The 58,795-nt window shown below is 38.6% G+C and overlaps 1 protein-coding gene across 1 annotated transcript; it reads left to right on the plus strand.

Annotated features, from left to right (window-relative positions):
* The first annotated feature begins 19,096 nt into the window (after positions 1–19,096).
* Positions 19,097–54,153, plus strand: LOC104531754 (E3 ubiquitin-protein ligase Itchy). Its single transcript, XM_010176749.1, has 23 exons — positions 19,097–19,185; positions 21,775–21,913; positions 25,030–25,154; positions 26,349–26,486; positions 29,249–29,291; positions 31,325–31,494; positions 32,707–32,941; positions 34,441–34,536; positions 35,702–35,876; positions 36,851–36,917; positions 38,798–38,882; positions 40,248–40,376; positions 41,042–41,114; positions 42,082–42,153; positions 44,245–44,333; positions 45,000–45,159; positions 45,445–45,578; positions 49,336–49,476; positions 51,636–51,756; positions 52,485–52,589; positions 52,808–52,904; positions 53,282–53,354; positions 54,006–54,153. Exons 1-23 carry the CDS (start codon positions 19,116–19,118, stop codon positions 54,103–54,105), a joined length of 2,637 nt encoding a protein of 878 aa, XP_010175051.1. The 5' UTR covers positions 19,097–19,115; the 3' UTR covers positions 54,106–54,153.
* Positions 54,154–58,795: the final 4,642 nt, after the last annotated feature.

Consider the following 58,795-nt stretch of genomic DNA (forward strand, 5'->3'; position numbering starts at 1 on the left):
AGGACACGGGTGTCCCTCTTGGCTGCCAGGACACACTGTTGGCTCATGTTCAACTTGCCATGGACCAGAACGCCCAGGTCCCTCTCTGCAGGGCTGCTCTCCAGCCTCTCCTTCCCCAGGCTGGGTGTTATACTTCTGAAAAATGTATCTGCTAGATTTGAGTCTTGCAGGCAGCAGGATTTTAGCAGCGTTTATAGTGTGCTAGTAAACAACAGCCCTTCAGAAGGCTGCTTGTAAAACTGTAACAGTGGGTGAAGTTGTGAAGCTGTCATTCTTAGTCACGAATACAGATAATACTGTAATTTAATGGTCAAGCCTTCTGGGGTGTGTTTTGTTTTTTGGGTCTTTTTCCCATTCCCCCCCCTCCCCGAGTTAAAAACTTGTACGTTTGTTTGGATAAGGGTGTGTGTGAACCATTGATAATGAAACGCAGCACTGAGAATGGAATGGGGAAATATGCTGAAGCAAGCGTTGAGCTGTAAACAAGAAGGAAAACTAAGGACTGGAGGTTACGAAATCCTCAGTAGATGCAGTCCTCTGTTCATAACTGAGTCTAGAACTGCTTCTGAAGGGACTTGTTTAAAAGCTGCCAGGTGAATGGTAAAGCAGAAGGTGGAGGCCTTGCATTTTTGTATTTTTTTTACTGTGAGAGTTTATAATGTTGAGGTTGTTTTATTGACACTTCGAGTAATGCCTTTGAAATACATTTAAAAATAGCAGTGATACAAAAGCTATTTTTGTTTTCTTCTGATGCCAAATCACAAAATAACCAAATTAGTTAAAGCTCAAGTGGTTCTCCAACTTATTTACTAATATCAGTCTTTTATCTCGCTTCCCATGAGCACCAAATTAAGTTCTGCAGTTTCTGAAATTTGTTTGTGAAGGTTAATGATTTCCACCTTTTAAATTGGAAAATAACATAGAACTGTAATCTGCACTGTGATGCTCTCTGGGTATTTATGTAATAATGAGCTGGAGGAGCTAAATGTATGTGCTGGGAGCTGTGAGATGAGTGAAAGTTAGTGGATATATGTTAACATCATAGGGCTGAAGTGTAGTGCACGTTGTGAATTTATCCACTTGCTGTGCAGCTATATTGTGCCTCCACAATCAAGTTACCTGTGTGTATAACTGGGATTTTTGGCAGCATCATTTTTGTTTGGTTTTAGTATCGTAAGTGAAACTCCATTGCCATTCCATTGATGACCCGAGGGCTGGAGCAGCTCTCCTATGAAGACAGGCTGAAAGAGTTGAGGCTGTTCAGCCTGGAGAAGAGAAGGCTCTGGGGAGATCTTATAGCGGCCTCCCAGTACCTGAAGGGGCTACAAGAAAGCTGGGGAAGGACTTTTCATAAGGGCAGTTAATGACAGAACAAGGGGAAATGGGTTTAAGCTGAAAGAGGGGAGGTTGAGACTAGATATTAGGAAGAAGTTCTTCACTGTGAGGGTGGTGAGACACTGGAACAGGTTGCCCAGAGAAGCTGTGGCTGCTCCTCCCTGGAAGTGTTGAAGGCCAGGTTGGATGAGGCTTTGAGCAACCTGGTCTAGTGGAAGGTGTCCCTGCTGCTGGCAGGGGGGATGGAACTGGATGAGCTTTAAGGTCCCTTCCAACCCAAACCATTCTATGATTCTATGGTTCTTTCCCACTGAGGATTGGATTAATTTGTATAGATACCTAGGAGAAACTTTTAGCAACTGTTAGAGGATCAACATCCTTTCAGTGACACTCCAGCCCAAATTTGTCACACATGGGATATTTTTATTGTAAAATAGAGTAATTAGTTTGATTGAAAGTACTGCAGAGATTGGGACAGAGGCTTTATAGGTGTTTGGGAGAGATACAGATCAACATATGGGTAACTGTCCAGATTTACTCTGGAATGTTACACCATATGAGATAAAATGAAGGAAATTCTTAAAGATATGAACAGTTGGACACCTGCCAATAGAAAAATAAAATGTCTTTTGGACTAAACAAAGTATCAATCATGGTATTCAATGACTTCCCCATCTCTGACGTGATATAAATAATGAAGGGACACCACAGGTTCCAAGGCAGTGATATATGAATGTTTTGAGGTTTCTTATCAGGGCAAAAGAAAATTGAAATCAGCCAGGAAAGCAGTGTGCATATGAAGTGTGCAATAACTTTCTTTCTGTTGGGACAGTTGAGCCTGGCCTGGATTTTTGCATGTTTTTCGATTTTACATTACCTGATTGTCATTATTTGAAGCTAGCTAACACTTTGGTATGAACAATGGCTTGGACATTTTGGAGAAGACTGACTGAAGCTGTATTGCTTTGTTCTTTATAATAGAGAGCAGCAATAAGGTAAATGGAAGTAGTTTTTAAAACTGAGAAAAATACCTAGTGTAGGCTTGTGCATTGAATTTTAATATGGCACTTGGGAAAGGCTGTAGAAATTAAAGTAGGTGACACTCAAAATGAAGATTACCGATCCTGGAGAAGGTGCCTGCTGGCTTATGCAGTCTGTGCCTTTCTACTCAACTAGTAGAACTTAAGCTGTAATCGGTAACTGGGTACTGGGAGGGAACTGCAGTTTGAAAAAAAAACCCAAAACAAATCTATATAACCAACTTGATTGATGTCTCTTTAGAGGAGGAATCTGCTATAAGACAGAGATCTAAAGAGAACAAGCATGAAGAACAGGACAGGTACAACAGAAATTATTGAGTTTGTTTTAGGGAAGTCAAAGAATCGCAGAATTGAGGTTAGAGGGGACTTCTGGACATCGTCTGGTCCAGACCCATCTACTTTAAAGCAAGGGCAGTTAGAGTGGTCAGTAAGGTGTTCAGGTGGGTTTGGAATATCTTTGAGGCTGGTGACTTCACCTCTCTTGGAAAGCTTCTCCACTGTTCAACCACCTCACAGTAAAATAAATAACGACATCTCCTGTTTTGAAGTGGAATTTCCTGTATTTTAATTTGTGCTCACTGCCTATTGTCCTGTCACTGAGCACTGCTGGGGAGAGTCTGGCTTCATCTTTTTTAACCCTTTATCCCCCTTCAGATATTTATACACACTGACAGAATTCTCCTGAGCATTCTCTTTTTCAGGCTTAACAATTCTAGCTCTCTCGACCTCTCCCCATGTGCCATGTTCCAATCACTTTATCGTCTCTGTGGCCCTTTGCAGGTGTGACTCCACTACATCTGTGTCACTCTTGGTTTGGGGAGCCCAGAACTAGACTCACTAGCACACCAGGTGTGGTCTCATTGGTGTTGAGTAGAGGGAAAGAACCACTTTCCTCATCCTGCTAGTGATGCTTTTCCTAATGCAGCCCAGGATGCTGGTGACCTTTTTTTTTAATTAATTTATTTATTTTCCTGCAAGGAAGCATTGCTAGCTCGTGTTCAACAGGACCAGTGTTTTCTGCAAAGTTCCTTTCTGTCCAGCTGCCCCTCGGCCTTTACTGGTACATGGGTTTATTCCTCCCCAGGTGCAGAACTTTGCATTTCCCTTTGTGGAACTTTTATTTCATCAGCATATTTGTTGAGGGTCATAAATGCCCAGGTTATAAATGAAGAAGTTAAACAGTATTGGACAAATATGTCCCCCTGGGGTACAGCACTAATGACTGACCTCTAACTGGACTGTGTACTGCTGATCACAGCCCTTGTGAGCCTCACAGTTCAGCCAGGTTTCCAGCCCACCCCACAGTCCTCTGTCTGGCCCATACCTCATGTCTGTGAGGATGTTATAGGAGTGATATACGAAGGCTTAAATTAAAGTTGACTTTTGAGTGAGCTTCCCAGCCTGTACCACAGTAGCATGAAATGTGACCGTGAGATTCTTTTCCCAGCCTGTATCACATCAGTGTGAAATAAAACTGTGAGACTTTTCCTCCTACAATCCAAAGCCAGGTGCACGGTACCAAAATAGCAGCTCTTGGACATATCTCAGATCCTGGCCAAATCCAGGATGCGCCTGTGTGAAGTGAAACTTGCCCACCAGATGTTCCCGTGCCTTTCTGTCTGCATCGTTTGGTTGGTAGATGGTATAAAATCAGGACCCTCTCACAGCAAAGACGGAGACCTCACCTGTGAGTGGACACACTGCGTAGGACTTCCGAGTTGCTGGGGAAAGGCTCCAAATCCTTTGCTGTGATGGGCTCCCCAGCTGATACACGGATCTGGATGATGATGAGTATTTGGGCAATTGGTGATGGATCTTAATCACTGTGCTTTCTCCTCTGCAGTAATGATCAGGTGCAGACCCTGTTTAACTCTGTACTCTGCTTCTTCTTCTTTTTTTTCTCCCTGTTTTAAACTAGAGTAAAATAACTTTGTTTCTAGTAATCTGTTGGTGTCTGTGTCCTTTTTGCCAGCCCCGTCAATTGGCAAAATAAGGAGGCAGTGTCAAAGATCATCAGCATCCACTGCTGTCTTCTCAACTACTGAGTCATCTTGTCATAGAAAACCATCAGGTTGGTGGAACATGATTTCCCCTCCATGCTGACTAATCCAAATCACCTTCTTGTCCATCATACATTTGGAAATGGCTCCTACAAGAATTTGCTCCTTGACATTGCTTGGGATTGAGATGAGACTGCCTCGCCTTCAGTTTCCTAGATCATCCTTCTTGCTCTTTTGAAGAAAGGAGTGACATTTGATTTTTTTCAGTACCTGGGAATGAGGAGAGTCACTCAGAGGAGTTGTGACCTTTTCCCTTTTACATGGCACAGTGTGGGTTTCACTGAGCTCAAACACAAATTCAGAGATTTATCAGAAATTTTAGTTTTGACACATTATTTTCTCTAACGCATAGAATGAATGGGAAAAGAAACTTCAGTTTTTCAGCATCTCTGTAGATGCTTAATACTTCTTGAAATTTATCCTCCTTGTAAAAATAAACATTTGTATTTACACAGGTGGTGGTACTCAGGTACTGGTCTTCCTTCCACATGAAACAAGTAGTTCTGTGGTCCAGCTCATGGCTTAGGCTCAGAGGAACACAATCTGTTTGTTACCCTGTTTGAAGACATGAATACTTTGTGCTTTATGGCCAAGCTTTTTTTTTTTTACCTACAGGTTAAATCATTCAAGTTAAATAGATACATGCTTTAAAACAATCTCAGTCTATTTGACTAGTGATCCTTACTATTTACTTAATTTTAACTGCTGTGGTCACATCTTTACAGTAGTTTTACAGAAGCAATTTACTACCTAGATTTTGTGCAGAAGAAGGGAAAAAGCAGATCCATCCCAGTGATGGGGAGTGGGAAACCTTGGAGTTTCCTATTTATATTTTTATGAAGGAAAACGTTCTGTGAAAGAATCTCTTCTGAAACTGTCAAATAGAGTGAAAAGTCGAAGTCTTGAAACAAAGGGACTAATCACACTCATGCATGAAAATACTTATTGCCACATTCACAGAATTAAAGAAAAAGAAGAGCAGTAAAAGAGTGAGCTGGAGTCAGTGGATGTAACTTAGACCTGTGGAGGTTTTCCATGTGGCCACAACGCAAACCAGAGAGGACCAGGTGAAGGGGAATCAGGGAATGCATCTGTATTAGTGTTTTAATTGTTTTAATTTGATCCAGGGGTGCACTTTGGAAAAGAATCCTCTGATCATTGTCACAGACTGCGTTTTGATTTGACTTGTGAAATGAGCTTGGATCAAAGAAGCTGAATTGCTTTTGGGTGAAACTAAACTGGAAGCTGTAGTCTAACTGGTGTGGTGCTGTGGGGTCAGGGTAGAGCTGTCCCAAAATGAAACTCCAGAAATGCACACAGTGGCAGTTTTGGGTCTACCTGACTTACTTCCCAGCTCTGGTTCTGCCACATTGCCCTGCTTGCTGATGTGGACGTGGTGGAGCAAATCAGATGAAGGCAGGTACAGTGAGAGTTCAGAGACTGTCATTGCTGGAAAAAGGCTGTTGCCATTCTAAAAAACACCATAACAAAACAGTGACAGGTTGACGACCCTGTTTGAAAGGTGTGTGCAAGGAGTTGTTAGAAAGATGAGAGTACGGGAGGTGGAAGATGGGTGTGTCACAGAAGGGAATCTCTTTTGGCGAGGATTTCCCTCAGTGGAGCTTAGAAGCCATAAGGCAACACAATGAGCTAATACAAGCTGAAAGGGAATAAACCTATTTTTAAATACAACTTTTAGAACAGAATTATTTGAATTTTCCTTGAATGTGTACAATATGAACAAGGGTAGAAAATGAAGAAGCAGTAAAAGTCTTCAAGAGGAAAAAAGCAACAAAGCTGTGTGCTGTAGAATGTTGTTTATGAAGCAGCTGCAGTTCAGAGAAAGCACTGATGCTTTGGAGTACTCGCTCAGCACAGTCTGACAGTGACTGTATCTGGCCACGCTATCTGCTTTTCCCTTGAGATAATTCTCTCCCAAGGTTACCACTAGAAAATGTTCTTTATACTTTCTAGGTACTTTCTTTTTAGAAACATGGAAATAGAACAATGTTGGTTTTTACCAGTGAAATATAAAAGGCTTTTTGCCTGTTAGGGCTCTGTCAGTACCTGGCTGTCAATTACATGGCTTCAGGCTTTGTCTTTCCTTCCTCTCCAAGGAAGGGTGTCCCTCAAGTTACAGCACAGGTTATTTTTTTTTAACCTGTATTTCCACAAAGCTCCATGCAGGACATGGTTCCCAGTGCAAGGAAGTGGAAGCATTAAGAGGGAAAGCTGTAACTAATTTCTACACGATATGAGAGTTCTAATTGCTAGAACTTGATGCCTTTTTGTTAGAGATATATAATAACTGTCTAACAGTCCTAATAACAGAAATTTTGTGAGGTGAGAGGAACTTTGGTATGTGGTGGTGCTAAAAGGGTTTCATTTCCCTATGAAAGAAGCATATTGCTCATTTGGAGAAGCTGGTTCACTGTATAGTCAATCACCCCCAGTTGTGGAACCTCTTCAGGGCAGCAAGTCTCTGATGATAATAGTGTCAGCTGGTAGGTTTCAGATTTGGTTTAATTTGTTTGTTGGAAGCTGAACTTCCTTTAAACCATCCTAAAAGAAATGTGATGCAACTGCAATGTGGTGGTCACAGTAGACCAGTGTGATGGGTTAACCAAGGCTGGCTGCCAGGTGCCCACCAAGCCGCTTTCTCTCTACATTGTCAGCAGGAGAGGAGAGAAAATAAGATTGAAAAAGCTCCTTAGTTGAGATACGGATGTGGAGATCACTCACCAGTTACATCATGTGCAAAACAAACTTGACTTGGGGAAGATTAATTTATTGCCAATTAAAAATGGAGTAGGATAGTAAGAAATAAAAACAAAGCTGAAACCACCTTCCCTCTTTTTTCCAGGCTCAACTTCACTCCTTCATTCCCAAGTCTTCTCTCTCCTCCCTGCCCCGAATGGCACAGGGGAGTGGGGAGTGGAGGTTGCAGTCGGTTCCTAACGCTTTGTATCTGCCCATCCTTTGTCATGCTTTTCCCATGCTCCAGTGTGGGCTTCCTCCCGTGGGATACAGTCTTTCACAAACTTATTTAGGTTGGATCTGAGGAAGAATTTCTTTGCTGAAAGGGTTCTGAGGCATTGGAAGGGGTTGCCCAGGGCAGTGGTGGAGTCCCCGTCCCTGGAGGGATTGAAGAGTCGTGTAGACATAGTGCTGAGGGACATGGGTTAGTCAGGGACTTGTCAGTGTTGGGATCATGGTTGGACTCGATGATCTTACAGGGCTTTTCCAAATCTGGGCAATTTTGGGATTTTCCCACAGGCTGCAGTTCTTCAAGAATTGCTTCAGCATGGATCCCTTTCCGTGGGGTGCAGTCCTTCAGGAACAGACTCCTCCAGTGTGGGTCCTCCATGGGACACAGGTCCTGCCAGAAAACCTGCTCCCACATGGGCTCCTCTCCATGGGCTGCAGCTCCTGCCAGGAGCCTGCTACTGTGAGGGGTCTCCACAGGCTGCAGCTTCCTTCAGAGCACATCTACCTGCTCCAATGCAGGGTCCTCCACGGGCTGCAGGGTGGACATCTGCTCTGGCATGGACCTCCATGGGCTGCAGGGGGACAACCTGCTTCACCATGGTCTTCTCCATGGGCTGCAGGGGAACCTCTGCTCTGGCTCCTGGAGCACCTCCTCCCCCTCCTTCTTCCCTGACCTTGGTGTTTGTTTGGTTGTTTCTCTCCCATTTTCTCACCCCTGTCTCACACAGCTGCTGCGCGGTGGTTTTTACCTTTCCTTAAACGTGTTATCGCAGAGCTGATGGGCTCAGCTTTGGCCAATGGTGGGTCTGTTTTGGAGGCAGCTCTGTCCAACATGGGCACAGCTCCTGGTCTCACCATGGTCACCCCTGCAGCCCCTCTGCTACCAAAACCTTGCCACCTAAATCCAATACAGCCACCTACTATGGGGACAGGTTTGGGGCTAGTTGGATTTGCTAAGTTAAATAAGAATGTTCTGTACTCATACCCTTAGGGATTTGTTACTCCATCAAGAAAAGGCAACCTTTAAAGTGATTTAAAAACCTTGACCTGTAGGATTGGCTTCCAGAAGAGAGGACCTGGGTTTTTCCCATCATGAAATAAATAAAAGAGCACAAACCCTTACCAACAAACTTCTACTCTGTGACTGTATTGTCAGCCCCTGGGTACTTTCAGCCATAAAAGAAACAGACTTGGATATCTGGTTTCTTGAATGAAAAGCTTTGTGTCTTGCTTTGTGAGTAGCAAGGTAACTGCTTTACCTTCTGTCCACAGGTTGTAACGTGGTGCTGGTTCTGCTCTACCACTGAAAAATTCTCCTGAAGTCTCATGACACGAGTATTAAGATGAAATGTAGTTCTGAGTCAATGTAGCATTGTGTTGAAAAGACATTATTACACAAGATTTTTTTTTAAAAAGAGTTTCAAAGGCCAAAATGAATTTCTAAAAGGAGTGGTTTGTAAAATGTAGGAGTTAATCCAGCTGATGTCCAATTAATACTAGTAAATCCAGCAGTTCAAAAATCTGTTTAAGTTTGTGGTAGTTCCAACAATGTCAGTTTCACTGTCTTCCTAATACCAGTTGTAATTCTCTGTACCGTGGGTTCAGCTGCGTGCCAAGTCGAATATCTCTTATTCCAACGTGGTGTTTAAGAACCAGCCATTTTAAGTATCGCTCTATTGCTGAGATTACAGCAGTGAACCAGTTTTAGCTTCGTGGTTTGCATATATGAACTGTTGTTCTCTTTGAAATGGATTGTACCATAAGAAGGAAATGGCTGAAATAAAAATAGACTATCTCTTGTTTTCACAAATGGTTTTAATTATCTTGTGCAGCTCTCTGCAGTGCCTTTTCTTGCCAGGCTTTTTGGAATCAAGCAAAAGGCATACAATGTTCATGTACGCTTTTGTCCTCTTTTTTTTTTCCATCTTTGAGCTTTTCTTAAAAGTTAGTAAAAAACTAACATCCTTTTAGTTAGGAAGGAAATTAATTGACGAGTTATCTGAGTTGGTGACAAAGCCTGTTTTGTCCCTTTTGTCCTGCACGCTGCAGTTTTAGTCTAAGAACATCTTGTAGTTGGGGAATTACTGCTGTACTACTGAAAGGGGAAAAATTGACAAATGACATGATTTTTTTTTTTCTTTGAATTTTGTATATTGCAGTACTATTTCTTTACATGTCTTTTTTTTCCGTTCTTCAGTATCAAATAAGTATGTAGAGAAAAGCCATATGAAATATTTCTGCTGAGGTGCAGGTTTCTGTTCTGCTGAGGTGCAGGTTACACAAGCAGGCTTCTTGGTGTATATAAATGCTAATGAATGAATTCTCATAAATGGAAGTCTTTGGTTTGGGAGGCCCGAAGATACAGTTTAATTTGGATTGTAAGCAGTGTTGTTGGAAGCATTTTGCTCTGCAGGTTGAAGTTGATGGACCAGTTTTTCTAATCTGAGCAGTTTGTGTAAGGAACACTGGTGATCCCTGGTATTGAGATAAAAGTTACAGTGTGAATATCACTAGGTGTCTAGCCACAACATTTCCAGGGCTATTCTGGCTTTACTTGGGCAATCTCTTTGTTTTAATAGTCAGGTTAGATGTTTTTCAGCTTTTCTGATTAGAAACTTTGGATTCAGAAGTTTTTCCTGTGTTTGGTTCTCTTTTGAAGTGGGAGATATTTAGGAAAAACAAGGAATCGGTGCTGAAGATAAGTGTTGCATAAATAATAGTCTGAGTGTTTTTAGGGAAGGTGTTTAAGACTATTAATCTGTAGTTCCTTAGTCTTTCCTAATACAATTTCAGATCTGTTTGTGACACAGAAGAGCCACCTTTTGATGCTATTGTAGGATATCGATATGGTGTCAGACTGATTCACGTTGAGGCTGAGGTCGCAGGAAATTTGCAGGACGAAACTCAGTGTGAGACTCTACAGGAAGGGAATGTGATATTTAAAGTCTCAGATGAGTTTTACCCACTCACACTCATCCTCTCATATGTTTCATTCACTCTTTCTCTCACATTTGTGTACTCACAAGCACCAGGATGTTGTTCTGTGTTCAGGTGGTATAACCAGAGTCTCTTATGTGCAACGTGGAGGATGGAGCTAGTGGCACCTGACAGCTGCTTATTGTGCTTCCAGTTCCTTCTGGTGCCCCCAAACTACTTTATAGATGGATATTTTATATCCTTTGGGAGTCAAGAGTTGTTTTACACTCGTCCTCTGCTTTAGAATCTGGCTTCATAGAATCATAGAATGGTTTGGGTTGGAAGGGACCTTAAAGCTCATCCAGTCCCAACCCCCCTGCCATCAGCAGGGACACCTTCCACTAGACCAGGTTGCTCAAAGCCTCATCCAGCCTGGCCTTCAACACTTCCAGGGAGGAGCAGCCACAGCTTCTCTGGGCAACCTGTTCCAGTGTCTGACCACCCTCACAGTGAAGAACTTCTTCCTAATATCTCATCTAAACCTCCCCTCTTTCAGCTTAAACCCATTTCCCCTTGTTTTGTCATTAACTGCCCTTATGAAAAGTCCTTCCCCAGCTTTCTTGTAGCCCCTTCAGGTACTGGAAGGTGCTATAAGATCTCCCTGGAGATCTTACTTAAGCTGTAAATCATAAGAGATGGCAAGCACTGGCTGGTTTTTCTGATGTGGAATGTCCATATGTTTAGAGCTACAGTGTGTTTTCCTGTTGGGCTGAGAGGAAGGGGAGTGACATACGTGATGTGCCGTAACCCTGCTGGCACTCTCCTCTCTTCAAACCACGTGCTCTTTTGCTGGCCAGTCATCTGTGCTGTAGTCATCAGAACGAAGACATCCTGGTCATGACACAAATGCTCCTCAGTTTTATTGCTGCAAGAAGTGTCCTTTGTTATCAGTAAAAGCCATTCTTTTAACCTTTGTTTTGCTGGTTTTTCTGATTTATACACACATGTTTCCATTCCTTGTTCATACCGGTCCTAACATCTACATTACAGTTCTCTAGGAGGCGTGTAGCAGAAAAACATCCAATGGAAAGATTCAGGGTGGTAGTTATCTAGAATAGATTCAGATAATTTCACTCATAAAATATAATTAGACCTGCTGATTTAAAGGAAATGTGACTTTTGCCTCTGCTATACCCCTGTACTTTGAAAGGGTGTAGAAATGGTAGTTTATAAGGAGACATAATGAGAAAGTGGTTCCTGTGTTGAGCCAAAAGTACAATGGATCGTATATATTGTATATCTGAATTAGGGAAAAATGTAGAGTTCACTTTTTGAGACAGCATAATGGATGGAGTTTCTACTTCAGTGTCAGGGATTTCTCATTGGCATGTTCATAGTAGGGAAGGGACAGAAGTTGGCAGCTCTTATGTTTCATGGTTTATATATCGTGCTTTTCCCTCGTTGCAGCCTCTGAAGGTCATGTCACTTGGGCTGCTTCCCAAACTGATTAAATGTATAAATATATTTTTAGCGAGTACATTGAATTGGCTCAAGTGTCTTTGAGTCTGTATCTCACTCATTCTTATCAGAACCTGTGTGTTCGCTTTGGAAGCAGTTGGAGTGAGTGTGTACACAGCAGAAGAAAGGGAGGTGTACCTGTGGTGACATCTCAGTACGGGCTCTGATCTGGTGAGTGCAGTGATAGCAGCGGGGATGTGACAGCAGCAGCTCAGTACTTCAACCTAGAGACTCTTTTTGGACCCAGTATGCACAGTATTAAAAGTTTGTTCAAAAAACCCAATTTAGATGTCTGGGTTTAAATTTCAGCAGATGTATGATGGCAGAGACTGCTTTGGTTTGACTGCGTTTTCAGTCATATGATTTGATTTGACTGCATTTTCCAGGTGGTGCTGCTCACATGCAGTAATGGCCAGAGGAGCAAAGCTGCATTCTACTGTTAAAACTCTTTGTTTCCATTTCTTATATAAATATCCCTTCATGCAAACCTCATAATTGCTTCCCTTTCCAACATGTTCTCAACGCTCTTATAATCTGTGTCTATTCTTTTCTTCCTGGTTGATGACTCAACAGTTTTTTTTCTTTCTGTATGTCTCCTTACTTGTTTGGGCAAAACTGACCGTGTCCTTAAAACTTATTTTGGGGAAAAAAAACCTGATGAAAATGTAAAGCAATAAAACCAGCTTTGTCAAACCACTTTTTATGTGAAAGATGAAATTTGAACAGTTAAGGTAACTGCAAATTTGCTAAACAAGTAAGTTGCCAAACTTCCTGTCTCTGCCTGGGCTTACTGGGTAATTAGATGTAATGTTTAAGAGAAAAGAATTTTCCACAATAGGCATGCCTTCAGTTAAAAAGAGAATTTGGTGTTTTGGGGGATGGGGAGGAAGCATTTGTATTTAATTTCTTGCACACAAAAAAGTGCAGTGTTAATGTAAACAGATAACTTTGAACTTGCTCTGAAAGATCTAATCTCTTTTAATTGTTTGTAACTCGAATACCTCTTGATTAAAAAAAAAACAACTTGTCAAGGGGCCATGTTACATTTACATGCAGTCTTTTAAACAAAACTGTGTATTTTACACTTTTTCCACAAGTTGGTATTCCTGGGTTACACAGTCAGGTTTTCAAAACCATTGTTAAAATCATCAGGTATGCACAGTATTAAAACTTTGTTCAAAAAACCCAATTTAGATATCTGGATTTAAATTTCAACAGTTGTATGATGACAGAGACTGCTTTGATTTTACTGCATTTTCAGTAATATGATTTGATTTTACTGCATTTTCCAGGTAGTGCTAAAGAAATTTTTTCATTATGTGATTTTTTTTTTTTACTGCATTATTGAAACAGCAAATACACTTTGAATTGGTACACCTGTGAAGAGCAGTTTAGCCTGTTCTTAAAATTAATTACTAAATATAAGGCTTACAGCATCCAACAATGTGCAATTATTTCAGTATTTTTTAAATTATAAAGAGCATGTGCCAACATATTTTCAAAGCTATGCGTGTCTAATATACAGTCACGGGATTTCATTCTGACCTAGTTGTCTTCTATTCTTTCAGAGAAATATGAAACAAAATTGCTGTCTTCAGTAGGTCAGTTCTTTGACAGATGAATCTCATTGCTGAATAAAGCCACCAGAAGTTCAATTGGTGTGACACCCTAAAGGTCTCGTAAGCCTTTGATAGCATTTCTCTTTTATTTATACTCCCTGAGTCTGTGGGGTAAGCAGCTCCTTCCCGCCTCTTCCCTGAGATTGCTTTAACCAGGAATACTCAAAGCTGCTTTTCTCTCCACTCTTAGAATCCCAGACTGGTTTGGGCTGGAAGGGACCTTAAAGCTCATCCAGTTCCAACCCCCCTGCCAGCAGCAGGGACACCTTCCACTAGACCAGGTTGCTCAAAGCCTCATCCAGCCTGGCCTTCAACACTTCCAGGGAGGGGGCATCTACAACTTCTCTGGGCAACCTGTTCCAGTGTCTGACCACCCTCACAGTGAAGAACTTCTTCCTAATATCTAATCTAAACCTCCCCTCTTTCAGCTTAAACCCATTTCCCCTTGTTCTGTCATCAATTGCCCTTATGAAAAGTCCTTCCCCAGCTTTCTTGTAGCCCCTTCAGGTACTGGGAGGCCGCTATAAGATCTCCCCGGAGCCTTCTCTTCTCCAGGCTGAACAGCCCCAACTCTTTCAGCCTGTCTTCATAGGAGAGGTGCTCCAGCCCTCAGATCATCCTGGTGGCCTCCTCTGGACTTGTTCTAACTTCATGATTTGTTCAAAGAAAAAGAATTAAGAATCCTCCCTTACTGCCTTCCTTTTTCTGGAAGTGGTTGCAGCATCTGGGCTGCAATCCTCTAGGATTTCTTCTTTCTTCTACGCGACTCGCATAAAAAAAATAATCTGGTGGAGAAGTTTTCTGTCTTGGATTAAAATGCCACTGCAGACGGTGCAGTTTGGCCAGACAGCATCAGGCCAGGCTGCAGGGGAGGCTCTGAGAGAGCCACCGGTCAGAGGTGCAATTCAGCGAACGGAAACTCTAAAGGATGTGTGGACCGAGTTTCCTGCTGGGAGGTGGATTTATTTTAAGCAGTGTTTGCTCAGACCTGCCTGAGTACGAACAAAGGGATATGCAGTTATGGAGCTGAGCATAATTTATCTAATAATCTGCACATTATGGTCACATGTTATAAAAACAAACATGCCTACCTGGGAGTGGGTATGCAGCCACCAAAGAAATTCAGGCAAGCATTTGAATGGTTTATTTTTAGTGACAAGAAGATACTAATTTGGTATTTTTTTCTTGTATATCTTTTTATACAGCAAATTATTTTTCTTGTTAATTTCTAAGAAAATTACTCTTAACATGATTGTGCTCTAAGCATCTGTTATGCTGCCCTGCTCTCTCTGTTACAGATTTTAAACCTTTCAAGTAATGTTCCTAAATTTCAGATTCTGGCAGGTTTCTTGGAAGTGGGTAGCAGTATCTCAGGGAAAAAATGGCAATGAGTTTACTATAATTAAAATAAATAATAATAAAAAACCCCACCAAGAAAACAAAAACAGAACAAAAATCCCTAAATCTCTAAACATTTATGAAGATGAGTGTAATTTTCTACTGCAGAAAAAAAACTTGAGTATGTATTCTCAGTTGTTTGGAATGACAGTTTCAACTTGTGGAAGTACTTGTTGCATTACAGTTAATTTATAAAGCAGACATACCCAGTTGATAATGACTTCTCCAATTATATTTTTGTTCATAAAACGATTATTTATAACATAGTTTGCAAGGTGATTCTGCCCCTCTGCTCCGCTCTCCTGAGACCCCACCTGGCGTACTGCGTCCAGTTCTGGAGCCCCCATCACAAGAGAGGCCTGGAGCAGCTGGAACAAGTCCAGAGGAGGCCACGAGGATGATGCGAGGGCTGGAGCGCCTCTCCTATGTGGACAGGCTGAGAGAGTTGGGGCTGTTCAGCCTGGAGAAGAGAAGGCTCCGGGGAGATCTTATAGCGGCCTCCCAGTACCTGAAGGGGCTCCAGGAAGGCTGGGGAAGGACTTTTCATAAGGGCAATTGATGATAGAACAAGGGGAAATGGGTTTAAGCTGAAAGTGAGGAGGTTTAGATTAGATATGAGGAAGAAATTCTTTGGTGTGAGGGTGGTCAGACACTGGAACAGGTTGGCCAGAGAAGCTGTGGCTGCTCCTCCCTGGAAGTGTTCAAGGCCAGGCTGGATGAGGCTTTGAGCAACCTGGTCTAGTGGAAGGTGTCCCTGCTGCTGGCAGGGGGGGTGGAACTGGATGAGCTTTAAGGTCCCTTCCAACCCAAACCAGTCTGGGATTCTATGATTATCCTCCTTTCCATTGGCAAGGAGTCCAAAGGTCTAGTACAGTTCAAATGGTGGTTGGTGTTCACCCATGATGACCTGTTCACATCCAGTTGCTGACAGAACTCCTTATTGTAAGTAAAGACATCTGCTTCTCACAGAACCCTCAATATTGTCTCTATTGTGATAAAACTAAATGGCAATATTTTAGTACTGACTGAAGAGTGTGTGTTCTCTTATTCTGTGACTGCATTTATAAGTAGCCCCAGGCTGTATTTGACTTGAAATCTTATACAGTGTTGCCATTAAAATAGCTGCTAGTACCGAGTTTCTTACCAAACGTTTAGTTTGTGTGTGGATTTGTTATATAAACAAAGAGGAGTTAAAGGCTAAAAATTAAGTTTGAATGTAGAAATCAGCTGGATGTGTGTGACTTGTGGGTTTATTGTCTTTTGCACTCTCTTTGTGCTTCTTCAGACTGTAGTTCATTAATCATGGATTCTTATTTGACTAATTAACGTATTTAATCTTTATTTCCTAAGAAAATGAGGTGTATGCAACTCCATCTGCCAGTACTGTTCTACTCTCTTCTTCCCCCTTTCCTGTGTGTTCCACTACAAACTTTATTAATTGCTGGTCCAGTCTGGCTAAAAATTGGTGGAGATGGAGATATCAAAGTTGATTAAATTTCTATTAATGATGAAAAATCTGGATAGAGTGCATGGTAGGGAAGAGACATGTCTCTTCCCCACTTGCATGGTAGGGAAGAGACTTAAATTATTGCCCAGCTGGGAGAAAAGCTGCAGTGTGAGTTTTCCTTGCTGGATGTCTGGCTTGGAACCAATTATTCTGCTTGCCAAGTCCTTTTCAGCTGGCAGTTCTGGGGAGCAGAAGAGTCTGGAGTGAAGGTATTTGGAAATATAAGATTATGAAAATACAGGGCTGTCGAAGTGCAGGGCACAGGGAAGCTGTTGCTGCTCCTTCCTCTGGATCTCTGCTGCTTTTCCCTGGTTAACTGACAGAGCTTGCTTTAAGTGAAGAGCCTCTGGACTTCAGCAAGCGTGCGGTAAAATAAGACTCTTCAGTTTTCTTGTTCAAAAATAATTAGAAACTTTGTGGCAGCTGAGAGAACGAAACAATAAGTGATTTCTCTTTTTTAGAAGTGTTGGGAGGCAATAGATTCTTGAAATTTTACTTAAGCTGGTTGTTAGTGAAAACTGTCACTACGTACACACCTGTACATACACGTGTAACTCGAGTGTGTGCATGTGGTTAAGCTGCTGGAGTATTTTTCTGCATATTCTCAGTGAAAATGGTCAAATATTAATAAAATCATTTTAATGAGTGTATTTTGCAAGCTGAGAAATGGAAGTTAACTTTAATGTGTGCTTCTGAAGGGATCTTGTATGCTGCACAGACTTCCTGAATGACTTCGACTGAAAATTAATCACCTTCAGTAATTGCATTTGTGTTATGTGCGTTATTTCTGCAGGTGGAAAACAGCAGCTGTTGTGTAGATGTGAAACCCTTTAGGCTGTGCAGTGTGTCTGTGCTGGACTAGGTGCTGTTCAGCTGCTTTCTTAAAGCATGAAGGATATCTAGTGAGTTTGGTGGAACTAATCACAGGATCAGAATTAAGAACTGTCCTCTAAATCTTTTTAACTTAAGACTACTTTTGTAATACTTATATTAAAAGCTTTTTCACTCTAGCGGGATTTAGATTTGTGTGATTCACATCTGGAGTTTAGTAATTAAAAGTACTGCACTCAACTAATAACTATTTAATATATTAAACACTATTAAATATACTATTTAAGCAAGTCATCAGTAATTTTTTTGGTGGTGTCATCTTCTCCAGTAGTTAACACTAGCATCAGCCAGGTATAGGATGCAAGAACTTCCCATTGTACCACTTTGGGAATAGCTGTGGAATTATCAGTTTCGCAGTGATTATCACAATACACAGATTTTGCTTCAGATTGCAACTTGTTAAAAGAAAGTTGCAATATTCAGATCCGATCTCCTTTTACAGCTTCTGTTTTTCACAGCATGCTGAGGTAAGACGTGCGCTTGTTTGGGCTGCTTGTGCTGTTCTCAGTGGGTAAGTTCACACCTGCAGCCTTTCCTGCTCCAGATACAGACAGCAGCAGCTTAAGCTACCATGTTCCTTTCCTTGTTGGAAATAATGTGTGCAGAAAATGACCTGAGGTTGGGATTCAGTGGCTGACCAAAGTGCAGCGGTGGGCTGGGACCCCTTGGCCAGTGTAGCTGATCCTCGCGCAGACAGAGGTCAGAAGTGCTGGGGGGTGGATGGTTTTGCAGTAGGTTATGAGCACAGAAGACAGTGAGGACATGGCACAAAGGAGGGATGAGTGGCACAAGAGGGAGGCAGGAAGTAGTCTGGAAGTTGTATCCAGCAGGTAATTTGGAGTCTGCAATAACCCATTCCTTTTCCTGTGGGTATTCTGCTGAGAGGACTTAACTGATAGATCTCGTTTAGTTGGTAAGGGATGTTGAGCTAAATTAAAAATGAATAGGCAACAAGGATATCTGGGTAATTCTCAAGTGATGTGTATTTTTAATATAATAGCACACTATGTGTTTATTTTGAAGCTATATAACTCATATTGTCCTCCCTGCCCCCCAAAACCAAATACTGAATTGTATTAAGTTTAAAGAATAGTGGCAATAGCTACTTGCTTTGGTGCTGGGAGGATCGGCCCGGGTGTGTGACTGGGTGTGGTGAGAGGGAAGGTTGAGCTGTCAATGAAGGTTGTCTTCCCCTCCTTCAGAAGTGGTGTATTTCTTCTTTTAGTAAAGTGCTTTATAGAATTACAGCCCCTGTCTGTAGACTTGATCTGACCAAGTGAAAACAAAAGACAGATAGAAGGAGATTTCTTGAAATTTAAAATTCACTTTTTAATTTAATAATTAATATCCAGCCTTTTTCCTATGCTTGTGGATCACAGAATCACAGAATGTTAGGGATTGGAAGGGACCTCGAGATTGTGGTTTTCTTTTTCTTTCTTCTTTTATTTTTTTTTTTTAAAGTAATACTTGACATGGGAAGATAAACTTCTTACCCAGGACTTTCAACATCAAAATAGGCAGATATTTTCAGACTTAAGAGGTACAGCAAACTTTGCGATTAGATCATCACTCCCTCTCGGTTAATTGGCAGATTGAAGGGGTAAAATCAAAAGACCTCTCTTGCCTAGAACATGAATATTTGCAGACCATGTAATAGTAGAGACTAAGCCCTTTGTAAACTGTTTTCTGTACCTTAGGGAAATGGAAAGGAACTAGAAAGAAAACAAGTGTGATGGTTTTGTTTGCAGTATAATGTGTCTACGTGTCAAAAACAACAGGATTTAATTTTTGATGGAAATGTTTACCTTGTCTCTTTATCCAGATTCAAGATCCAGCCCGTATTATGGCTGGCAGTGGGTCCAGATCAGGACCATCCAGTGGGTTTTCCATGAAATCACAGCTTCAAATCACTGGTAAGCCTTTTGAAAGGGTATATCTTTTCTAGTTAGAAATATAAAAGTGTTTTTCCCACAATTAAACAGAAGTTACTAGCACATTGCACGTCAGGAACTTCCGAGTTATACAAAACCCAAGAGAAGATGCACAATGAAGTTCTTGGTGTTATGCCATCATTACTTGGCAGAAATACAGCTATTTTAGTCAAGATTTTATCTGAAATGCATTTTGAAATGATATGTTTTTGTGTGAAAAAGAAGGAATAATTCTTTTTGAATGCTGTTAACTGAATTGTACAGAACAGTCCTCTTTGCAATGTGGTAATGGAATATGGTTCTGCTTTCAGCTGGTGACACTTGACATAATACTGAATCTAACCCTTTCTCCTAACAATCTTCTTACATCTCAAGCTAAGTGAATCTGAACTGCTTTTCATTAAATTTGACTTATTGCTTCTCCCTTGTAAATGTTTTTATGGCCACCATTGTAAAGGCACTTTAATAAAAGTGTTGGTGAGAATATTACTGTAATTAGGCACCTGGAGATTGCATAGGAATGGATTTAAATGACATGCTTTGTTTTTTGTAGTGCCCCACCAACAGAGCAGCTGATGAAACTTAATTACCAAGTTTTGCTCACTTTTGCTCTCTGACAAATTTTACTGATGTGTAAAAGCTGAAGCCTGGGAATGGGAGATCTGTGGATGTGTGCAGGTCTGTGTTTAGAAACATCAAGGGTAAATTTTGCACCCTCAGTGTGGAAGATCTATGGGTGAAGATCTTCTTTCTGAAGCAGAAATTTCACAAAATCGATACTGTGGGGATGAAAAGAATTGTCAAAAATAGATGGGAAAGCTTTAGACTAGAAAGGAGTTTGGAACTGAGTAAGTTATACTGGCTCTAGCTGTCACACTGAGGTCACAAGCTTGTTTTTTTTCAGTAGGCTGTGAGACTTTAAGAAAAATCTTGTCCCTACAGGTTGATATTGAAGAGAAAAATTGAGGAGGTTTGGAAGGAGGTACCTCCTCTGCATAGCTCTGGAGAGCAGAGCTAAGGATGGAAGGGGTGATTGCTGTCTAAGGCAAACACTTGTGACTCACATAAAGAAAGTGAAGTTGAAGAAATGTTTCAGTGTGTAGAATTGAGACTAAGATATTTGAATGGTTCTTAATTTCTGTAGAAGTTCAGCCACAGTCTGCAAGCAAAGTGTTCCCTGTGCAAGCAGGCGTTACCTTTTTGTAGACATTTCTGTAAACATCACCTGCCCTACCCTCACCTCCCTCTTCTGCTCTCTCCATTAGTTAAATGAACTTTCAGGTTGTCTGGTTAAGAAATAACCTTGAAAATAGGTACAAGACTGATGATTTTGCTGCCTCAAAGTAGGTCTCGAGTCCTTTGAGATGGTGATGTTAAACCATGAGATGCTGTAGTATAGAAGTGCTGGAGACATGAGGGGAGGGGAAGGGAAAGGGAGCTGTTTGTGAAGATTGATGTTAGCTAACTGAAGTTAATTTCTGTAAGATGTCCATAATACAGAGAGAAAGAGGTTCCCTCGGGAGCGGTGCAGAGCAGGTTATACTAAGCTACTTCTCTAAATCTCCAGAGCACAGACTATAAAGGGAATCTAGGTGGATTAGCCAGATGGGCTTGAATTAGTCATCTTTTTTTAAGGATGTAGTGCAGCTGAGGTGGGTAACAAAAACACAGGAGAGCAAGTTGTTATTTGTTAGAACAGAGTGGAGTGCACTGGCCAATTGGAAATGATGATATCTTTGTTTTAAGGAGTGTTTTGTGAGTTTAGTGTTGCCAAGGAATCCAAGAACACTCCTCATCTAAGAGTCAAAGACTCGTGCACACCTATGCTTCTTTGGCTGAATGGAGGCAACATAGCCACAGTGTTTGGAAAGATAGGAGCATTTCAGTCAATGATGTTGAATGTTTTGTTTTGTTTTTTTAAAAAACCCAAACACAACAAACAAAAACCCAAAACAAATGAACAAACAAAAAAACCCCCAAACTAACCAAACAAAACATCAAAACCAAAACACACACTCCCTTGCCCCCCATTAAAGCTCTAGAGCTGCGAGTCCTGAGTTTCCCTTTAGTAGCTTTTCTGTAAGTGTGCTTTGACACAGAAAACTTAACACAAAGTTCTTTTTCTTAGTGATGTTCTTTTCACCAGAATTGATGGCATTTTTCCATGATTCTTTAATGAGAGACAGATCATGTTTTGAGTTTTTTAACAAGCAAGTATAATAAACTCCAGGAATTCTCTTGGCTGGTGATAGACAGGAGGAGGCTGTAGAGGATATTTTCTACTTTCAACATCTAAGTACTTCTGTGGTTCTTACACTGATTATTATTAATTATGGTGTCAGATGTTATGTAAGTCCTGTTGCATGTTTTAGGCATTTATGTGAGCTATAGAATTGTATAAAATGATCTGAAATGCAACAGTATTTGTGTCCATCTCATGTATTTTTTTTCTAGTGTGGTGTTGTCAGATATCAATGACCTGACACTTGAATACTGAAGCACACAACTGAAAGTTATTATTTACAATTGAAATCTTATTGAATCCGTTATTATTTTTCTCTTTCTTAACAGTTATTTCAGCAAAACTAAAAGAAAAAAATAAGTGGTTTGGACCCAGCCCTTACGTGGAAGTCTCAGTAGATGGACAGTCAAAGAAGACAGAAAAATGCAACAATACAAATAGCCCAAAGTGGAAACAGCATCTTACAGTGTAGGTTTGATGGGTTTGTTTTCCATTTTATTTGAGCTAAATTAATGCAATTGACAGTGGACTTAATGGTTGTATTTTTTAAACAAGACATATAAAGTTATGTGATAGGAAGATATTTGTGTCATTTTTGAAGCAAATACACTACAGTCTGGACTATACATTTACAGACTGTTGCATTATGTCCTGCAGAAAGGACCCAGTGCTTATAAAGGAGTGTATTCTGTATTAATGTATGTGACATATCAAAGGAGCTTTAATTCTGTGAGTAGTAAGGAAACTGAGGTAATCTGATATTAAAACTGACAGTCCCATGCACTTTTTTGGGGTCACATTTAAGATTACAGTGTTTCAGAAATACCATGGCTGAGAAGTGTGGCTGTTCTTTGTGTACCCCTTTGTTGTGCACCATTCCATAGCACAGGTAGTTATCTCTGTCTTGCAGATGTCTGAATTCAATCACAAGTATGAAATTCCTGATTAGTTTGTGCCTTCAGAGTACAGAACATTAGATCTGAGATGGACACAACTGTTGATGTTTGCTTGGCCCAGCATGTGTTGTGAGATGATAGGAAGTGTAAAGCACAGACAAAGAATGATCTGCAGGTTCTATATAATTTAGCTTTCTCTTAAAAATCTGTCTCATGGAACACTGAAATAGAGGTTAGTCTTGTGCTTGCCTATTTGCTTATGTTTAAATTCTAGGTTATTATTCTTGATGCACCTTGAACATTCCTGCCTGATAAGAACCATTTTTGTGCCTGTTCTTTTCTTGTAATTCAGATTATTATTTTAGTTACTACTATTTACCTTCCTTTCTACTGCAAAGAAAATATATTTTAAGAAAAATGAAACTTTGTGCTTTACATGCATATCAATATGCAAGAGCAGAATTTTCTTTCAGCTTTTTAAGCCTGCCTTTTTTTCTTTCTTACTTTTTAAAATGGAAATGCTTGCACTGTGCAAGCTCACACAATAATACATGGGCAACTTTTGCTCTTGTTCAATAAGCACTGAACAGACACACCCAATGCATATCATCTTCACTGGAGATTACACTAATGCTACATGGAGCTTAGTAGAGTAAGTTAATTGGTTTTTAGGAAATATTTTGACATAGTTGCTTATGTTCAGATTCAGAATTAAAAGGAAAAATGTAATGGCTTCTGCAAACAGGTACGGACCATGAGTTCATCTTCTGGGAGGCAGTCTGTTTGGTGGAGCCGCATATTCTGAAGGGATTGTCTGACTGGGAAGGTCTGGACTTACCCACTATATAGAATTGAAATTATCCACTAAGAAAATAAACAATCATTTGTAATACCTGTTTCTCACAATGAAAATAATTTTAAAATATGTAAATGATAGTGTTCCTTATAGAAAAAGAATATCAGTATTAAAAATTCCTTTGAAGCTTCTGTTATGGATTTAAAAAAAAGAGAGATGTGTTCATACAATGTCAGCAACTGATACTGACATAAATTTTCTTCTGTGTCATAAGTCTTCTCAAAACTCAAGGGAGCCTGAGGGGCAGCTGAATGTTTGTCTCTAAGAGCAACTTTCTAGAAAAAAAAAATAAGTTTTGTGAGTCCATTCTTAATTGTAATATCAGCTCTTATGTGATGCTCATCTTCCTGCTGTCGACCGAATACTTACAAGAAAGAAAAAGTAAAATCCTGGCTTTTAGGTTTTTCTTATACCTGGCAGAGTTCCTTTATTCTCTGAGATTTGCTTGATCACATACACTACCTCAGCTGTCATCATCTTACTGAAAAATGCTTGGTGACACTTAGCATGGTTTGGTTTAGAGAGAGAGGGAGGAAGACTGAGTAAGTGCTGTGGCAGAAAATATTTCTGTTTGCCTGTGTTTCTTCTCTGTAAGGGGCTCTCCCAGTACCTGACTGCTGGTGTAGATGGTCTTAGGGCATGGGTGATCCTCCATCAAGAGCTTTCAGGTTTAGGGAGTGACTCTGCTGAAGGCTTTTCTTTGCCACAGGTTGTTAAATTCAAACTGGATGCTTGACAGAGGCTACAGTATTGTGCTTTTATGACCTTACCAGCCCACAAGATTTTTCAGAGAGAGCTTTGGCTCTTGTTAGGATTATGCAGAGGTTTACACTGCCACTGTTTGTACTGCACTGCTCTCTGGAAGGCATCTTTCCAGGTTGTAGCACCATACTTTGAATGAAGTTCAGATTTTTATGTCACTAAAACCACTAAAAATTTAAGAAAGCCTCAGGAAAGTGAAAGGAGGGTAGAAATAAATGATTAAATTCTTCTTGGAATTACTTGATTTGGAATGAAGAGAAACTGTAGGGATAGTTGGGTCCATAAGGGACTTTTCTGCTAGTAAACCTGTAACCGATTCTCCAAGGATGTGCGTGATCAAATTAGCACTGTGGAAGTAATACATCCTGCTTCCTGGGAATGATGAGGGAAGTTTTTGAATTGTTAAGCTGTGGAAGATGTTGTGTGTTCTTCTGTTCTCAGTAAATGCATTGTGAAGCCCGAAGTAAAATGTAAATAATTCTGTAAAAATTACAATAGTAGTAAAATATTAAATAATTTTGTATATATTCCTGCTTCTTTGTAAGTATGTGCCATCTTATTAGGGGAACGGTCATCTTCTAAAAATACTTGAAATAATTGTTAGTATTTCCAAGTACTTCCCTTCTTATGGGATGTCCTAAAATTTTCTGATAACCTCTTCAGAAAGCAAATTTCCTGCCTTCCCTGTCTATGTGAAAAATTCTCGCATCAAGATACACAAATGCTGAACATTCATTAAATGTTCATAACCAGAATCATGTCTTTTTTCCTAATCCTGGTTATCCTCAGATGCTAATTGTGAGGTGGTAGTTTTTCTATAGATATTTCCTTTAGAATAGTAGTAATAAAAAATGTACTCAATCTGTGAACTGTCTTGCAGCAGTCTTGATTCACATGACACCTAAACATGACTGCATACTAGAATGTGTTAATTACAAATAGTTCGGCGTTGCCACCATTATTTCTTTGTCTTTAGATAATTTTAAGTGACAGTTGAAGCAGATTGCTTGGTTCACCCACTTTCCCTGCCAACAAATGCCCTTACACACTGCTCAACTTTTTCTTTTCAGAATTGTCACTCCTGTAAGTAAATTAAACTTTCGAGTCTGGAGCCATCAAACATTAAAATCTGATGTCCTTCTGGGAAGTGCTGCTCTGGATATTCAAGAGACTTTGAAATCAAACAGTATGAAACGTAAGTGTAAGATTAACAATACCTTGGAACGCTGCAAGATTGGTCAGGAATTGTCTGTTAATGAGTGCTGTGCACAGCTCTGTAGACAGCCCTTGAGAATTCCTTTGGTTGCTACAGATTGCATTTATGAGCTTCCTCCTGCTTTTTCAGTGTAATCTTTTTTCATTGACAGTGTCTGCTGTAGTGTGATGGAAAACACGGTGTTTTTCACTTTGCTAGGATGTGCCAGGGTGAAAGGCTAATGAAAGTGCCTGGTGCTAGACCAGGAAACCTGTAAAGTTATTTTTGTTCTAAATACTATTGTATAATTTCATGCATCTTAGAAACTAGTCAGCCTTTAGGCAGTATGTGCATCCTGTGGAGCTTGAAAGAGAAACTCAAGAGTTCTACATAAGTTCTTACAGAATTTATGTTGCTGCAGCACGTAGCTTTGTGCTGTCACACTTTTGTTCTGTGCTTCCAAGCAGTGTTTGCTTCTGGACTTTCAGCTGTGGGCATTGTAAACGCAGCGTGTGGACAGCAGTGTAATAAGCTGTTCTCCTGACAAGAGTGTTACTGTGCTGCTGAATCTGGGTGAAAATTACCTTGGGTAACTACATTGTTCTGTACAACACCAGATACCCTGCTGTAATTCACTGGATTTTGTTTCAAACCATTTCATCAAGAATATTTATTTACAGTTCTGTTTCACTGAAAAACAGTTATTTACCCTGAAAATACCTTTGGTCTGGGGATATGATGCAAAATCTTATAAATTTGAATCTTGAAGTCATTAGATAAATGCGAACTATTTTAATCAGAAGATAGAACTGATATCTGCTCTATTTGAAGAGCAAGGTGAATTACATTTTCTAACGAGGTGTTTGAGGACTGGTGTATTAATTGCTTTAGAAGTGTGGGCAGAAACGTGAGACAATCTCTGCTGTAATGATAATCCTTTCTTTAGGCAGCAAAAAGCTTATGCTCTAGTTTTCCCCTTTTTTTAGAAATAACTTTTTACTGGAAATGATTATTTTGCCACAGAAAACATTAAAAAAAATTATGGAGAGACAGAGCTGTAGTTCTGGGGTTTGTTTTGGTTTGGTTGGTTTTTTCCCCCTTGATCACTGTGGTCTGTGGTTGCCTGCTTGAATTGAAATGCACTTTTTTGTCATGTAGTAAGATAAACTCACATTCTTTTCTGTACTTTTTCAGTTGACCAGGTAGTGGTGACATTGCATCTTGTTGGTGATAGAGAACCAGCAGAGGTGGTAGGAGATTTGTCTGTCTGTCTAGATGGGATGCAGGTAGATCCTGAGCTCCTAACCAATGGTGATGTCTCAGGCACAAGAAGTAAGTAACTTTCAATTCAAACGTGCCCTCTACATATATCTGATATACAAAGCTTTTCTTTCTGCAAGTGTTAACACAATGTTCTAATAATCATAATAACAACCGTTTCTGTAACTTCCTGTAGGTAGAGACCAGAATTCTTACGCATTTTTTTTAAAAATAAAGATCAGCATCTTTATTTTCTACTCTTTGCTAACTTACATCTGGCAATCCTAAACTTGAATGAAAGCCTCTAGCTTCCCTGAGTGTTTAATAACATCATAAACAGGAAAGAATATAAAATAAGTTAGTTTGATCTCATCATCATGATAAGAAGTATCCTGCTCACCAGGAGATGTGTGTTTATATTTGTTTTTCTTAAAATATCTCATATAAACATTTTAATAGGTTTTTGTGCTGTAGAGAGGGATTCACTGCTCTGTTTTCTAAAATATCTCATTTAAATATTTTAATAGGTTTTGTTCCCTATGAAGTGCTGTAGAGAGGGATTCACTGCTCTGTTTTGTTGGTGACTTCAGTTTCAGATAACTAGTGTGATTTTTAACTGAAAATCCTGAATATGTGTAAAATGTGTAATTAAAATAAGAAGTAAGGAGTTTTAATTCCATTGGTACAGGACAGAAGACAGAGCATTTTTGAGGGTATTGTACATTGCAAAGTAGAAATAGATAAGAGGTTATTTCTCCAGAAGGCAGCATTGGAGAGACTGTCTGCTGCAGCAAGTAGCTAGACAGTTAACTGACAGTTTTTATTCTTCTGTGGGTTTTTTTGTTTTGTTTTTTTAAAGGACTAGAAGTTGCTTTCAGATTCCATCATAGTATCATAAGAAAATTGAAGTAACACACTGACTTTGTAACTATTATTTCTTAAAGCTTTTAGTCCATCTTTCTTTGCATCTTGTTAAAAGGATCAATCATATGATCTCATTTTGTGAGATTTTTTTTGGTAAATAAAAGCCAAATGCTGGGATTGTGTGGGGCTTGTAGAGCAGGGCCAAGGTGTGTTGACAGAAATACCTAATGAAAGTAACAGATTTTCCTCTTATGTGACACTTGGTTTTCATCTGTGTTTTCTTCCATTCCCTAAAATTCACTTACTGAGAAAAAGGTGCAAGCAAGTAGAAACAGGCCTGCAGGGAGTGGAATTGAGTACTGCAAACAGTCTGGGGCTTGACAGTAAAGACAGACATTGACATACCACGCCAGAAGTTCAGCAAAGGGTTCCCAGATAATCAGGGCACTCGAGAACATGAGGAAAGAGTTAAATCTTAAAGTAGCCTAACACATGATTATTGTACAGGCTAAAGGTACTTACAGGCAAATATATTGTTTATTGAGTAGCTTTTTGAGTTAAGATTTCTGTTTCAGGGATTAAAATCACTCTATGTGCAGCCCACTAACAGCACATTATCATAAGCCTTTACATGATTACATCCTCGGCTTTGGCATGGATCTGTGTGTAGTTCCCATCAGAATTGATAACTGATTTCTTTTTAATGACATTTGTTTAATTCTATGGAAATAAAGTATTTGTGCTGTCTACATGAATGAGCAGTTCTGTGCTGCATATTCAAGTATTGCACATGCTGGCACAAAAGACAAATCATAGAATCGTAGAATCCCAAACTGGTTTGGGTTGGAAGGGACCTTAAAGCTCATCCAGTCCCAACCCCCCTGCCAGCAGCAGGGACACCTTCCACTAGACCAGGTTGCTCAAAGCCTCATCCAGCCTGGCCTTCAACACTTCCAGGGAGGAGCAGCCACAGCTTCTCTGGGCAACCTGGGACACTGTCTCACCACCCTCACACCAAAGAATTTCTTCCTCACATCTCATCTCAATCTCTCCTCTCTCCTGGTCCACTTTCAAGCCATCACCCCTTGTTCTGTCACTCTCTGCCCTTGGCCAAAGTCCCTCCCCATCCTTCCTGGAGCCCCTTCAGGTACTGGGAGGCCACTGGAAGGTCTCCCCGGAGCCTTCTCTTCTCCAGGCTGAACAGCCCCAACTCTCTCAGCCTGTCCTCACAGCAGAGCTGCTCCAACCCTCGCATCATCCTCGTGGCCTTCTCTGTACTCGTTCTAACTGGTCCATGTCTTTCTTGTGTTGGGGGCTCCAGAACTGGGCACAGTACTCCAGGTGGGGCCTTACAAGAGCAGAGTACAAGCTGTCTGAATAAGCAGTTGCAAAAAGTTTTCAAATCTAGGCTGAGCTGCTATAATTCTGTTTGGAGTGCAGCCATATTTTGTACCTGCTTGAATGCCTTTGTGCTAAATAATTTACAGAGAAAGGGAAGGGAAGAGGCTAGAGAGTCCCAGGAAGTAAATCCCCTGCGGTTCCTTGCTAGCCGACTAGAGAGAAGATCTTAGAGAAATTTTTGCCCTTCCTGCTCTGCCTGTCATCATTGAAAAGGGAGGGAACATGAAAAGTCAGCTCCACTTGGAGAATGGAGAACACTGATGCTGCTACAAAGCAGGAGACTTCTTATTGAACTGTGTGTGTTTGGAATATTCATACAGTCAAAAGATAACCTGTTACATCTTCCATAAGGTGAAAATATTACAGTGGTAGTGGTGTAAAAAAAATGTATATCACACATATAGAGAGACATGGAAAATGTATACAGTTTTGAAATAAGACAGTAGATAAGCAGCACATAGTGTAGCACCTCCACATTTCAGAGAAATGTGAGAATTAGACTGCTGCTTTTCTTGGAAATTTTTCAGCATGTTGCTTATACTTGTGTTTTCTTCTTTCTGGTGTTGAAGGTCCTACACAGACCGACAGCTCCAGAGTAAGGAACGATACACGGTAAGACTTTTTTCTCTTAGTTTTATACTACCTTTTAGTGTTTGCAGTTTTCAAAGAGCAATTGTATGTTTTATAAAGACAACTGAAAAATTTGAGTATGCCCTGCAACAGTATGTTAAGATCTGAGCATATCCTACAAAAAAAAATACTGTACTGTTGTACATTCACATATTAAATTGGTTTCCCTCTGAGCCCCGCCTTGTAGCTTCAGTTTGCCTTCGTACCTGGCTGATCTGTTGTTTCCCTTTGTATTCCTCATCCTTCTCCCAATGATTAACCAAAGTAAAATGAAAAAAAAAAAAAAATAAAATCCCACTGGTGAGTAGTTTAGTTACAGTGTAGAGGTATCAAATTATATTTAGCTTTTTTAAGAAGATACCAAAAGGTGTCTGGCAGTTGCGTTTTTTTAAGGTTGATACTGGATTATGTACCCTGCTGCTTGGTAGGATAAAAGTGTGACTGTACTTCATGGTGGATTAATCTGCAAAGAGCACCATGCCACTTTAATTAGTTCCCAGCACTGCAAGTATTTTGATTGTACAATGCACAACGCTCTTGCATGTCATCTGGAGTAGCTGAGTTAAATTTCACTAGTTTTTTATAGATTGTAACTCTCTCAGCTATGTTGTCTAAAGTCTTCCCATGAAAGTTTTTGTTCTGTTCCTTATCGTGCTCAGAAGAATGTTTCCATGCTTGGGTATTCAAAATGCTTGAGTGTGTAATAGTATAACAGTAATAGTCATAATAGCTCATTTGGTTTTAGTACCAACCAGTGGGGGTTTTGGTGTTCGCTACAGGTCCATTTTGAGGATCATGTGAATAATCTGGAATGAGTCTGGCAGTGGTTATTGTTACCTGTATAATCATGTTTTGATCTGCATTGTTATACCTTAAGGCAACTGGTCAAATACACTAAAGATAAAAGGTTATGCTTTTGACTGTAGTGTTCAAACAGCAGCAGTATGCTTTGTGGGACTGAGGAAAGCCTGGGCCATAGCTCTTACAAACTTCAGATCACTAATGATTTGCACAGGCTTTCATAGTCATTTCCTTTGGGGTTGGTGTGGTATGGTATGAGTTATGTGCACCATACCTGGTATAGAGCAAAAGTGTATTTCACAATGATATTGAGGTCAAATGTACTACTTGATTCTCTGTGACTTGAGATTTACTTAGGCTTACCTACTGTTTTTATTTTGTGTACATTTAAAGGAACAGAATTTTAGAGAGACTAGGCTGAAACCATAAGCTTTGGTTTTATTACTGATGGCCTATGTACTTATCCTGTCAATCCACTAGAATTTTATTGACTGTCTATTTTGCTCAACATATTCTGAAAATAAAATGCTTTAGAAATAAAGATGTTGATATCTGTAACTCTGCTTAAGGAGCTACAATTATATCAGAATAATACACTGCTACATATAACCAAACAGTACAGAATGAGCAGGTACTGCCATTTAGTTTCTTGATTTTTGTGAAGTTGAGAAGCTTATATTCATACCTGTTGGGGAAAATTTTAATGCTTAGTCCTAAATTCCCCAGCCCTTTGCAGAATTGGGTTTAGGGGGAAAATTGGTGTATGCATAATTAAATTTTATAAACATTTGGAACATTCTCTATGTTCTGAGCATATGCTGGCCGTGTGGAGCAAATGCACACAGGCTGTCCTCTGCTCTTCATCAGCTTCTCATCTCATTAGAGACAAGCAGAGTTCATGGGTAGAAATAGCCAAGCAGCAAAATCCAGAGCCTGGGCCTAAAGGCATGTATAGCGAGTTGGGAAATAAAAGAGGAGACTTTAATGACACATGCTATATACATCTATTTCACCACCTTTTCATCACTTGAGGTTTCATTCATCAGGAGATAAACTCTTAGTGTGTTTATACACATGTAGGGTTTTATAACTATTATGAATGTAAGAATCTCACCTACTTACTCATAACTATTACATTGTGGTGTCTTCCATAAAGTTTAATGTTGTCCATACACTATTAGACCAGTTCTCCTGTCTGTCTTTTCCTGCAAAAGGACTAACTCAAATGGCCTTGAAAGCTGTGAAGATGCTGCTCCCAGTGAGAACAAGACTGTTAATGGCAGTGATTCTCCATTACTGACAAATGGGAACTGCAAACCTGCCAGGCCTCCCAGGCCTTCCAGACCACCTCCACCCACGCCCCGCAGACCCACCTCAGTCGCTGGTATGTGTTCCGGGGCCAGGCTGTCACTTCAGAGCTGCACGTGCTTTGAAGGAACATAGCTGTTTGATGCTGATGTTTAACTACATTTTTTCATGGTAAATTGTTTGGCAGATAACTTCTGAAGTACAGTTTTTCAGCTTATATTCAGTACATGTCGTTTAATCATTGTTCCTTTTAGTAGAAATTTCTTCCTTCCCTCTCTGCTAAGTGATGATTGCAGAGATACTGCTCCAGGTAGTGGAGCTGGAACCAAAAAACCGCAAGTGGACGCTATTACTGCACTAACATATCCACTGAAGGACTGACAGAAGTGTCTCAAGTTGAGAAGACTGGCTTTTGAAATGCTAGTTATTTGTTTCTACAGTTGTAGTTAAATTATGTGAAATAGCAGCACTTAAAATGTTTGTTACTCTTTTCCACTGAAATGGATATTTTGGTTTTGGTTTTGTTTTGGTTTTGGTTTTTTTTGTTTTGTTTTTGGTGTTTTATTTTGTTTTATTTTGTTTTATTTTGTTTTATTTTGTTTTATTTTGTTTTATTTTGTTTTATTTTGTTTTATTTTGTTTTATTTTGTTTTATTTTGTTTTATTTTGTTTTATTTTGTTATTTAAAAGCTATAAAACTTGAAGACAAGTAGTGCTGAAAAGTTAGTTGATGTTTTTAGGGTAGCTCCTTTACCCCCATATGCTGCCATCTGTTTCAGTGGTCTCATTATTCCAGTTGATAAATGCTGAGTTAGGATGGGAAACTGCAAAACAGGAATTACATTAACAGATTAATCCAGTGTAGGCCTGACTCGTGTACAGCTTTTAACCCCACCTACAAATGGTGTTCAGAAGAAACTGAAAACGGTTAACAAACGTATGTATTTGCCTCCCATTCCAATAATTTTATTTCCATGCAATGTCACATCTCTTTTTGAAAATTTTATACTTATTATCTCTTAAATTAGTATTTCAAATAAGAAATGGAAAATTATCATTGATGCAAGAAAGTAGCTTTTTGTTTATAATTATTTAGTGTTGACAAAGTGAGGCAGAGTTGGTTTTTAGCGTCTGTGTAAGCTGTAAAATGTGGCTGTGTGCACACACTTTGAAATACCAGTTCTTGCATTGCTTGCTTCTGTGATTTACAACTTCTGAAATAGATGGGTGATAAATATCATTTAAAGGCTTTTTTTTTCTTCTATCTTTGATATCTCTGACATCATAGGAAGTGTAAATGGTCCTTCATCCACATCCACAGAAAATGAAGGGGCCAGTGCAGGCTCACTGGCAGGTACAGCTGCAAATACAGCTTCAGAACAGAGCCCTGAGGGGGCAACAGCTGCAACAACAGCTCCTGCAACTGCTGCACTCACCACACCTCCAGCATCCAGACAAGTCCAGCCAGTAAATCCTCCACCTCAGGCACTTACCACAGTCAGTCAAGGTCCTCTTCCACCTGGGTACGAGTTTAGTTTTTTGGGGGGGATTTTTGGGGGTTTGTTTGTTTGCTTTTTGGTTTTGTTTTGTGTGTGCACTGGCATTTCTGGTTTTACTTTATTTCACTTACAGGAGTTGTAACAAAACGTAACATCCTTTTGCTGCATAACAAAAATCTCCCCCTGATATGAATTTGGAGGTTTTATTAACGGTTTAGTCTGATAGGCCTTCAAGCACAGTTTATTCAAGAAAAGAATTAATCACAAAATCACAGAATGGTGGGGTTGGAAGGGACATCAGGAGATCATCCAGTCCAACCCCCCTGCCAGAGCAGGTTCTCTACAGCAGGTTGCACAGGAAAGTGTCCAGGTGGGTTTGAACATCTCCAGAGATGGAGACTCCACACCCTCTCTGGGCAGCTTATTCCAGTGTTCTGTCACCCAAATCTTTCAGATATTTTTTTATACTTTTCATATGTTTCCATATCAGTGACACATAGAAGTTTTAAATAGTGTGACAGCGTGCTGTCTTCAAATTAAAATGAAAAGTCAGGTTGTAAAATGTTGGTAGAGATGAGCAGAAGAAAAACTGCTATTGCAGTACATAATCTGCAATATGTCCTGAAGTTTTTGGACTTCATCCTGCAGCTCCTGGGAGCAGCATGGGCACACTGTTGTGTTTCAGGCATGTGTGGAATTTGCCAAATAGTTGGTCAGTTGTCTCAGAGCTCACATTTAGATTTGAAATTTAAAAAACCAAAACAAGTTTCTGGGCTCTGAGGGAAAGCAAAAGCTTCCCATGTGGATGGTGTAATTGGCAAAACACCTGCCTTAATTTACAGGCAATTGAACCAAAAGGTAGGAGAGGTCTGAGTTACCTCACTTACTCACAGGATAACTGTGAAGTATAAAAGCAGTCTTGAGAACATCAGTTGTTGCTTTACCATTTTGATTTGAACAGAAATGGCAAATTAGCGTGCTTCTTTCCCTGCAGTGTTACCTTTGTTGCAAATACAGAGTAAGTCAGTATCCCAAATGCTGCATATGCAGAAAATATGTGACCAGTGCCTTTATGATGAACTTTGCATATACATGATCTGTGCAAAATTTGCATATTTTGAGGATTTAAATTGAATTAATGTCTGAAAGAGGATTATGCTCTACAAATAATTCTGTTTAACAGGTTATTGATACACTTGATGTTGAATACAAAACTTGGCTTCATTACTTGATAAAATCATATGCATAGGCATGAATTTTAGTTTCAGTTTCCCAGAGGTTGAAGCTGGTCACGTAGAATGTTTTTGGTATTCTAGTTGACATAGAATTACTGTTAATATGAACATTGTACCACTGTATATTGTACAACATTTTGGTGCATCTTGTGAACCAAGTGTTAGTTTCAAGCATTTTATTTAGACATAAGCATTTTATGAGAACAGAAATTTCTCATCTGTATACTGTAGCTGAATGGTTGGAGTAGCTTTATCTGGAGGAAGATAAAAATGTTGGTTTATTTTCAGTTGGGAGCAAAGAGTAGACCAACATGGTCGAGTGTACTACGTCGATCATGTTGAAAAACGAACAACGTGGGATCGGCCAGAGCCTCTTCCTCCAAGGTGAGCCAGGATAAGTCATGAGATTGTCTAGGATATGTCTGGATTTTTCAGAAATTGATTCACTGATAGCTTAGTAAAGCTAGAAAGCATGTTTGTAAATAGAAATGTATTTTGGGATTAAGGTAATTTATCATCTTGAGCAAGAATGCCCTTGGTTACCTTTGTATTCTGAGGTTACCATTTGCAGTCCCAGTTGCTAATTTCCTATGCTGATGTAAAACACCTTTGGTTATTAGGCTTTTCCTGCTCTTAGCATCAAAACAGCCAGTGTTGTTAGTCTCTCCATGGAAGTGTTGTTCACATTTGTTCTGTTTCTTATTTTTTAAAAAAATGTAAGGAAAACATAAGAATTTTTCTGTTGCACTTCATTCCTACTCCAGTAGTTCAAATGCTATACAGAATTACAAAGTAAAAACGTGGGATAGTAAAGAGAACTCGATATTAAAGAACAATTCCTAAAGGAAACCCACCAGTCACACTCAATTTGAACCCTGAGAGGATTGACTAGTGTAGTACTTAAACTCTACATTACTCAGAATGGTAGTGTTTTCACTACAGTTTTGTACATAGTACTAATTTCGTATGAACTGAAAAGAATTTAAAAAGAAAAACCCCAAACCAAAACAATCCCCCAAAAACCAAAACCAACCAACCATCCAAAAATATATTTTTAAAAAAACAACAAAACCAACAAATTAAAAAAAAAACCCAAACCAGAACCCAATGCCTGCGCCTTCCTTTTCTGCTAAATTAGAGTGTGATGAAATCTTGCATTATACAGCCAGACTGCCAGGGGTTTTGCTGTCTTTTTAGGAGAAACCAACAGACTGCTGTCTTCTGGGTTGGGTGAGATAAATGCAGTAATGACAGTGTAGTATTGACAGTGGTTTGTGCAGCTCTTGATCACTATTTCAAAAAATCCTGAAAGTACAGTACATGGGGTGAGCCTGACTTGTTATAGCGTGCAACAAAGTAAAAGTGATTCTCCTCAAATAATTTTAGCTCCTACATAATTTTACTGGAGGATAAGAGGAGAAAACAAGGTCTGCTGATGAGCCCATGCTTTATATCCACTTCCAACATACTGCTGGTTTGCCTAAAAGTGCTTATGAGCCTCTTAAAATTGTCTGCTATTGAGAACTGTTGCTTGTAATTTTTTTTAAAGCTGGGAGCGACGAGTTGACAACATGGGGAGAATTTATTATGTTGACCACTTCACTAGAACAACAACGTGGCAGAGACCAACATTAGAGTCTGTCCGAAACTATGAGCAGTGGCAGCTTCAGCGCAGTCAGCTTCAAGGAGCCATGCAGCAGTTTAATCAGAGGTTTATATATGGGGTAAGGAATATAATGATGGCTATAGAGGTTGAGTAAAAGAGGTATTTTTTCCAATTTTCAACCCATTAATCTCTTCTGCATATTGAAAGTATATATGTATTTGTGTTTTGGGCATGCTTGTGGGTGACTTTCCCCCATAAATATACCAGACTTTGTTATGGTTTATTCTTTATGATAATACAGTCTCTTTGTGTGTGTAGCAGGAAGTAATAATTGATAACCTTAGTTCATGTCCTTGAAATTACATTAGGCAGCATGTACAGTGTAATGTTTTTTTATTTGTCAGCTGAACATAGGTGATGTTCTTTGATAAAATGTATGTACAATATTGATAAAAGCCATTCAAAACAAACAACAGCTTAGTAGCAAGCTGGTTTATTTGTATTGTGTCTTGTATTGACTTGGCCAAAGAGCTGGAAGGTAACCAAGCTCACAGGACATATATTTCTGCTTTGAGTAAAATAAAATATGCACAATTAGTGTTATTAAAGCAGGGAAAACAAAAACAAACCTTCCAGAATTTTAAATCCATTGTTTATCTCTGATGAATAGTAGACTTTAGATAACTTCAACTCATGCTGCTAATTTATCAAGAATGGTATAGATCTAAATTTACTGTATGTGTAGAGAATAAAAATTGGACCTTAGAAGTGGTGGTAGGGAGAACTGTACTGAATGCAGGAATGAAGTGTTTTGCTTTCTGATTGTTTTGGGTGCTACTGTACTAATTTCCCTTCTGTGTAGGCGGGGACACTAAACAAAGAATAATTATTTTCTTGGCACTGTAGTTAATTAAGCATGCCAAGGTCTGTAAAAAAAGGCCTTCTCTGTGGAGAAAAATAAATTGTTGGCATCTTTGCTTATATGTAACATTAACAAGAATGTATTTACTTCCATAATTCATGATGGCTTTGGTAGAACATCTGGAAAGCAAATGACTAGTCATTAATGCAGCATTTGTTTGTGACTTGCAGAACCAGGACTTTTCATCCACACAGAACAAAGAGTTTGATCCTCTTGGCCCTCTGCCACATGGATGGGGTAAGACTGACTTGAAAGTGTTTTGTAATGCAATGTAATTAAACATTAAGGCCTACTTCTGCCAAATTATTTTGTCAACTGTTCTAGGCTTTTTTTTTTAAATGTAAACCTGAATTAAAAATCTTTTAACAATAAATCCAGTGTGCTGTTAAAACAGAGTCCTGACAAGGATGTGCAGTTTCAAAGTAGGTTAGAAACTATATTCTAGTTTACTCCCTGTAACTATCATAATAACTTCTTTCACACTGTCCTAGTTTTTTTTATCATTTTAGTTAGGCAGGTTTCCCGCCCACCATCCCATTCCTGCCAAATCAGACTCCAAAGCCCCTCTAAATCAGACTGCCAAATTCCCCCTCCAAGCCAATTCTTAGAGAGTTTTGTTGATCTGAAAATGTTTTTTAAAATGACAACGAACCACTTCTTGACTTGCCCCTCTCCCTGGATTAAATTTGGTTTTGTACTTTACAGGGTTAACAATTTACTGTTAATATAATTTGGGGGGAAGTGTACAAAAATGTAAGTGTAAAATTAATTTCTGGTGTGACTGTCAAGCAGATAAAAGAATTCAAGTTTCATGATACACAGGCCAAGTTCTCAGAATTGTGTAATTTTAAAGCAAGTAATTACTTGGCAGAGTTAGACTTGTGTTTTTGGCTTTTCAAACAGAACTACTTAGATTTTTAGTTCTAGTATTGATGCGATTTCATGCCATAAAATTGTTGTTTCCCCACACTTACGCTTTGTTGCGTTACTTACATAACATTTCGAAGTTCCCCTGGCACTGCCCAGGAAACAACAAAACTGAGTTTCCACATTGTGTTGAATTGTTGAATTCTGCTCTCAGTGTAACTCTCCTAGACAAGTGTTTTCTTCCTGACTTCTCTTGTAAACTGATTACCTGTATTAGTCAGATTTTGGCCTGTTTCTGTAATTTATCTTCTGTATTTCTCTTGCAACAGTAAATAAAAATTGCATAAAGAGCTGCAGAATGGTAGAGAAGACCAAGCCAGGACATTTTTCATAAGCTTTGTTCAATCATGGGCTAAACTATCTAAATGTATTTACTTGGAAACTGCATTGCTCATTTTTTATTCCCTGCTTATAATTTGAATATGAAGCCCTTGTACTTTCTAGATACTTGAGCATGCACCTCTTGCCTATTCTGTGTTTCCTGTCTATATGGCTTGTAAGCTATGTCACAATAATCGAAGCAGCTGGAATTTCCTGTGGAGAAAACAGCTTACATTTTTTTTTCTTTCTTCCAGTTAATTGTTTTCTTCAATAGAAAAATAAATAGCATAGTAAAAGATCTTAAGACAGAAATTTCAACTTCATCAGTATTTTAAGCCATAGAAATTTTTAACTTGCAAAAATACTGTAAAACTTCCCTAAAAAGCACAGACAGTAGGGCAGTAGATCTAGTGAAGGTCAATCTCCTGTGATCAACTACTGCCTTCATGCAAATATTTATATTGTTGTTACGGTGCCCAGAATCTCTCTGGCAGTCAGGATTGTTGATGGAAGCAGTGCAGGGGGAGAGATAGCTGAACTCTTCAGGGTAAGAACTGAGGTACATAAAGACCTTACCTATGAATACCAGTAAGTGCAGCGTTTCGCTGAGGACGGGTGGTGCCGCCGATTCCTATGACTGTTAGCAGGCACTGGTATTGACAGGCTCCTGTTTCTGAGTAGCCTATTAAGGAATAATGCCAGTGAAAGTGAAAAGGTGTTGAGTCAAAGGAGGTACAGAGAAACCCAAAGACATTAGAGGCTGTGGCAGGGACTGTTGATTTTATTTATTTATTTGTTTTATTTGATGTGTATTCTCAGCAGTACATTCAGCAGGTATTGATTTCTTTTGTCCTTTTGCATCTTTTCAGAGAAGAGAACGGACAGCAATGGCAGAGTGTATTTTGTCAATCACAACACACGCATCACTCAGTGGGAAGATCCCAGGAGTCAGGGGTAAGAAATCAGTTGCAGATTCATTTAAGTCAGGAATAAAAATGTTAACAAAGTAGTGAGACTGAGAGCTAGGAAATGCTGCCCACAGCTGAAACATGGACTGCTCTACACAAACTTCAGACAGCCCCTTAAAATATTAAAAGGTGCTAGCCAAAATGGAAACTGTCAAAATATTACTTAGTAATAGTACAATTGCCAGGAAAGTCTTGGTCAATAGCAGTAAGTTAATTCCCTGGAACAGCTCCTACTCTTTTTATAAATAAGACACACATGTCTAAACATTTATTCATTGAGAGAAGGAGGGATTTTTTTCATCTAATGATGGGATAGTGCAGAGGATCCTGAATAAGAATTTGGTTATTTCCTAGACATTCAGTAGCTAAAAGATAGAAAGAAGACAGACTTGAAAAACTGCAACACCCCTCCTCACACTTTAAAAATAAATAAATAAATAAACAAACAAACAAGAAAGAGAACTTGAGGCAATACTAAAAGTAATGATGTACTGTTTATTTCAGGCTCTGGTCACTCAGGTAGGGAATGTAGGCAGAAAATTGAGAGTGAAGGATGTTCAATCCCAACTTCTGTTTGAGCTGAAAATTTCCATTTGGTGAAGCAACTTCATCTGACCTCTATAAAGACGGAGTAGGAGGAAAGAGAGTGGAATTGTTGGCATTGTAGTATCTGTTCCATCCCAGTCACATCTGCAGCAGCTGACTGTGTGGAGAACACTATTAACAAAACCCAATAACCAAATGTGCCAGCTTCACAGTTAGAAATGTGGTCCTACAAGGTAGTTCTCTGGAGGGAAGTCACTCTGAGGGCACTCTGGAGTGGGAACTGCTCAGGTCTTCCAAATGTATTGAGATTTATTTTTGTTTACATCAAAATTAAATTGGAAATTGTCAAAATATTATACAAAATTTGCGTTTTCTTTTCTTTCTTGTAATTCTGAAACTCTCTTAAAGTTTTTGGCTACTGTGATTATACATGAGGTAGCAAAAGCTACTTATTAAAATTATGTTGGTTTTCGAGTTAAAACATGATAATTAGAAGATAAAATTCTGTTGTTTAAGTGGAGGAAACATCGATAAACTTTGCTTGCATTTTTCCCTGAAGTTTATATTGCTATTACTCCAGATAATGCAACCAAATGAGCTGATGTTTATTTAAACAGTCATTTTGGTCTAATTGAGAGCTGACATGAAAATTTAAGAGGGAAAAAAGGCAGAATAAATATTGAATGGAAAGTTTCTCAGTCTGTAGTTTTTCTAGATCTGCCAAAACTTTTACTGTCTTGGGTGTTGCTCAATTGACTTAATGTATCAAGTTGATCAATTACCATATATTTTCTTGTATCCATAGTCAATTAAATGAGAAACCCTTACCAGAGGGCTGGGAAATGCGATTTACTGTGGATGGTATTCCATATTTTGTGGATCACAATAGAAGAACCACTACGTATATAGATCCCCGCACGGGCAAGTCTGCTCTGTAAGTGTTTTTAACATTACACTAATTTTTTTAAAGTTTAGCATGCATCATTTTTGATTTTTTTTTCTTTTTGTATGTTTTTTTATGCAGAAAGCCTTACATATAGTAATGCTCCTTAATTTTCTGGTTTCTTCTATCACTGATAAATGTCCCTGAAGAAGGGAGTGGTTTGAACACTTCAGAATCCTTGCCAAGTAGTATGTAAGGCTTGAGAGTAATGGAAAAGCTTCCCCAGTGTGGTTGATGACCAGATGCCTTCCTTCCAGTTACTAGTCTTTCTTTTTAAAAGTACACTCAACTCTTTCTTTCCTTGATTTTTAGGAACCAGAGTGGAATTAAAACCAGAATTTAACTCCCAACTTAAATTAAATGAATGTTATCTCACCTATATTGTTAGAATCTTTTTTATGGTTAATAATGAGATACTGTTTAAAAAGCACAGTGTATGCACTCCACAATTTACAAAGGAAGATTTTTTTTTTTTTTAGTTTAGTTTAAAAACAAGAAAATTACACCCCATAATAAAAAAAAGTGAATAAGAATCTTCAAACTAGATAGCCAACTAAATCATACTACTATATAAGTAATGTATTTGGAGGCTTTTACTTAAATTACAAAAACACTTTTGAAATTCTTTTCTTTTTTTTTCCTCCTCTTGGTTCCAGAGACAATGGACCCCAGATCGCTTATGTGCGTGATTTCAAGGCTAAAGTCCATTATTTCAGATTCTGGTCTCAGGTATGGATTCATTTCCTGGGAATATTTGTTTGCATTTTTGGTTTTTTTGCTTACATGCTTTAAATGAAGTCTTCAGTGCCTTGCAAGTAAAGGTAATCAAAATACTTTAATGTCAAAGGTGAGTTAAATTAGCAGTAAATACAGGACTCGTATAACTCGTGTAAGCTTTAAAGCTAGGTAAGCTATGGCTTTAAAACTTTTTAGAATACAGGAAAACATCAATTTAGCTACTATTTTTTAAAGTGGTGGGTTTCAAAATAGTGCTTTCTTTCTGCTGTTAATAAGGGAATCTATGGACACAGGTTATTTTTATAGTTAATACAAGACCTGCTTTCTGCACAGATACACACTTCTGGAGGAGAACGCAGGGCATTTGGCACAGAACAGGCATCTCTAAACATTGATGAATACACTGTGTTGCACACTAGCATGCTCTAACGTATTATCAAATTCCAGTATGTCAGTCTTGGTTCTCTAAACTCTATGTATATCAAAAGATTAAGTAACTAGGTGTTTAGGAAAAAGTCTTAGGTTTAAATGTTCCAGTTTCCAAGAGTCAGTGAATTATCCTTTGAATAAATAGCAGAGAGACTAGTCTTAAATTTTCACTTTGAATTTTGTGCAGAATAACCTACATTTTCGAATTGTTTTATAAATTCTGGGATAGAAAGCCTTGCTGACTTACAATGTGTTATTGATCTTCATCTTTTCCAGTGTCTTTTAAGAGTACAGTACTTGAACCTGTTCTAGGCAGGATCTGGAGGCATGTGGACCTCACTGTAGATATCAATATTGGAAGCAATTTGTTCTTAGAGTAAATTACAAATCAGATATCTTGATTACTGGGGTTTATATCGATTGGTGAAATTCAACTGTACCTCTTAATATACACAACAAGTAGCAGTCTAAACTCAGTATTAGAAGTTTAAGTGATTCTACACTTCACCTCTAAAAAATTTCATTTCAGCAACTGGCAATGCCACAGCACATAAAGATTACAGTGAGCAGAAAAACGTTATTTGAGGACTCATTTCAACAGGTATTGTATGAAAACATGTTAGTAGTGGGCATGAAAAGCTGAGTTGATTAAATTCATTATCACGTGTCATTCTTGTTCCTTTGACATCTTGCTAATGCTATTTTAAGTGAGACTAACAAAAAATACTAGTTTAATAGTTAGGATATGTTCACACTTATATATTAAAAGATCATGCTAAAATGTGAAGTTCTTGATCTAAAGACTGATTCATCTGACAGAAGGTGATTTTTTTTTTTTCTTTTTCCTCAGAATTCTTTAAAATGTGAGTTAATTTTGAGGGGAGCACTGTGGCAGAGCAGCTCCCCAGTCCCAGGAAGTTTCCATGTTGTGCCTATGTTTGTTGGCACATTTTTCCTAGCACTGTGTCATATAAGCACGGACTATGTACCAGAATACGAAGTTGATATTAGTCTGGCTGTTATGAGTCTTTAAATAAGTAATGAAATGGTTAAAAGAAAACAAAAATTATTACTTCTCTTTAGATTATTAGCAGCAAAATTCTTGTTAATGTCTGTAGGCCTAAACCATGGTTAAAATTTGTTCCTATACAATATTTTTCAAGTGCTTTTGAATTTTACTTTTATTTTTTGAATGTTCATTGTAGCACCAAATCACTCCCATTGCTTGTTGAATTGAAGCCAAAAGCAGCTCTTCATCAGTCTAATGAGATACATAGAAACAGGCTTGGAAATGCACAGAACAATTCCTCTTGGCAGATACTTCTCTTGGCCACTTCTGTATTTTTCTGACTTAAAAGTGACTTAAGAAAATGCAGACCTTATCTAAGAAGACAGGAACTTTCAGCTTTCTCTGTCCCTAGCAGATTTTTTTTTTTATCTTCCAGTATGTCTTCAGGCTCCATTTCTTGTAGGAATTACCACACATGGGTCAAGCCAGGAAATTTGAACAAATAGAATAGCATGTTTTGAGAAAAATATGTTCTTAAATAAGGATTAATGCTTTCTTGTTCAAATCACTGTAAACTGGCTTAGCAGAAGCAGCAAATGCTGCAGCTGACTGGTATTTTCTTTTGGAACAGTGATGTCTTCAAATAAAAGGGGTTAGAGGGGGACAAAATAAATCCTGTAACTGAAAGTTAGCTCCAGCATTATTTCTAAAATTTCACTTGGTGCTTTTGTGGTAACTGTAGAGGTAATAGAATGATGCTGTACTGGAAAGAATCAAGAGGTAGATTATGCAATTATGGAAATGTCAGCAAACCTAGATTTCTTCAGGAAAGCAGGGTGCCTTGTCAATAATTTAGATGAGATAATTGCAAAGAGCTGAGTTAATTTTTTATACTTGTTAATCATTCATCATTTACAGGTATCTCTGTTGGGGTTATAAATTTTTTTTGTGATGATTACTACAGACATCTGGGAGAGATTTTAAAATGCAAATCTTGACCCAAATTCTGTACCTCTCATTGAAAACAAAAACTTCATGTTTTTGGACACACACAAGTGTTGTGTGAAGTTTCTTTATGTAAACCTCCAGTTGACCAAATCAGCATAATTACAAATTTGGTCATTGTATTAAAACCAGCATTAGTGAAGGTCCTTAGCATCCTAAAAGTTCCTAACTTTTAAACAAACACGCCAACCAGCTAGATTTTTATTATCCTCTTCAGGAGGTGAAGCTGTAAAATGAAAAAAAAAATAGTATATGTTTATTATTGTTTTGTTTCTCATTTATTTCGAGTCCTTGATCACATCTCTTCATTACTTGTAACTAGGAATACCATTCAGTGTGGTATTTAACAAATACCAAATTTACTCACTTTTTGCCTATTCTATATTGGCAGGATTTCTGTCATATACTTATAGTCAAGCTGCTGGCCTAAGTATCCCGAGTCTTTAATTTCAGAATTATTATTTATTTTTCTTCTGCATCTTTTACTTTTTAATCCATGGAAACAAATTTGCACTAACAGTTTATGAACATCCCATCAGCAGGTACTTCACGTACTCATAGTTCATTTTATGGTCTGAATTATTAAATGCTATATTGCTTGATAGCAACTAGTAATAAGTCTAGTCGGTGTTTATAGCTGTTTTCTTAAAAAGAATTGATTGTTTTTCTTTCACTAAGATAATGAGCTTCAGCCCTCAGGATCTGCGGAGACGTTTATGGGTTATTTTCCCAGGTGAAGAAGGCTTAGATTATGGAGGTGTTGCAAGGTAAACTAAACTGAAATGGCAAGTAATATCTTTTTCTGCAAGTTGTTGGTGTGAAGACTTCCCAAGAGTAGATACTTTAACTGTAGTGCTTTAGTGTAGAAAATTAGTGAAGTTTAGTCTTTATGAATATCTGAGGAAGACAGTTCTTTAAGATGTATGCGTATCTTAAAACTGTATAAAATTATTTTCAGTTTGCATTGAGAATTACTTTGTCTCAGTGATTAAAGAGGTGCGCAGTTTACTGAACTACAGTAAGCCTTTGGCACAACTGTTAATGTCAAACTAGAGGGTTATTGAAGAAGTTAATAGAAATCTGCTTTCAAGTCAAAAGTCTTTACTGGAATGTAACCGGGAAGTGCCTGTGTTAGTTATCATTTCCTAAACCCTTAAAGTTTAAATCAGTGGTAGACTTTTAATCTGCTCATTTAGATAAGGATGGTTTTTACCCAAACCACTGACAGTTGTATATCACTGTAATTTTGCATATTAATTTGTATGTTTGTGTTAGTTTCAGTTTGGGTTCAGCTTGGTCTAGCATCCTTTCTGGTAAAGAAGTCAGATTGACTACCTGTGTGCCAACAAGTTCCTAAGTCAACATGAGTTAATTAAAGTAATTTCTAAATTAATTTATTTTGAAATGTGTTTTTATTGTTTGTGTGATTCCAGGGAATGGTTCTTTCTATTGTCACATGAAGTTTTGAACCCAATGTATTGCCTGTTTGAATATGCAGGGAAAGACAACTACTGCTTACAGATAAACCCAGCCTCTTATATTAATCCAGACCATCTGAAATACTTCCGATTTATTGGAAGGTTCATTGCCATGGTAAGTTCAAAAGTAGAAAGAGATTCTCTGCTGTAATTTTCCTATAAATAAATATTGTACCATCAGATGGATAATTAAACAATTAATTTTTGAGTTGAGTCTATTATCGGGTGTTTGAATATAACTACTGTTGCTATAAATTAATCCAGCATATTAGCAGTCATGATATCTAGATTGTTTTAGTTCTTTGGCTGTCAAATTTCATTGGTACGGAGTACAGAATGTTGTCACATTTAAGTATTCAATCATCCTTTGCATTATTTTGTCTGTTTTCATTTTCTTCAGGCTTTGTTCCATGGGAAATTCATTGACACTGGTTTCTCTCTGCCATTCTATAAACGTATCCTGAACAAGCCAGTAGGACTCAAGGATTTAGAATCTGTTGACCCAGAGTTTTACAACTCTCTCATCTGGGTAAAGTGAGTTTGACTTGATTCTGTTCTTGAAATAGCAATACAGTGTTTTTGATTTTCACTTATTCTAGGAAGTAGGTGTAAATTTATTACTAAAAACCCACACTGGAAAATATAATAGATCAATTGCAGCGCAGTAGTCTAATTTTTACTATAATTTTAGATACACCGATGCAAAAGCCTTTCTGGTTCATTGAGTATTCTGCACAGCATCTTGCATTCTGGTTTTGCTGGTTTTTAATAAATCTAGCTCGACATTATACAGATGTGGCCATCTTGAACACTTGTTACAAGTAAAATGGCTTAAGTTCCACTGAAACTTTTCAGATAACTGATTAAAAGAAATCAGCAAATATCCATTCAGTGTTTCTCTCTTTAGTACCTGGTTTAGTTAGAAAACATAAAAAGTTTAGTGCTACAGTAACGTGAAGTTAACAACTGTAGTTTATTATTTACTACCACATAATTCTTCTGTTAGTCATACCTGAAATTTGACTTAAAGGTCACGTATGTGTTGTCAGTCATCTGCCTATTCTACATTCATACTCTTTGAGTCCTCCTTCTCCACCGCTTTGCAGATCCTCTCCAGAGAGCAGCAAGCAAAAAGGATCTGGAGTTTGTAGACCATAATTATTTCAAAATTAGCTGTTAAAAATACTTGGAGAAATAATTTTTAAAACCCCTTAGATCTGAAGTATTATTATTCTGTACTTATTTTATAATAGCAGGACTCCAGAATGTTGTAGTCCACGGTTGATGTGCACCATTTGTTTCAGTAACATTACCTAGATGATCATAATGGTGTTTTCCAACCAAATTATTTTGTGATTTGTTTTTTCCTAACAGTTTAAAAAAAAAAAAAATTAGAAGGGGAAGGCAAATTCTGTTTAAAATTTTTTTTTTTTTGCTTCTGCTGTAGTAAAAACAGCTTACCAGAAAAATTAATCTTTTTTTTGTGACTAGAGAGATAAAATATTTTACTTAAGAAACATACAAAACCAGAATAGTTTTAAAAATGCTTCATAAAAGGTGTGGGGATAAATTGGTTTATAAAATGCAGAAGTAAATATAAAAGACAAGGTTATCAACTACTGTAGTGGTGAATCTTGGAAGCATTATCTTGAATAACAAGGAAGGGGGAAAGCAGCTTTTTGAGATATTTACAAATTGAGATAGGAGTTTTGATTTGGTTTTTGAAGAGTAGTATGTTCCATATTCAGTGTGTGTGCTGCTGAAAGCTGTAGTGAGTTAAAATTCCATTAGGAAAACTTAAAATAGTTGCTATTTGAGTACAGATGCCATGAAACTGAGATGTGAAAGGGAAGAAAAGGTCTCAAAGCTGTAAGTCTTGATTTCTGTAATTAAGGAATCCTGTTAGCTGGTTTGTAGTCAGCAAAAGAAGGACTTTTTTTGTCATCTTGAGACTTACTGAGTTTTAGAGACCAAGCAAATCTGATACTGAAAAATGCAAGTTAGAGGGAAGAAATTTGCATTAGATCGTGGGGGAAGCTATTACTGGTGAATGATCTTCTGAATAAATTGTAATGAGTTGCACATACAACATCTACCTTATGGACAATATCCATCTGTGAATATTTTGTGGAAAGTTTACAGTAAAAGGGTGTTATTTTAAGCCGTTATCTGTAGATATAGTTGCATCTTCACTTGTGTGTAGTGCACATAAGCTGACCACTTTTCATATTTCAAAGCAATAGGTTTTCTTTATAACACCAAATAATCGCAAGGTCTTCCAGTGCTGCTCAAGTGTGTTACATTTCTTCTATACATGGTTCTTTTGGTGCATATATAATTTATCATCATCTAAAAGAGAGCACAGAGGCTTCTTGATGTCAATATTAGGCTGCTTGTCTATGGTAATAAATGAGGACTTGTCATAGACATTCCAGACTACTTTTTCCCCTCATTTTAATTCAAAGTGTGGTGTGTTGCCAGATACCACCCCATGGATTGCTGATGTGAAATTTCCAAGACTGAATTCCTGGATACCAGCAGTCCCTAATGACAGGTTTTGTCAGTGACAGAAGCCTGCAGCTGTAGTGAGGAACTAGAAAACTCAGAACTTACTGACAAGAACAACTCTTACATCTCACTCTGTATATGAGGGTTTCAAATGACTAAGCTGTGCTGGCAACATCTGCTTTTATTAATCTGCACTCAGTGCTTGGGGGGTTTTTTGTGGTTTTGGTTTGGTTTTTGTGTTGGTTTTTTTGGAGGGAGGGGGGGTGGGTTTTTGGTTATTTGGGTTGTTTGTTTTTTTTTTACCAAAGAAGAAAGCAATAGGGAAGGTTAAGGCTGTAACAAGAACTTTTCTGAAGGCTACCTCTAGAGCAATTAGACCCAAATACAAGTAGCAGTTTCTGTAGTGATAAAGAAGTCTTCTAGGTTGGAGTCTGTGAAAGGCTTTGCCCCTTTGAAAAAACACTTAAGGATATTAAAGTTGTGGAGAAAAACCTTCAGACCTCTGAGGGCTGCATGTTCACCTCTTAAGTACAGAGACCCAACTTCAGGTTTAGTATAGTTGAGCTTGCTTATCTGTAATGCTGATGAAATTATCCTCTAAGGAAATGACTGCAAATTTGTAGGGGGGGAAAAAAGTCCTATCTGTCAAGGTGGGCATAATTTTGTTCCTTACCAAAAAACCAAATCTTACCACTTTCCAGGGAGCTTTCAGTAGTTCCTTGGTGCTTCTCCTATCAGGTGGCTGTTTTCCCATGGGTGGCCAGGTTCCTACAATTTTGAAAATTTCACAGAATCATTGAGTTTGGAAGGGGACCTCTAGTCAAACCTCTGCTCAAACTCAGCTAGAGCAGGTAACTTTCCTTCTTAAAGGAAGGGATGATTTTATTTCACCGTCCATCCATCTGAAGCCTTCCCTCCTCATCTGCCATTTCATGCAGTAGGAAAGATCAAGTTCAGAAGCACTGCTGCATCACGGTGATAGATAAACTACAGTGATATATTCGAGACTGACATTTCTGTGTTATAGTTCAGGACAAATATCTTGATTTTGCAATTTATTTGGGGGGAAAATGGTCATCAAAACCTCTGCATATACAGGTGATTCCTCACTTTACAGAAGCACATAACACCATAAAAATTAGTGTTGTACCTGTTATTCTCCTGGCTATTAACACCTATAAAGATAATAAAGTTTATTTGAGCAATCTTTGTTGGCTACAGATCTTCCTGCGTTGAATTTCTAAGAGAATTCCTCTTTAGCAGGAGTGTTTGTACTTTGTTAACTTAGGAGCTCAGGACATTTTAGTATAAGATAGTCCCATAAGTACACTGGAGTTGAAGGTAATTCATGAAGCACACAAAGTCTTTTTTAGTTGCTTCTTATCTGCTATTGTCTGACAAAGTGACAGCTACGTTTTGACACAGTCCTTAATTAGAAAGAAGCAATCATGCAATGAAATGTGCAAAAGTGTCATTACTTGGAAAGTTTCTGTATTCCGGAGACACTCTGCAGATCAGAGTCAGCAGGTAGTTTATCAGCCTCGTGATTGGTAAATTTAAGGGTAGGACTGATCAAAAGTTTCTGATCAGGAATACAATTCCTGTATCCACGTTGGTATAATGAGTCAGTGCTTCATGCAAAACCATAATTACTGTGTAGGAACGTTTCCTTGTCTTGATTATTTAGCTCCAAACCTTTTTTCTTAAGGTTCTTCATACCCATCTCCTCTACTGAGTATAAGGTCTTAACACAGTTATGTAAAATAATTCTTTTTCCTTACAGAGAGAATGATATTGAAGAATGTGGCTTGGAAATGTTTTTCTCAGTTGATAAAGAAATTCTAGGTGAAATCAAAAGCCATGATTTGAAGCCAAATGGTAGCAACATTCTGGTCACAGAAGAAAACAAGGAAGAATACATTAGGTAAGCATAAATGAAGATTTTAAAATACTCTCATCTCCATCATTTTTTTTCTTTGGTTCTAGCAAGAAAAAATTGTCAAACTCTTGTCATCCCAAATTTTGTCTCTGAGTAATTGCTGATGTTGGCAACAAGTGGCAATTGTTTGGATATCATATTTGAAAGAAGAATATTGATAGGAATAAATTTTTGAAATCCACTTTTCCCAAAGCCTGCAGTTAGTAGAAGGTCTATTTTTTTTCCTAGAGATATTTAAGTTTAAGAGAACATCACTGATAACAAATATCAGGTATTTAATTAAATTGTTGCATGTGTTTATTATTGGTTTTATATTGCTCTATAGCCTGCTGATATTCTACCCAGCTATTTATGTTTGGGATTTTCATAAACTTAACATTTTTGGATGTGTTTGTGAGGATTCTTATTTTTTAAAGATACTTGGGATCGCTGCTAGTTTTATCTGACTGGTCTTACAGTATAATTAGGTCTTGCCATGTGTAAGAGGACAGTGTTATAAATGATGTTGTTAAGTTGTATTGTCACAGAAGAAGGATTATGTTTGCAGTACCAGAACGTGTTAAAGCAATAGGTTAAGAGGGAAGGAGCCTAAGAGTGATTAAAGAATAAAAATGTGAACAGTAACCTGCTTTGTCCTGGAATAATCCCTTCTCCCTCAACGTGCAGCAGTGCGGAAGCTCTGCTTTAAGGTGTGAACTGGAACGTAAGCTTGGAGGATGTGCTTGCAAAGAAAAAAAGTCACACATTACAGATAGAAAATAAACTGAATCACAATAGAACTTTCCTGTCTTTCTCACCGTGTGCTCTGTGAAGGCTCCTTTCACGGGAAGGGAGAAGGGAGTGGTTTTGTTCTCAGTGGCATGAGTAATCTGAAAATATTTCAGTGATTCACAGAAAAGGCAGTATTTGCAGAAGAAACATACTGGCATTTTGGAGTTTTGCAAGGTGTTAATATTGGATTTGAAAACAGGGAGGATCTGCAGAAAACCATTCTCTTCCAGTTTCTAGGAACCCAGGGAGAGCTCAGACTCCAGTTTCACTCATTCTTTTGTCTTACTTAGAGTCCTGCTCTAAGTCCTCAAAGTTTCTAGGATTGAAATCAGAACATAGCCAGCTCTCCATTAGACTGCAGTTCTCCTGACAGGTTAGGCTTGAATTCAGCATCAGATCTGCCTCTCCGTGGGTGTAGGTTCTTTGGGTCTGGAGCAGCTCTGCTGTGAGGACAGGCTGAGAGAGTTGGGCTGTTCAGCCTGGAGAAGAGAAGGCTCCAGGGAGATCTCATAGCGGCCTCCCAGTACCTGAAAGGCGTCTGTAAGAAAGCTGGGGAAGAACCATTCACAGGGGCAGGGAGCAATAGGACGAGGGTGATGGTTTTAAACTAGAAAAGGGCAGATTTAGGTTGGATATTAGGAAAAAGCTTTTCAAGATGAGGGTGGTGGATCACTGGAACAGGTTGCCCAGCGAGGCAGTGGAGGCTCCATCCCTGGAGATATTCAGGGTCAGACTTGATGGGGCTTTGAGCAACCTGGTCTAGTGAAGATGTCCCTGCTCACTGCAGGGGGGTTGGACTAGATGACCTTTGAAGGTCCCTTCCAACCCAAACCATTCTGTGATACTGTGATTAATGGAGAGTGGAGTTTCTGCTGCAGAGCAAAGTTTCATGATTAACAGAAACAAATATGGAACTTTCTAAATGGGCATGGTTGTTTATTGGTAAGCTAGCAATCCTGCTTATCTTCACCAGTACAACTTGACCTTGTTTTTACCTTTTCATGGATAATGACTGAGATTTCTGGGGAGAATATTAGACAAATATCAGCTCTGCATTTTTTTCTTTCTTCAAATACCTAGGGACTGCTCTGCTCTCATTTATATAACTAGAGAATAAGATGCTGCCTCCTTTTTGAGTCTAAAATAGCAGAATGGTTGGAAACATACGATTTTAACTTTAAAAAAACCCAGTTATTTGCACAGAGTAAAGGATACAAATAAAATTATACAACGTTCTATCGCCAGAACTTTCCAGACTTTCTGTATTTTTTTTTTTAACTTAGCTTACAGTTCATCTCAAAATAGACTAACAAGGTTGTGGACTTGGGTTAGCACAGGCCATTTAAATTATTTTTCTGTATCTTCTTTTACAGGCTAGTAGCAGAATGGAGACTTTCCCGAGGTGTTGAGGAGCAGACCCAGGCTTTCTTTGAGGGCTTCAATGAAATTCTGCCACAACAGTATTTGCAGTGTTTTGATGCTAAGGAACTGGAGGTAAAGGATCATTTGGCTATTGCTAGATCCAGATTGTTACACATAAAATACTTAAACTCCAGTCACTATGTCTGAAGAGGAAAACTCACTGAGGTTGATAACTCTGTTTTATAGGGCATATGAGGGAAACTTTATGGAGTAGTATTTGATTAGTGTGTTTCCCTTCACTTCCCTCTTCACAGCCTACTTAGGCAGTTCCAATCACTAAGATTCTGCCAGTACAAATTTCTTACTGAATTGTTTTTGGAGTCCTCAGCAATTTGATTTGCCTGTGTTCAAAGTATGAGTAACTTGACAGAAAGGGAGATAAAACCAGATATGCAATGGATGATGGTGTATAGGCTGGACCAGGTTCTAGATGGGTTTGATCTCTTAAAATTACACTGTTCAATTTAAAAAGATAAAAACAAAACATTTTGTTCCTAGCAAAGAATTGTATGGCTGGGCAATGGTAAACTGTCCCTGGCTTGAATGTCTCAGTGCAAGCTATTACACCATTTTTCATGACAGAGATGCTTTCTATTTTGTGGCCTCTCCACATACTCTTCATGAGCAGTCATCATTCTTTGTTGTAGAAGTTTTGGATAAAGTTTTAAAATTAAAAACAAGTATACCATCATTGCAGCTGTTTCTAAGTGCAGCTGATGTTCTGTTTGGCTATGTGGAAGTCACAGAAGGAAAGTCATACCTTGTTCTCACATGTTTATTTCCCTTTTTCTCTTCTAAAGGTGCTTCTATGTGGAATGCAAGAAATAGATTTGAATGACTGGCAGAGGCATACCATCTACCGGCACTACACCAGGACCAGCAGACAGATACTGTGGTTCTGGCAGGTTTGTAGGCTTTGTTTTATTCTCAGACCAGCAGAAGTTACTGAGCACAGCTACAGCTTTGTAAACAACGGTCAGATCTGTAGTGTGTAAATATAAATCGTTACTGCTAATCCAGCTATTCCTAAATCGTGTAATTTGTTAATCTGTGGATGATGATGATGTGAAAATCTGAATATCAAATGTTTACCTAAATGTTTATTTCAAATATTATTTTTCAGTTTGTGAAAGAAATAGATAATGAGAAGAGAATGAGACTCTTGCAGTTTGTTACTGGAACATGCAGATTACCAGTGGGAGGATTTGCTGACCTCATGGGTATGTGATAATAATCCCTCTAATGCCTTAGATTTTTTTATTATTTTTTTTTAAAGAACCAACTTATGTTTATGGACATTATAAATTAATTTTGTATTGAATGCTATTTTCTAAGTCCTGCGTATACTTGAGCTGAGATGGAAGGAATGTTTACACCTGTTGTATTGAGTCTCAACATCACTTCAAATGGATGCATTTCATCACAGGCAGACTTTGACCTAGACAGAGTCATACAGTGAAAACCGTATGTTGTTTTTTCTGTGCGAGGAGTGGTAATCCTGTGTTGTGTTTGGCCTTTCATGCTTTACTTGTAATGTATTTACCTACTGATACAAAGGTAGCTAGACCTGTGCCTTGTTTATTTGAATTTTTTACAGGGAGCAACGGACCCCAAAAATTTTGTATTGAAAAAGTTGGAAAGGAAAACTGGTTACCTAGAAGTCATACCTGGTGAGTGTGTAACAAATCAGAACATTACTATTGCTCAGGTTTTGCTGACAACAATCTACTTGGAGATTTTAGTAAATAAGTAGTATATTTAAATGGTTTGAGAATATGTGAAAGCAAACACCAAGTTATACCAATAAACTTTGTTGTTGAATAATAGCTGAACTGTTGAAAAACTCTTGTGGCATGGAATGGAATCCATTGTAAATTCCATGGATCTGGGTATTACTGAAAATTTAAAGTAATAATGAGTGCTGGGATTGATCTTCTGTTGTCACTACTGTCTATCTTGGCAGTGAAGTAGCCACATTCACACTCCCGCTTCTCTAGAGAAAAGGTAGCTCCTACTCAGTTCCTCGGGTGTGTCAGTGGTTAGTAAAAACACTTAAATTTAAAATTTCAAATGTGAATGGTGACTCCAATTAACCAACCAACTAGGAAAAGTCAGTGAAACTTCTTACCAAGCACACTGCATTTCTAGGAAACTGTGACCGCTCAAGCGCTTGAATGTACAGATTTGTGGTGGTAGTTGGCTTTTCACAGGGTTTAAATCCATATACACAGCAAAAAGTTAAATTGCCCATATTCACAATGGATTTTTTTTGTGATAGTTTAATTATTTTTCAGTACTTAAGTTTTTTTCCTTATTTTCAGTTTCAACCGCCTAGACCTTCCACCCTATAAGAATTACGAGCAGTTAAAGGAAAAGCTGTTGTTCGCAATTGAAGAAACAGAAGGATTTGGGCAAGAATAGTTAAATTTGCACCTTGAAGAACGTGAACACAACATGATGTATGTTCTTCACTTCTTCTGCTTGTTGCACACTTCGTTGTAAAGTAGACTTGACTTGGATTTATTTAACAATACTAATGTGTTAGCAAATGGATGTTATCCTGAGGTTTTATCCACATTAACTCTGGATTTCTACTGAGCACTTTCAGAAATCAAATCAGCAATCAGATATGGCTACAAATGAATTATGACCTGAGTAGAGGTTTAATACAGCTTTGGGCTCTGCTTTGTTTTACCATTCATTAATTAGAATGTGTCTTAATGACTGACAGATTTTTAACAATAGTTTTGTCTTTCCTTTTTTAGTAGCATTTTTTGCTACTGATGCACTGGGAAGTTCATTGGTAGCTGCAGTGCTGCAGCATCATCAGAAGCCTCTTTCCAGCAGTGTTATCAGAGCCAGCTTGGAACCATCCTCTGCGTACCGTGAGCAAACTCATGGCTTCAGCGCTTTTTTCTAACTCAAGTGTGGCCAGACTGTTTTTCCCTGCCTGGAGTCTGCTCACGAGCCAGCTGGACTCACGCTGCTGTTTAGGGGATGTCCAACTGTGGCACAAATCCAGGGCATAGCTTTGCTTTGTTGTTTTGGGGTTTGTTTTTTTTCCCAATCCTGCTAATTTCAGCAAAATTGACACCCGCCCAAAGTTGTTGGAACACTTTTGTGTGCCCTCAGAAAAATTCTGATCTTTTTCTGTGTAACACATTGAACTTGTAAATCAATATTAACACTGTGGTACTTCACTTGTTTTGCAAAAGACAAGACCACCTGGGATTGCACTGATTCCATTTAGATTCCTGTTTGCAGACTGATGTTTCGTGTCAAAATTGTTGATGGACATCACTCTCAGTGTTATTCTTACGTGTTGCAGTCAGTTTGCTCCAAAGACTTTATTGGGTTCTCAGGAAGAGGTACAAAACAACTGGATTCCCAAAATGATAATACTTACCCTTTTTGCTGATGAACTGATATGTGATAGCAGTTAAGGCCAAGAAGATTAGAAAGTTCAGACATGGATTAGAGATTTTTGAAAAGCTGGAGCATCAGTAAATAGTTCTATAAAGATGGAAACAAGTTTTTGGGGGGAGGTTTCTAAGCTAATTCATCCTAAGCTGCTTATAGCTGGTAACTTTTGTAATGAGTTCCTATTGGATTGATAACATCTTTAACTACCTTTTAGAATCTGTTAATATTCAGTTCTCTTCTGGTTTACAAGAACATTTTGCATTTTACTGCTCCTTTAGACTGAATGCACTTTTTGGGTATGGTCAGCTCCTTCCCTGTCTGAAGGGGAGGAACACAAACTTCAATGAGATGAGCTGTTAGCCATGGTGAGAGACGAGACACTTGAAATAGCATGTAGCACATACTAAACCATAACCGTAGCTCCAAGCGCTGGGGCAGGAGCTGATTTAAGAGTCATCCTGATACTGGAGCTGAAACAGGACAGTGGGAAGCCATAAAACTGAACTTCCAGTCTTGAAAAGAATATTTCTTACCTGCTATCCCTTCTGTCTAAACTATAAGAGGGAAAAACTCATTTGGGTCTAAGAGGAACCAAGAAGCTACAGTTTTTAACTGAGTTGAAGAGTTTTTCAGGTTGTATGAAGTGATAACAAGCTTCTTGGAGGGCAGGATGGTGAGACTTGAGAGTGAATAGCTCTTTTGTTGTGCATATTCCAAGAAAGGCATGGAAAAGAGTTTCTGATGATACAGAAGTGACCCTCTTTTACAGTTTCAGTGATGGTGAGAACTAACCTGACTTCATGGTTTTACTAAGGAGGAAAATCTGCCAACTTCAAAACATTTGATGGTTATATTAATGTACAGCTCACGAGGAGAAAAAAAAGCCTTATAAATATTTTCTGTTTATATTAATTCTTACAATGAAATGTAGTTCTCTAACATATTTACAAGAGAGATTAAATTAAGCAAGATAATGCAAGATTTAAGCTATGAAAAATAGTCTGTGTTCTGCATAATGCTTTATGATTCATGTAGGGAACCTAGAAATGTTGTTGATGTATAAATATCACCCAAAAGGCTTTCAGCCCTATATTTTTAAAATAAAGAATAGTTATAATTGAAATAGCCTTAGCCCTAGTTCTATAGGGTATGGCTGTTTAATATTTTTATGGTTGAAATGTTTAGTTCAGGAAAAAGGTAAATGCTTGTATATATTTTTGCAGTCCAGGATTCCACTTATTCCATTTTTCTTTAATTTAAATGGCATGTTTATATGTCTTTTCTGCTGTATTAGGATGGGGGAAAGGGGGCTGGATATCCCAAGCACCAGATACGATGTTAAAATATTGCAAATAAAGAATTCATCGGGGGGAAAAACAATAATCTGTGAAATATTGGATTTGGCCAAAATATAAACCATTTAAAGCAACTTTCCTGTGTTAAATTGGCAATATTTCGGAAGTCAGAGGTTAAGATCACTGAGGCTTTTTACTTTGTCAGCATTGGGAATGCTAACAAATCTGTTAATTTTTTACAGCATGTTGTGTAGAAATAAAAAGGAATTAATATAAGCCACTGGTGCACTTTTCTGTTCTTTATGGGGATGTGGTGAGAACAACATCATCTGATATCCCAGATAAGAGGTTATTATGGGTTGGATTTACAAGTATGATTTTCAGGAGAGATTAATGAATTTGTCTCCCACTATTTCAACTGATTTAGCAGCCCGAGCTGCATAAATTCATAGTATGTCACAAATGTATCTTCATACACAACTCTCAATTGATCCTAATTTTCAAGTGTTAAAGAACTTTTATTTAGAATCTTGCCTTACAAGAATGACATGAGAAATTTAAATGCGGAGCCGCTGATCTAAGAATTAACAAAGCCTTATTGTTCTGGGTAGCTCAGGAAATGTTCACGTACTCATGAAGTACACAGCAAATGTGTCATGTCTTCATCTGATCTAGTATGGAAGCTGTTTTTCTTTTAATCCAGTTGCTTGAGGATTTGGTTGGGTTGGGTTGGTTTTTTTTTTTAAAAAAAAAAGCTTTTTCTGAGAAAAGTAAAGCAAAAAAAATGCTTGTTTAATTTTTTTTGTTTGGATTTTTATTACATGTTACACTGGATTTGTGATCTCAGCTCTCTCTGTTTTATTGGTATCTCCAGCCCCCTTTTTGTGAAGTCTTTTAATTTTCTTCAAGAATCACTGTTTGTGTGTATGTGCTCTAGTGAACTCGTGTATAAACTGGGATCAGCAGCACTGGATTGTAAAATACTGTACTGAACTGAAATTCATTGTTGAAATTTCCTTGCATTGTAATTTCAAATACTCAGGTAACTGTAACAGTATCTCAGTAAGTCAAATACTTTTATAAAACTACTTAAAGAGCCGGCAGTCTCGTTGTTATTCCTTCTGTGTTCTGAAGCATCTGCGTGCAAATAAATTGTCTGTCCGCTCTTTTGGGGGGTGAGGGGTTAGGGTGTCTGCAGTTGGCCTTCTAGCCAAGTTCTTTAGGACTGTTTCTTTTCTGAGAGCGCTTCTGCCGTTGTTGATTTCATTGGAAATTCATTAGGAGATTTCAGATGCAGCTGCCTCTGTGACTGGTTAGAAAGTGCAGATAAAACAATTCCTGAGTTTTTAGTGCTCCTGGTCCTGGGGATGCTGCCCCAAGGAGACAGTGAGGCTGCTGGCGATGGTACCCTGAGGGAGATGGTCTGCAGAAAGGTTCTGCAGGAGCCACAGCTTTAACGTTTTCTTCACCACTGTTGCAGCAATAACAAAAATGAGGTAGGACTGTGCAAGTTTGTGTTTTCATTTCTGTTCAGGAATGACAGAGTGACAGGAAAGAGGGGGAAAAAAAATGAGACTGAGCAGCCTTGTAGTTCCCCTGATCCTCCCCCTGGAAGGGAGAAGTGGTATTTACATTCTCCTTGTCACCAGGACCCTCTCCTGATTGCCCGTGACCTTTCCAAGATAATTGAGATCGGCTTCACAATGACATTGGCCAGCTCCCTCCGCGCTCAGGGGTCCATCCCCTCAGCTCTGATGAACTTGTTTATGTCCAGTTTGTTCAAATGTTCCCCAAACTGACCCTCCTTGCTGCTGGGTGTCCCCTCTGTTTACTTTCCCAGATGTTCACAGGCTCAGTTAATACAGTTTTGTTAGTAGCAGCAAATCCCGAGTGTGCTTTTCTGTGCCAAGTAAATACATGCAGTGACAGTTTTGAGTTGCTTCCTCTCTGCTTTGGATGAAGTCACTTAAAAGCGTGCTACTAAGTTGTGGAAACCCCAAATTTGACACTGCTTTGGGTAGTTTTAACTTAGTACAGCTGTGAGGATATTTCACAGTTTTGTTTTGTTTTTAAAAAGGAAAGGCAACCCAAAATGGAATCACAACACACTGCATGCTAAATTTATAGTATGATAAATGTACAACTCTGTTGCGCCATTGTGTTAGTTCCTTGCTGTTTTCTTCTGTGGTGATGTTGCTCCTGTCGGTACCAGTCCCGTGTGGGGTTATTGATGGTTTTGTACGTGGCAAGATGGGAGCGCTTGGTTAGCTTAAACAAAATCTGGTTTGGTTTTGGTCTCTGATGGCAGCTGTGCTCTGCTCACCTGTTAGAGATGCAGCAGACAGCTAACGTCATGCGCAGGAAAAGGAAATGGCTGAGCTGTTTTGATGATG

This window comes from Antrostomus carolinensis, unplaced genomic scaffold (assembly GCF_000700745.2).
Source record: "Antrostomus carolinensis isolate BGI_N321 unplaced genomic scaffold, ASM70074v2 scaffold16250, whole genome shotgun sequence".
Lineage (NCBI taxonomy): Eukaryota > Metazoa > Chordata > Aves > Caprimulgiformes > Caprimulgidae > Antrostomus > Antrostomus carolinensis.

Bases quoted from the DNA above. Each gene is read 5' to 3' on its own strand.
- LOC104531754 (XM_010176749.1), top strand. From the start codon at position 19,116: ATGGCTGGCAGTGGGTCCAGATCAGGACCATCCAGTGGGTTTTCCATG. The intron at 44,334-44,999 runs GTAAACTAAACT...GTGTGATTCCAG, and splicing joins GATTATGGAGGTGTTGCAAG to GGAATGGTTCTTTCTATTGT. The intron at 52,905-53,281 runs GTATGTGATAAT...AATTTTTTACAG, and splicing joins AGGATTTGCTGACCTCATGG to GGAGCAACGGACCCCAAAAA.